The sequence below is a fragment of the Triturus cristatus genome, chromosome 1_1, assembly GCF_964204655.1.
Source record: "Triturus cristatus chromosome 1_1, aTriCri1.1, whole genome shotgun sequence".
Lineage (NCBI taxonomy): Eukaryota > Metazoa > Chordata > Amphibia > Caudata > Salamandridae > Triturus > Triturus cristatus.
In genome coordinates this window covers 876,499,696-876,571,784 of record NC_140579.1, presented here as the reverse complement: position 1 = coordinate 876,571,784, position 72,089 = coordinate 876,499,696, and the positions used below count along the sequence as shown (strand labels likewise).

General features: G+C 40.4%; 1 long non-coding RNA gene across 1 annotated transcript; it reads right to left on the bottom strand.

Moving 5' to 3' along the window:
- Positions 1-14,539: 14,539 nt before the first annotated feature.
- On the bottom strand, positions 14,540-35,843 carry LOC146871231 (uncharacterized). Its single transcript, XR_014959527.1, has 5 exons — positions 35,803-35,843; positions 35,076-35,670; positions 26,632-26,691; positions 15,357-15,791; positions 14,540-14,742 (listed from the first exon to the last, which is right to left on the bottom strand). It is a non-coding gene; the product is annotated as an uncharacterized LOC146871231 (long non-coding RNA).
- Positions 35,844-72,089: the final 36,246 nt, after the last annotated feature.

Below are 72,089 nucleotides of genomic sequence, written 5' to 3'. Positions count from 1 at the left end.
TCAGAGAGGTGGCCAGGCCAGGCCTGTCCACTTCTGAGGCAGTTACTTCACAAGGGGCAGGATCAGTTCCCTGAGAAACTTGACCCTAACCTTTAGTCTGGTGGGGGGAGGACGGTTCCTCTTCCCCTATGCTCTCTGTTTGGGTAGAGTGATCCATAGTTTCAGGCTTCACTCTTTTTACTTTCTCCTGGGGTGGAGGTGAGGCCCTCAGGGTCTCATCCACTCTCTCAGGGATTCCTACCATTTTCAAATGGGCCTTGTGGTCAATCTCAGCCCAGGCTGAGATTTCCAGATCATTCCCCAGTAGACAATCTACAGGCAAGTTTGGGGACACTGCCACTCTCTTTGGGCCAGTGACCCCTCCCCAGCTGAGATTTACCACTGCCATGGGATGGTCTGTCCTGATTCCATCAATATTGGTCACCTGGTAACTAAACCCAGGTAAAAGCTGTTCTAGGGGCACTAGTCTCTTGGTCACCATGGTGACACTGGCCCCTGTGTCCTTATAGGCCTCAGCCTTCTGACCATTGATCATGGGCTCTTGTCTGTACCTGCCCAGGATACTGGGGCTCATGGTAAAGTTGGCAAACCCCATGCCACCATCACAGACTAGAGTTGCTTGTGCAGGGGACTTGGTTAGGCCAGAGTCCACCTGCGTTCCCCAAGAAAACCCAACTAAGTTTTTGGGTGCACTCCCACCACCTGGGGGATTACTACTAGTAGCAACAGGAGGTGTTGGAGCTGCAACTGGAGGAACATTTTCTTTATTGCCATTCTTTGGACAACTGGAGTCAGTTTTCCAGTGGCCAGGTTTCTGACACACATGGCAATATGGTTTCTTTTTAGAAGAGGAAGGATTTTGGGACCCACCCCCAGCACTGGGTTTTTGGGGCTCTTCAGGGGACTTTTCTGTTTTATTATCCCCACCTTTCTCGTTGGGCTTGGTAGAATCTTTCTTCTGGTCACCACCTTGGTTCTTGGGCCTGATCCTGGGTCTGACCCATTTGTCAGCCTTCTTTCCCAATTCTTGGGGAGAGGTCAGATCAGAGTCCACCAGGTGCTGGTGTAAGAGTTGGTTATGACAATTATTAAGAATCTGCTCCCTCATTATGAGATTGTACAATCCTTTATAATCATTAACTTTACTGCCATTTAACCAACCTTCCAATGCCTTGGTAGCACAATCAACAAAGTCTACCCAATCTTGATGCTGTGCTTTTTGGGTATCTCTGAACTTAAGTCTGTATTGATCAGTGGTTAAGCCAAACCCATCTATTAAAGCATCTCCCAAGATATAGCAATCATCAGCATCCTCTTCTCTTACAGAGAGGAGCTTGTCTCTTCCTTTGTCTGCAAAGGAGAGCCACAGGATTGCTGCCCACTGCTCTACTGGGACCCTTTGTACTTTACAGGCCCCCTCAAGAGCAGAGATCCATTTGTGGATATCATCCCCTGTCTTATAGGGGGGCACAATCTTGTGGAGGTTCCTATTGTCAGCGACTTTCTCTCTAACTCTAGGGGTTTCATTACTGCCACCAGGGGTCTCTAGACCCCACTTTCTTGAAGCTTTCTGAAGCTCCAGGGCTTCCCTGTCCAATGCTAACTGTTCTCTCTTAAGCTGTAGCTTAGCCTGCTCAAATTTGATCAGTCTGCATTTCCTCTCATGAGAGGATTCTCTTCTCTGATAAGAGGCAGAGGTCCCTTTGGATCTCCCAGAATGGTTTGATCCCACTGAGGGGGATCTGTTCCTTCTTGGATCCACCACTCTCCCTTTAGGGATGGAGGGAGTGCCTCCTGGGCAATCACCTCCATGTTGTGAGTGGTTTGTTTCTTCCAGGTCAGGATCTTCATCCTCTTCCTGGTCCTCATCAGAGTCCTCTCTTGGAGGGTCCTCTTCTGAGGGATGCCCACCCAACCTGTATACCCCACCAGACCCTAAAGTCTGTATAAAGTCTGCTATGAGCAGGATTTCCCTGAGACGTTGGGTATTGGCACCTTTGTTTGTCTTAAGTTTCCTAAGGATGCACATCTCCCTGAGATCAGCAAAGGAGATATGATCATACTTGTCGACTGGGACCCTTTGGGGTCCTTCCAGAGCCTTAGGGGCACCTGAACCTAAAGACATTTCTAGTGTAGTATAGTGGTGTATCTACCTACACTAAGTGTGGCCTACTGAACCCTCTCTTGAGTTGTAGTCAAGGTGTGCTAAACCCTCTACACATAACTCTAAGTTCAGTAGAACTTATTGTATTCTAGCTTGAATTTATATGTACCTTTGGTACCAAGTGGCTTTCACTTTAGAAATTCAATTTGTTATCTGGTAAAACAATGGCAAGCTTGAATCCAACCGCTGCACACCAATGTGAGAAGTTGGCCTGGCATATGCTGTCCCTAGTTATAGGGACACCTTGCACCAGTCCAATTCGACTCTTATTGATGATAGGTTTAAGACAACCTTTAAAGAAAGCTATCCTAGTGGTAGCTGTGGAGAGCAGCCTTCAGGCTAAGTCTTGAAGGAGTGTTAAGCTTATTGTTTTACCATAATAACCTCTTGAATAACCAAATGAAAGAGTAGCCCACACAGGTATATATATAAAATATATGTATTTATTCTAGACAGAATCCCACAGTCGCTTTATGTGACTAGTGGCAAAGTTACACTTCAAACAAGCATTTATAAACACAATAAATAACACAGAAATCAATGGGCCCCAGGGGGGGACCAAACCATATACTAAAATAGTGGTATAAGAACCACGACAATTCTACAGGCAATGCCTAGGGCATTCAGGATCACTTGCCCCTTCAGAATCCACCCACAGTTATGAGGAAGGGGACCCACGGGAGACGCGTGCAGTGCAAAGAGCTGCTATCGGGATCGCAATGTTAGCCTGTGGAGAATGTCACGGTTTGAAATAAACAGTTTACAAATACTTCTAGCAGGAGTACAAAGTTAAAACTTTAGACTTAAGCTTTTGAGATGCCCACAACCACGGGAGTACCGAGGTACCACTGTTACCTGCCCCAGGGAAGCCGGGTGCATAGGTTGTTTCTGCTGTCGGGTCGCGGGCTGATTTTCAATGGGAAAATAGTAAAAAGTTCTGCTAGCCAAAAGCGTCGATGATGCCGTGAAGATCAAAGATGTGAAGAATGTAGAGAAGAAACTGAAAGCAGAGGGGACAGAGTCTGGGTCACGGTAAAGTGACCAGGAGGCTCAAAGCAAAGAGCCCTTCGATGTCGGGTGCTTCAGGTGGAAAGTGGTGTAGCTTGGATCTGCAGCCACGGGCTCCGGGAGGCTGCAAGGAAGGCCAGCTTCAGGAGGGCAACTGTCCCACGTTGGATGAGGGTCGCTGCGGTGTTAGTGTCCGGAATGGATCCACTAAGCCTTGGCAACCGCAACCCACAAAGAATAAACAAATCTGCTACAGTACAGACCCACAAGGTCTGGGAGAGGTCTCCTTCAAGGAGACTGTAGAGCAGGCCTGGAGCAACCAGGGGAACTCTTGTTTTCAAAGATAGACCTCTGCTAGGGCCCACAAGTCGAGAAACAAGGGACCGTGGGAGGTGGCAATTTGGCGTGCGTAAAAGAGCACCCACGGGCCACCGGAGGGGGCTAGGGCGCTGGTCTTTGGCACAATTGCTGTAGAGTGGTGGGCTCAAAAACGGGCCAAAGTACAACTTCCCCACTGGACAGGGTCGTGTGCTATGCAAGAGGTGGCTGGTGTCCTGGGGTATTGGGAATCTCGGCACCCACGCAGTCCACGGTGCCCAAACTCATTGAGCACACTCACTGGCCTCTGGGATGCGCTGGAAACCCACCTCAAGGGTGCTGGAAGTCGTTGAAGTCCGTTGGAGCAGCGAGGATCCAACCGGGTCACTTGCAGTGTTTCAGGTGCCTGCCAAGCAGGGGGATAACTCCTTGATCCCAAGGGAGATTTCTTCAGTCAGCTGGGCAGCAGCTCGTCGAAGGTCGGTTCTGTAAAGTTCCAAATTAATCTGAGGCTCTGGGGCCACGTTATTCACCTTTATCCCCAAGATTAGGGGAGTGTCCAGAGTAGTGTCCACCAATGGCTGGTGAGGCGGGAAAGGGTGGCTACACCCTCTCCCCTTTGTGTGTTTCCCTCCTGGGCAAGGGGCAGGATGCCCCTGAACCGGTTCCAAGCGGTGTATGCAGAATTAGGTCTCTGCAGCTGCCTACGTGCAACTCTGAAAGGACATTTGGTGCACCCACCCTGTTCCAATCCACATTATCCTGTCTGGGGAGATGCTAGCACCTCCCTGCCACAGCCTATTGTCCAGCTGGTGAGGCTGGGGTTTTCCCCAGCAACAGCCAGCCAGGGTCGTGTAGGTGGCGGGCAGTAGCCATTTTGTGAAACTTGTGCACTTTTAAATTGGTGTCTAAATTCTACCGCTTTTCCCATATCGCCCTTCTAGCAAGGGGGAATCGTACCCTCATGCCCATGGCTGGACTGGGGGTATGATTCCTACATGTTTGACACCAAACACGATATGGTTCTGTGTAGCCATTCTCAAGTTATCGCGATATCGCAATAGACTTATAATGCGGTTAAGAGCATATGGTATGGCTACACTACAAACAACCCAGTAACGATTTTACGAAGGTTGCAGAGAGGCCCTACTCATGTAGGGGTCCCCCCTCACACATACCTCAGTACCCTGCCCTGTAGGATTAGCAAGGCCTGCTATAGGGGTGACCTTATGAGAGTACATGTGTTGTAATGGGGTGGGATATAGGGTACCTATATCCCTGTAAGGGGTGCTAGCACCACCTTACCCAGACTACAGTAGTGGTCTGGTGGTGTCAGTTTGTATGGCTGTCCCAGGGTGGCACAATAAGTGCTGCAGCCCTGGTAGGCCTACTGAGGGACCCATGCCCTGGGTACCTAGGGTACCATCTACAAGGGACTGTCAGGGCACCCTCAGCATCCAGTTGGTTAGTACCTAGGGTACTCACATCAGTTTTAGGGAGAAAGCAGATTGGCTGGGGTCCTGGATAGCAGGATCCCAGCCAGACTAGTCAAAAACCACTCAAATACCAGGCAAAAAGTTGGGGGCAACCATTAGTCAGATTCCACTTTCCTACACTGAGGTTTAGCACTAACCAATCCATTCCTCTGCCCAAATCTAAGATGTCTAAATCTTCCTTCCCTATGGCAGAGCTAAGGGCACACCCCTGAAATGTGTCTAGGGAAATGTGGACCCCCCCCCGCAAAACCATTTCTGGGATAGGGTTCCCCCCACTCTAGCTACTTGGACAATAACATGGGTAGGCCTAGGTATGAGTTACATCTGCCTGTGACAGGGGCTTCCCCCCCTTGAAGCTTGTAAAGTTCGTGGTCACATCCCCCAGGCCATCCAGTCAGGAAGAGGTCACATGGCATCCCAGCCAAGGGCCTTTTTTTTCCTTTCCTGAGAGCAATTCTCATCTGCCAGTTTACAGCTGGTGATATTCTATGAAAGAGCTACAAGATGCTTTAGGCCGAAAAGTGCGAACTTTGTAAAAGTGTAATTTTTCAAAATTCTAATTCTGAATCCAACTTTACCATCTCTTTGAATTTTAAAGTGGTTGCCCATGAATGGGTGGGCACTGTCCAGAATTTCTGGCAACAAACAGGGACAAGACCAAAATCTATGGTTGGCACTTCTCCCTCAAGTGGTTACACCCAAGAACCACAATGTTGAGCAGCTTAATAGGGGTATGGGAGGGGAAATTGTGCCCAAGGGTTCAATCATAATGTCCTGTAATACTGTAGTCCAAAATGCATTCTCTGATTTGTATGTTCATTTATTTGGAACAGATCCAAAGAACTCAAATGAAGTAAAGAGACAGCAGCCGACAAGTGTTTCGCCCGTGGGGCTAAATAGGCCAAGGGCTTTTTCAAGGCTGGTAGTCACAGTGACACCCGAGATTGAAATGCGATGGACCCAAGTAGACACTGAGACAAAATAGTAAATCAAGATGTGCGTAAAATAAGTAAATGAGTGAAAGAGATAATTTCAGAAGTAAAAGTTATACAGATAGGGGGAGAGATATTAAACAAGTAAGAAACATGAAGTACAAAATATCATGACATATTCTTCAAAATATTTGAATTTAGGCATTTTACAAAACTGGTTTGAATGCACATTTACCATAATGATATACATAGATCTCATGGCATTATTGAACATGTCATCCCAGATTCAGGAATTCAAATATACAGTTTATCTCAGAGAAAATACCTGGTAAGTCAAAAACAGTAGTCGCATAGTATAAAACGTATGTTTGTCATCCATCCCATTGGGAATTGAGAGAGGAACATATTCCATTTGTCATCATACAAGCAATTACATTTTTGGGGGGAAATTATCCTACCCCTAATAGGGCCCTTATATGCAGAGATCTATGGAACACAAAAGATTTGGAGCACAAACTTGCTCAAAGTCTTGTTAAAGTCATTTAAAACCGGTCAGTAACACGAGCACACCGCTATTTGAATGTAAGCATGAACGGTGTTACGTTATGCAACCCTGGCTACCTTCCTCACAACACTGCTGGACCTGTGGAAAACATAAGAAGGTCTGTACCTGCTGAATCAAAGGACTGGAAATTAGAAAAAGGACTGAATCTGCTGTTTTACCTGTGGGGAGTAAACCAAAGGGCTTGACCTGCTTCCATTTGAACCCAAGACAGAAGAATGGACTCCAAGGACTAGTTGACTAGCCTCCTATTAAGCTCCAGGAACACAAAAGCTGCAAGAAGCCTGCATCAAAGAAGAGCCCAGCTGACCAGTTCCATCTGGAATTGCCCAGAACTCTGCTGGTGGCTTCTGGGAGATTGAGCCCTAACTCACCAAATGCTGTCCAAAAGGTCCTTGACCCGAGCTGATGTTGGAGTGTATTCTCTCCCTCTTAAGATTGTAAAAGTGTACACAGAGATTTTTTTTTCAGAAACTTTTCATAGGAGAACAAGAGGCTACCATGGGGCTGCCAGGAACTGTAGCCGCCATCGCATCGCCTGTCAGATTTAACTTGCTGGTTTGCTTTGTTGTGAGAAGTTCTACTTTCAGAATATTTTTAAGTCTGAACATGGAGGATTTCACTGGAACCAATGCTAAGCAGCACCCCACTGTCATGGAGCACTCTATCGGATCCAGCCAGCAGACCACCCCATCGATGAGAAAATTCCTCTAGAAAAAAAGACTGAGGGTCACATCTATGAAACAACTCTACATTCGTAAACGGTGCGAATCGCAAAATTCGTCCGTTTGCAAATGCAAAATAGCCTTTCATGATGTATGAAAGGCTTTGTAGCCGCAATTTTAGGTAAGCACAATTTTTTGTGGTTACCTAAAATTGCGAATGCAAATAGGGAATCTCCATTTGTGATTCTGTAAGCATACATATGAAGCATTTTTCAAATGCAAACTGTGCATATAGGAAAATGCAATTACCACTGACTTAAAGTTGATGGCAACCATGTACAACCTTTGAAAAATGCACAAAACTGTATTTTTCAAAGTGCCATATAGGGCATGTGTGTGATTTACATGTGCACATTTATTTTTTTGAGGTACTTCAGGGGGGCCTTAGGCGATTACCAATTAGGGAATCGCAAATTAGATAATGCAAAACGATTCGCACCATTGGGCCTTTTGGCCCATCGGAACCAATAGAGTAATTTGACCTAATAGCGATGAGCTATTTACCGAATCACTATTAGGTAAGGAATAGCAAAATCTTATGCAATTGCTTACATACATAGCATTTTGCGATTAACAAATAGCGATTTGGTAAAGATAGCAATTTGGTAATCGCAAAATGCTATTTTGATACATGTGGCCCCATGTCACAAGATACACTTTTACCCATGACAAACCTGGTCCCAGTATCCGACCCGCGCTCCATCATGGTCAGCCTTAACTTTTGAGTTTGGCCCGGTCTAGCACAACGGATACACACAGTTGATGCTTTGTGTTTTTTGGCACTAGAAAGCTTTAAAACATCCTATCAGTGGTTTCTGGATCCAATTTTTGCTGTTTTGGTCTCTATTTGGTCATTAAAATGCATACCCTTTTTTAGGTCTCGCTGATTCAGCGAGACCTAAAGTAATCTGTATGTTAGCTTAAACTTCATGTAATCTGTTTTTCTGCTTCCTATTGGCTTGCTTGTGGTAGTGTTGTTGTTATCTCCCTTTCTGTTGGCTGTTGGTCATTTGCTAACTTCCTTGTAGTCCCGATACAGCGGTGCCTAACTACAGTGTTAGTTCGCTCTGCTTGAACTTCTTTTAATTGAAGTGCAGTGTGCCATCTGTTTTTCACGCTGTAGCCTCCCTTTGTAATTGGAGACTTTTGAGCGGCTGGCAGCTCTCGTGATTAATTTGTTCCCAGCTTTACACTCGGCACGCCCAGTTCGTCTCTGGAGCACACTTTGCTCTGTAGTTGTTTATCTCAGCATGTGCAAATGGATCTTATCTTCTGCGTGTAGAGAAGCCCCAGGTTTCATCTTCGTCCTTTTGTTCACCCGCTCTGCTCCTCGGTAAAACAAAAGCATCCCTAGTACATCCAGCCCTGGGCATCACCCTTACAAGAACAAAATGTTTGCCGACCTGAAATGTGAGTACGATTAATATCAGGCACGGAAGGCAGCTTGCAGGAGAGCGGCTCTCATGTATCATCTGTGTGTTATTCTGAATGTAAACTCCACCGGGGATTTCATTTACATTTAAGTAATGGTAAGAACAGTAGTGTAGACCAAATTACAGTAATCCAACACGATTCTTTTTCTTTGTTTAATATGATTCCGACTTCTTCAGGGCATAAGGCGCAACGTGAGTATTAAATGAATCTCTCCGCCGGTTATAATTCCGTCCCGGCTGACCGGGAAAAGAACCTTCACGAACTTGACTCCACTGACACTTCCTGACGCACTCGTCTTGCAGGTCTTGACTCATTCGGGCTACTCACCCTTGTGTAACTCGTCCTATGAGTGACCTTTATTGGTTTCTTTTCCCGGTCAGCCGGGACGGAATTATAACCGGCGGAGAGATTCATTTAATACTCACGTTGCGCCTTATGCCCTGAAGAAGTCGTGGGTCTTACACCCGGACGAAACACGTGTTGGCTGGGCAACGGAATCATATTAAACAAAGAAAAAGAATCGTGTTGGATTACTGTAATTTGGTCTACACTACTGTTCTTACCATTACTTTCTGTATTGACACAGTACTTACTCATAACGTGTGCATGGACATTCTTTGTTGTTTCCTGTTCTAGACTTCGGTCTACTGGAGGGGTTTAGGGTTTGTTTTCCCCTCGTCCTTTTTGCACCGTCTTTTTTACTTTTCAGTTTCAAACATTTACGTAATTATTGTGGGCGCCATCGCATTCCGTAAAACCTAAAACCCTGCATTAGTATTTCATTTACATTTGTCTGCTAATGAATGACAATTTAGGCTGAGGAAGAGCGCGTGCAGCCTTTGTTTCCGGCTTGTTTTTAAAGCTGTTGATTTTATCGATGTAAGCGAAAGCATTTCAAAGTCTGCTGTATTTGAAATATGAATTCCATCACAATTACAGAAATGCTTATAGCAGGTCCCAGATGGTAATTTAAATCACTGCCTAGATTATTTGAAAGGAGTTTATTTTTTAATTCAAAATATACATTAATATACATTTAGTCACAGCTGATGCGCTTCGTAGAAATGTACTTGTTTTGCTTTCCATTAGGCACTTTTCAGTTTAAAGTGTGGATGGTGTTAAGGAGTTTTTTCTAAACAGCATCAGATTATGGTAAATTTTGCTTTAAATGTGGTTTATTTTCCTCACGGTGAAAACTTGGACAACCATCCTGAATTACTTGGGAACATACTTACATAGCAGCAATAACCCTGGTGATGGTTAGCATCATGATGAACCCGTCACTGCTGGTCTGCATGCTCATTTTCCACGGTACAGTCCATGCTTTCATGACATTGCCATGGCGAGTTTTTGGAGCGTACACTGCAGGGACACCGATCAATCACGATGATAAAGATCACTTCTGCTCTGGTGCTCTAAGGCTTAAATAACCCAGCCTTACAACTTGGTTTGTGTGCTGCAAAATAATCTGCCTCATGGCATCAGGCGACCTGGACAGTAGTTGGTCGGATTTGGATGGCACAATCTTTGTCAAAATTGTTAGCTACTGGTGGGTTTCCGATACACAGAAGGAGCTTAGCTAAGGGCTCACTCTTGTGTTTTTTTTACTAATACTCCTATCCACATAGTTACAGCTACGCGCTGCACTCACTGCTGAATTTTATAGCTGTCGTTAGGCAATTTATTAAAAACAATGTGCCTTGGAGCACATCGTTTATGTGAATATTCTGGTGGAAACAGGAGCACTGTGATACTGGCTGGCGTCTCTTATTGTACAGGTCATGTAAACATGGAGGGTGTGGCTTAACGGCTAAGGCGACCGACTCTGACGCTGGGGAAACAGGTTCGATTCTGGCGGGTGGCTCAAGCATCCTGGCATCAAGAATATGTGTGAGATCACTTTTACTTATAAAACTATATTTGCAGAAGCTATATTCTGGCCTTGTTTTACTATTCGGAAACATCTCCGGAGTGAAAAAAGTAACAAGCATTTACAATGCAATGGTCTCGGCAATATTATAGGTAGAGCTATTGGTATTGCTCATTATTTTTTAATCATTATTCTCTCCCTAAATAAATGCCATTGTCATTTCTATTGGCATTAGCTTTTTTTTTGCATATGTGATACCTATTGCATTAGCAGAGAGAGAGTGAGGTAGTGAGATAGAGAGAGTGAGGTATTGAAATAGAGAGTGAGGTAGTTAGAGAGAGTGAGGTAGATAGAGAGTGAGTTAGTGAGATAGAGAGTGAGGTAGCTAGAGAGTGAGGTAGTGAGATAGAGAGAGTGAGGTAGTGAAAGAGTGAGGTAGTGAGGGAGAGGGATGTTGTGAGGTAGTGATATATAAGCATAGAGTGATGTTGTGATGTAGTGAGAGAGAGAGAGGTAGTGAAAGAGAGAGTGAAAGTGAGTTAGTGAGATAGAAAGAGTGAGGTAGTGAGATAGAGTGATTGAGGTAGTGTGTGAGAGAGAGTGAAGTTGTGAGGTTGTGAGCTAGAGTGAGGTAGTGATGTTTTTCGAGAGAGAAGTTGTGAGATAGTGAGGTAGTGAGATAGAGTGGAGTAGTGAGGTAGAGAGAGTTATGTAGTGAGAGAAAGTGAGGTAGTGAAACAGTGCTGTAGTGATGGAGAGGGATGTTGCGAGGTAGTGAGATGTAAGCAGAGTGGTGTTGTGATGTAGTGAGATAGGGAGAGGTAGTGAAAGAGACAGTGAAAGTGAGTTAGTGAGATAGAAAGAGTGAGGTAGAGAGATAGAGAGTGAGCGATGTAGTGAGTTAGAGAGAAAGTGAAGTTGTGATATAGAGAGTGAGGTAGTGAGAGAGTGAGGTAGTGATCTTTTTAGAGAGAGAAGTAGTGAGATAGTGAGGTAGTGATATAGAGGGGAGTAGTGATGCATAGAGAGTTATGTAGTGAGAGAGAGTGAGGTAGATAGAGAGTGAGGCAGTGAAAGAGTGAGTTAGTGAGTGTTATGTATTTTCTGACGTTGTGAGATAGAAACAGTGAGTGATGTTGTGAAATAGAGAACGATTGAGGTAGTGAAAGAGAGAGTGAGGTAGTGAGGGATGTTGTGAGGTATTAAGATAGAAACAGAGAGTGATGTAGGGAAGTCGCGAGATAGAGTGAGTTAGTGAAAGAGTGAGTGTAAGTGTCTTAGTGTATTTGAGAGAGAGAGAGTGAGGTAGTGAGATAGAGAGAGTGAATTAGTGATTTAGAAAGAGAGAGTGAAGTTGTGAGGTAGTGAGAGAGTGATGTAGTGAAGCTTTGATAGAGTGTGTTGTGATATAGTGAGGTTGTGAGAGTGAGATAGAAATAGATAGTGATGTAGTGATAGAGAGTGAGGTAGTGAGATAGAGAGAGAGAGTGAAGTTTTTAAGTAGTGTGTTAGAGTGAGAGATAGTTACTGTGGTAGTGATAGTGTGTTGCTGTGAGAAAGAGAGAGTTGAGTAGTGAGTTAGAGAGTGAGTTAAAGAGTTAGTGAGAGAGAGTGTAGTATAGTGAGAGATAGTGAGGTAGTGAGAGATAGTGAGGTATTGAGAGAGAAAGTTAGGGAGAGAGAGTGATGTAGTGAGAGAGCCAACCCCACACACATACAGAACCATCCACACAGAGGCACACACATACCAAGTGTATCCCCCAGACATACATACAGATATTATATACAATATTATAGGTAGAGCTATTGGTATTGCTCATTATTTTTGTTTATTTTTGTATCCCTATATAAATGGCATTTTCATTTTTCTTGGCATGAGCTATTTCTTTGCATATGTGATACATATTGCATTAGCAGAGAGAGAGTGAGGTATTGAAAGAGAGTGAGCTAGTGAGAGAGAGCGAGGTAGATAGAGTGAGGTAGTGGGAGAGAGCGAGTTAGATAGAGTGAGGGAGTGAGATAGAGAGTGAGGTAGTGAGAGAGTGAGGTAGTGAAAGAGTGAGGTAGAGGGAGAGAGATGTTGTGTGGTAGTGATATATAAGCATTGATTGATGTTGTGATGTAGTGAGATAGTGAGAGAGTTAGTGAAAGAGATAGTGAAAGTGAGTTAGTGAGATAGAAAGAGTGATGTAGTGAGTGAGAGAGAGTGAAGTTGTGATATAGAGAGTGAGCTAGTGTTTTTTTTTAGAGAGAAGTAGTGAGATAGTGATGTAGTTATATAGAGGCGAGTAGTGATGTATAGAGTTATGTAGTGAGAGAGAATGAGGTTGTGAAAGAGTGAGTTAATAAAATTGAGAGCTATTTTCTGACGTAGTGAGATAGAAACAGTGAGTGTTGTTGTGAGCTCGATAAAGATTGAGGTATTGAAAGAGAGATTGAGGTAGTGAGGGATGTTGTGAGGTATTAAGATAGAAACAGAGTGTGATGTAGTGAAGCAGTGAGATAGTGCTGTATTTAAAGAGTCAGTGTAATTTACTTAGTGTATTTGAGAGAGAGAGAGTGAGGTAGTGAGATAGAGAGAGTGAATTATTGAGTTAGAGAGAGTGAAGTTGTGAGTTAGTGAGAGAGTGATGTAGTGAAGTTTTGAGAGAGTGTGTTGTGATATAGTGAGGTAGTGAGATAGAAATAGATAGTGATGTAGTGATAGAGAGTGAGTTAGTGAGATAGAGAGAGTGAAGTGTTTAAGTAGTGTTCTGCAATAAAGCAATCTACACGTACACAAAGATGTATATACATTCACACAGTGCAATATAGAGTGTCAAATCTATAGCTACACTTTTACACACACACAGAGCTATAGACTCACATACAGATTAATTCATACACCCACAGCTAAGCAGTAGATAGTTAGCAGCAGAGTGAGTAATATTTGCCAGATTGCTTGTAAGGTCTGTTTTTTGCACGTAATGTATACATATTTGGTAATATGTATTTATACTTCTTCAATGTATGCCTATATATGTATATATGCATTTATAGTTGAAGAAAAACATTTTTGTTGCCTGTAAATAATGAGTAATGAAAAGTGTTTAACAGCTTTTATTATAGACAATTATTATATAGATTGTTAAAAAAAATTTAAAGTTTACATTTGTGTTATGTTCTAATGAAGTGTTTGTAAGATTAACCAACTATTTCTAGAATGCATCCATTTCTAAATACAACATGTAAAGTTGTTGGCAAGTGCTGCATGAGAGCTTCTGAAAAATCTTCTACGTCTGTTGGGATATTGAGGTAGTCCATTAAAATAGTATTTTCGATGTCCATGGATTTAAAAAGTTCAGTGTCTTGTATTTGTACCGTTATGGTACTTTTTTCCTGCGTAGTATTTTCAATTCCATATATTGTAATAGTAATTTTTTCCACAGGTGGTTCTATTATCTGCAAAGTAAAACATAATTGTTAATAGAGGCATCTAGTGTGCATGATCCTTATATTTAGTTATTGGAGTAGTATAGATGTTAAGTGACATAGAAAGTGATAGATATAAAGAGAGAGAATGAGGTAGTGAGATTGAGAGAGAGTGTGGTACTTTTTTTGAGGGAGATAGTGAAGTTGTGAGGTATTGAGATAGAGAGTGAGGTAGTGATAGAGTGATGTAGTGAAGTTTTGAGAGAGAAATGTTGTAAGATAGTGAGGTAGTGAGATAGAGTGGAGTATTGAGTTAGCGATATTTATTGAGTGAGAGAGTGAGTTAGAGAGAGTGAGTGATGTATATTTTGAGTGAGGCATTGAAAGTGAGAGAGTGAAGGAGTGAGATAGAAAGAAATAGAGTGAGGTAGTGATATAGAGAGAGAGTGAAGTTGTGATGTAGTGACATGGAGGCATTCATATATACATAGAGAGTTACCCATACACATATAGAGACACCGAAAAACATACACAGATGCGCATACACAGAGCTACACACATATAGAGCCACACAGGTACACAAATTAAAAATTGTTTTGCACTTACTTCTATATGTGTATTGTGCGTAGTATTTAACATTTTTTCATTATTAAATTCGTGGACGGTCAAGTGTGTCATTTTGACATAAGTTCCAAGTGTGATTGGGAATTCCGTTGCATTTCTCCACAATGTTATTTTAACAGAGTCTGTCGTGTCAATAACTGTAATCGATTTTAATTTTGTTTCTTGTCCTGCGATAAAAATGTTTTTAGTTTCTTCTTCCTGTGAAATATAAAGCAAATATTATTATTATTTGTTTTTGTATATATAGTTTTAGTATACCAGACAGAGTGCGGTGCAGACAGAGTGCGGTGCAGACAGAGTGCGGTGTAAAGAGTGCGTTGTAAAGAGTGCGTTGTAAAGAGAATGTGTTGAAGACAGTGTGGTGTAGTGTTTGAAGAGAGAGTGTTTAAGAGAGTTTTGTGAAGCGAGAGTGTGGTTCATAGAGTGTGCTTGTAAGATTGTTTTGGAGAGCGGGTGTGGGGAAGAGAGCGGGTGTGGGGAAGAGAGCGGGTGTAGGGAAGAGAGCGGGTGTGGGGAAGTGAGAGGGTGTGGGGAAGAGAGCGGGTGTGGGGAAGAGAGCGGGTGTGGGGAAGAGAGCGGGTGTGGGGAAGAGAGCGGGTGTGGGGAAGAGAGTAGGTGTGGGGAAGAGAGCAGGTGTGGGGAAGAGAGCGGGTGTGGGGAATAGTGTTGGAAGAGAGTGTTGTGCATAGAGAGTGTTGCCCTAATAATAATGTTTTTTGCTGAGTGAGTGTTTAGAAGACTGTGCAAGTATAGAATAATGTAATTGAAAAGGTTAATAACATTTTTACTCTATATTGTACTTATAAAAATACCTCTGATATTGTCCCCGATATGGTCATTAATGTTTGTAACTTGGCTTCTCTTATTGTTTTAATAGGTGATATTGGTGGAGCTGGTGGCGCTAGTATGTTTTGTGCTTCTTGTAGGATTTCACTTGAAACGTTAAAGGTAGCATCCTAGATATTTTTGTATGTTTGGTTAATAGAATAACATTGTTCTTGGCCAGGAAATTCCTTATAATAATTCCATTCTTGTTTTGTTTGATTGTAAAAATCGTCGTTATAGCATGTGGCTTTAATAGAACCACTTTCATCTGCTAGTGCAAAGTGGTACAAGATTTTGTTTTCTTGCTTCGCATTTCGGTAGTGAGTTTTTTGAGAACATGTTATAATATTTGCTCTTATAGCCTTCTGAAAAGGTTTGCTCTCTTGTTGTTTTCCCATCTTAATTTCTTGTATAGAAATCATCTGAAATGAGAATAAATTGTGAGTATACATTTCGGATATAACTGTAGAAATTTTTTACATTTTCCCAAACTAATATATTAAATTATACAACATGCTTATTAAATAGAGAGAGTTATGTAATGAGAGAGAGTGGGGTAGATACAATAGTGAGGTTGTGCGAGAAAGAGAGATTGAGGTATTGAAAGACTTATGTAGTGAGGATGAGTAATGTTGTGAGGTCGTGAGATAGAAACAGAGAGTGATGTTGTGAGGTAGTAAGAGAGTGAGTTATTTAAAGTGAGATTGTAATTTATTTAGTGTGATAGAGAGATTGAGATAGTGAGGTAGTGAGATAGAGAGAGTGAGGTAGTGTGTTAGAGAGAGTGAAGTTGTATGGTAGTGAGATAGATAGTGTGTTAGCGAGTGAGTGATGTAGTGTACGTTTTAGAGAGTGACTCGTGATATAGTGAGGTATTGAGAGTGAGATAGTGAGATATAAATAGCTAGAGTGATGTTGTGAGATAGTGAGGTATTGAGTGAGAAAGTGAAGTTGTGAGGTATTGTGTTAGAGAGTGATGTAGTGAGAGAGTGTGGTATGTAGAGATATTGAGGTATTGAGTGATATAGTTAGTGATGTAGCGTTATTGTGATGCTGTGATATAGAGAGCTGAGCAGTGAGGTAGAGAGTGAGGTAGAGAGAGTGATTGAGCTAGTGAGAGAGAGTGAAGTAGTGTGAGAGAGAGAGTGAGGTAGTGAGAGAGACAGTCAGGTAGTGAGAGCGAGTTTGGGTGAGAGAGAGTGAGGTAGTGATAGAGAGAGAGCCAACCACACACATATACAGACCCACACAGAAAGAGCCACACACACACACAAAGTGTATCACTCAGACACACATACAGAGCAGCCCATAATGAGACAGCCATACACACAGAGAGCTACCAACACACATATACAGAGCTACAGACATACACATACAGACCCACAGATTTACACACATACAGACTCACCTAACACACATAGTAAGCCAGCCACATAAAGATACTGAGCCACCTATACATACATATATACACAACATGCATTTTAAATTGCTACCCATAAGGCTTTGTGATCACTATAATATGACTCTAATATGCCATAGTTCGTTAAGTGTACATTAGTATAGATATGATCTAATGTTGACTTGTAGTCTGTTGTATATTGTGTTATTTTTTGTTGACATTGAAATTGGTTTAGCATATATTGTAATAGTAGTGCTGTGTTTTGTGTTTCTTGTGTTATATCTATGTTGAAGTCACCCATTATTATGTAGTTATAATCAGGGTAAAAGTTTAATATGCAACTTAAAACTTGGAAAAGTGTTTGTATATGTACATGTGGAGGCTTGTATAGTATTACAAATGAGTAGTTGCAATTGTTAAGATGTAGAGTAAAATGTAGAATATCAATTTCATGTTGTGTTTCATATATTGGCAGTAAGTTAATATTTTTTCGGTAGTAAATTTCTATTCCATGCTTAGTTCTGTGATGGTGGAATTGATCAAATATTAAAAGATGGTACTGTTCTATCAAGAAAGTATTGCTATCTGATGTTCTAGTAGTGTTTATTTCAGTGAAGCATAGAATATCAGCATTCATTATATTGGTGTCTGATTTCAGTGCTGTGTAATTTTTTTGCAGTGATCGTATATTATGTACAATGATATTACACATTTCGTTATAGGTACATAATTGAGGGACAGATATTTGCAATTGCATATCTGTCCTTAATCTGCCCATTTCTTCATGAACTTTTGAATGTACAACAATTTTGTCCTGCTGAAAGTTTTTAATATAGATGTTACCTAATGATCTGGCTCTGCTTAAAGCTACATAATGCATATGATGTATTTTGCTATTGTTAAAATGTATGTAAAGTGGTTCAATTGTTTCCCCTTGTGTTCTGTGTATAGTACGTGCAGATGATTGGCGTAGGGGAAATTGTTTGCGTATAATTGTTATAAATTTCTGTGTAAATTGAAAGTGCCGTGTTATAGCATGTATTGGTGTCCAATGAGGCAAAATGTTAGTTGTATACATGTGTTTATTTTCTAGCCTTGTACTTTTACCAACATTTTCTTTATCAAAAGTAATCCATATTACAGTAGGGCTGTTATTTATTGTTTCTACAAATTCAACTATACCTGTAGCACCATTTGTTAAACCATCATTAACATTAATATTGGAAGTTATATCATATCTTAATTTTAAGGCAATATGTACTATAAATGGCAGTCCCATTGTTTTAGTTGCATTTGTAGGTAACTGAGCTAGTATTTTCTTTTTCACTATTTCACTCAAGTCAGCTGCTACTGTATCTATGGCTGTTGCTGTGTAGACAGGGTAGTTCATTATGTGTTGTAATAAAACTTCACTATTAATGTTATCAACTTCTTTGTTTGTTGGCATAATATAAGGTATAGTTTTGCTAATGGTTAGTGGTGGTTCTAATTCTCGTGTTTGTATCTGTATTATATCTGCCTCATTTTGTTTCCCTTCTCTTAATCTGTTTAACAGTTCAGCAAACGGCAAGTCATTTAGCCGTCTCATAATTTTTGTTAACTCAAATAACTTAAAATTTTCTTGCCATAGATTAGTACTTACTGGTCTGTATGAATGCCTGGGGTTTTCAAATATGTACGTGTCAAAAACTGGCTTCAATTGATAACAATCTCCAATTGCTAATATAGATATTCCACCAAATGGGAGATTGGACATTTTTATTTCTTGTAATCTATTATGTATGAAATTAAATAAATTAGCTCCTACCATTTATATCTCATCAATTATTAGCAATTTTAGATGCATTAACTCGTTTTGTAGTGTACTCCTGCTCTCATGAGTTAGTGGTTTATGAGTTAGTGTTTGTGAAACTGGTATTTTAAACGTACTATGTAGTGTTTTACCATGAATATTATGTGCTGCTTTGCCTGTAGGAGCTGTAAGCAGTACATATATGTTGTCAGGATTTTCCCATGCTCTAGTATTGTAGTATCGTAGTAATGTTTGGTAAAGCGCTGTAATAAGGAAACTTTTACCTACTCCTGCACCACCTGTACAAAATGTGACGCAGGGTTCTTCTTTTGTTTTTATCCAATTTAAGTGATGATATATAAAGTTAAGTTGTTCATTTGTCAGATTTTGCATTATGTTGTCATACTGTTCATTTGGCATTAAATTATTGGTTAGTGCTTCTTCAATACTTGTACTTCTAATTCCTAAATCGAATGATAAGTCATATAGTACTTGTTCATTAACTGGAATTTGAGGATATATGTTGTCATCTGTATTTATATCTGCTTGTGGTAGAATCAATGGTTCTACTGTAATGTTTTCTGTCTCATTGTTTTTTTGTGTTTTATTATATCTATTATGGTGAAAGTCAACAGTGCTTTTAATTTCTAGATAGCGTTCATATGTTTCTTTGTGGTCAATTATTAGATGTTCTACTCTCCATGGATAATAAAGCATTATCAATTCGCGATAGTAATTTTCAGAGTCATTTTTTTTGTTAAATCTACAATAGCGAATTATTTTAGGGTTTTTTCGTTTTATATAGTCAGTTTCTATTATTTCTTCTTGTATATTAATTTTCAGTTCTTCCTCATTTGAGCTATAAAAGTTATTTTCAGCGAGAAAATTGTCATGGTCTGTTTCTTTTTTTCCCTTTCTTTTTTTTTTTTCTCATCATACCTAGATGCATAGTCAGCTAATGTACAGGTTTCTAAATTTCCTGGGCGTTTGCTGTACTTTACCATAAGATTTTCAAATTGTATTTTATGAGAATTATCTGGCAATAAATTAATAGTCTCTATATCTTTTAATAAGTATGTACGCTTTTCTGGTGGGCTTGTATTAATGAATACAAAAGAGCGAGAACTTTTCCATAATGGAATTTGAAGTATAAGATAGGCTGCTTCTTGTGCACTTATTTCTGAACAGTTTAAGAATTTGTTACCTATATGCTTAAGTTGATCTTTTATGCTAGGATTGTGATATACTTCTTTTGCAGCTTGTGCAATTATTCTGCTCATCCCACATTGAGATTTACTAATATATGAAACTATATATACAGCACATGCATATGCATCTAAGATGTATTGGATATCTATATTTGCTTGCCATGCTTGTAAAATTGTAGTATTGTAGTTATTTATAAAGCATTCAGCTGGTGTTCTTTTTAGAAAAATTGTTTTTTTCCCGATCATTGACTGTATACATAAAAGATACTGTTTTAAATCTAGTTGCATTGTATTTAAGAACTGATCAAAAGTATAACTTTGGAAGTCTTGTGTGTTCATAGTTAGATGTATTAGTTCAATTTGTTGAAGGAGTTCTTGATTAGTTGTGTCTAGTTCTAATTGTTCTAATATATAAGTTTCAGGCATGGGATATTTTGGGTACTGATATTTGCATGTTCTTTTATGCTTGATCCTACAATTTTTGGTATGCCCATGCCTTTGGAGGGGTATGAAAGGCTCTATATTTGGATCTTGTGTCTTTGCACATGTTATATACTTATTTATAAAAGTAATAACTTCATTGATCTCAGAATTTTCATATTGTGGTGCATTCTCTATTCATATTATAGCATGTATATGTGGTGATCCCCGTTGTTGGAATTCTACTCTATAAAAGAAATCTAAAATTTTGGCAATTGGGTTACTTTCATGTAATAAAATACAATTAAATAGCTTTCTAACTTGGAAATCAAAATGCCTTGCACATGTAATTGGATTTTGTTGGATTAATGTGCATTTTATTTCCCAGGACATATTGGCAAATTCTTCTTTAGTACATTCTTTTCTTTTCTCAGTACGTAATAAAATATTAATTAAATGATACCCAATTGTCTTATCATAGCAAATAGGCCTTTTTTGCATTGCTCCCAATATGGTGGTGAACTACGTATAGTTTTTAGTATTTTGTACCCCTCATTATATTGGAGAATACTGTTTAATTTTTCTTTTATGTCTTTTGCAGTTATAATCTTCCCATTATTAAAGTATTTTCTAAGTGAGATGTATATTTTGCTATGTATTTGTTTTATACGTAATTTAGCCAATTTAAAGAAAACATTTGTTATAGACTTTGCTACTCTTTGATCATTACTTCTTAATTCCCTTTGACATATTGTGCTATAATGTATTGGTACATGCCTTTCTTTATTAGTTGGTCTTCGCTTTCCACAAAATATTGTAGGGAAAGCTAAATATTCAGAATCTATATCTTCATATAGACCTCTTGGTGTGTTATGTTCTGCAGGTGCTAAATTTTAAATATTTATGTTTCCTGTAGTTATTGTTTCATTAGTTAGCATAGTATCTAAATTGCCTGGGGCAGTGTGGTCTTCAGAATCTGATGTATTATTTGTATCTGAAGTGTCATTACAAGGTGGTATATTTGGCGCTGTATATTCCCAATCTGGATTAATGGTAACTCCATATTCTTTGAACATACTGCTAGTAGTTGCTAGATGAGCAGCATTTTTTACTTTATTTGGGCGAATATTTTCAAAATGGGTATAAGATTTATAACTTAATTTTCTTTTCAATTTAATGGGAATGGTCATGTTATCGTTGATTTGCCTTGGTAAAACAGTAACAGTTGTCATAACATCTGCAGGTACATTAACTACTGCACCTGAGAGACATTTTTGGAAGCCACGTGGTAGTGTTCTAATTTGTACAAAAGGGATTCTTGGTGCTACTAATCTTTCTTCTAAATTATGCAAGTGTAAGGCTGCTGGGATATCTGGAAATGACATCCTATTATAAATAGAACAAGGTGGTATTTTTTGTTTAGTAATATAGCTATAACATGTTTTACATATCTCATCTGTTTGTAGTTCACTAATGTTACATGCTATGAATTTTTTGTTCCTTCTAATATTGTTTGTTGTTTGCAAATTTTGCTTATGCCACAATTGATTGCAAATAGTGCAAGCATAGGTTATTTGGGCCTGAAAGTTAGTAATTATGCTGTTTGTTGTTTGTAACCTTTGATTAATATCTGTGCTATGTGTATTATCTTGTTTTTTCGTACGCTTTCTTTTTCTTTTATTTAGCTGAACTTCTATTGTACTACTTTGTAAAGCATCATTATGTGTAAATGTGTCTGTTACCACATTGGTATTGCTATTTTGTACATTAGAATGTAAAATTGCTTGTCTTTTGCTGTTAACTGTGTTTAAACTTGCATCTTCTACTTGTATGTCTGTTGTTGGCATATGGGTGAATGCAGTAGAAGCTATCTTTGTTTTATGGACATATACATTTTTTTGAAACTTCATTTTACCTTTGCTGTGGTTTTTTTGCGTTGACTTAAGTGATGCTTGCATAATTGTGATTATTTTCACTGGTGTTAATTGTAAAGTAACAGTTTGTGAATGTGTTAGTTTTTCTTTATCAACTACCTTTCTAATGTAATCTATCAGTCCATCAATAGTTTCAATTCGTATAGCAAAACATGTTCCATTCGGATGAGGTATTGCATTTTTATCTTGGCTATGCGAATGAAATGTAAAATATGCATCAAGAGTTTTAAATACAGAAATTGCATATTTCCCTATACCTATTAATCCACCAGTGTCATCATTAATTGTCGAAGTTAATGTCTTAAAAAATGTGTCATTCTTAAGGATTTCTTTTTCAGTTACTTTGCTTTGAAATCCTTTTTTGAGCTTTATAGAATATATTATGCTATTGTGCCATATGTAATTTGGTAAATTTTGTTGTTCACTAGCATCTGTATTTAGCACGTGCATTTCTGTATATAAAGCATCTCCAAGATCCATAATGGTACGCAAATCTAAACTATTCCAAGTAGATGCTGGTTTACAGTAGTTATGGATAATAGCAAATACAGTATTTGTTAGAGATTGGGAATTTGGTGATATGTTATTAATATTGATCTCCTCTGGCTGTTTTGGTGTTATATTGAAAGTATGTGTTTGTTGTGTCGCTTGTGCTAAAATATTAGCATTGTTGTTGATATTGCCAGTGTTTGTTACTTTTTTTGGCAATATGCTATTGGGCATACTTTCTGGGACTATTAATGTATTACGTTCAGTAATACGGATATCTGTATGATGGCTATTATCTGTATATGTGTTTGTATGTAAATTACTTTCTGATGTTGTATGTTGTTCGGAATGTATGTTTATGCGTGTGAGTGTTTTTTTAACGATATCTGCATATGTGTTAGCAGTAGTACTCTTCTGTGGTGTACTATTACATTGTGTTATACTTATGTTGCTGCTATTAGTTGTAGACAGTGTTTTAGGTGTTGTTGTAGGAGTAGAAAGTGTACCTGGATATGTTGTAGTACTAATTGTATTATCTAATTATGTTGATGGCTGTTTAAAATTTGGTAAAAGACTGTTGTTATGTATTTTAATGTTGTTTTTGGCTGCTTGTATACGTGTTTGAAATGCGTGTGTAAAAAAATTGCTACATGCCTCAGTAGAATGCACATAAATATTTTTAAGTGGTACTGTAGTCATATTTTTTTCATTAGTCAGTATTAGTTTTTGTAGCGATTCTTTTTTAATTGTACTTATATGTATAGGAGTTAATTCATATGCTACACAATTAAGATTGGGGGACTTAAGACTTTGTGCAAGTTTTGTAATGTAGTCTATAAGCTCATAAAATGCCATTTGTATACTAATACATGTGCCATTTGGGTGAGGCATTCCTGTGTTGTCGCGGCTATGTGAATCAAATACATAATATGAATTGTTATTATTTACAATGGATATAACATAAATATCCATGCAAAGTAAAACACCAGAATGCAAATCTAGTGCAGCTTTTAATACTGTTTGCATATTTGGGGAAGATGGGTCACAATGTGTCAATATGTCTCCATATGAAGGTTCTTTAAGTTTAAGCGCATATATTCATTTATTGTGTTGTATAAAATTAGGTAATTCGTCAGGGTGCATAAGCTGTTGTTTATTAATCGAATGCATATCTTTGTATAAAGCATCACCTAAGTCCATAATGTAATGTAAATCTTCTACGGTCCATGTATTTGCAACTTTGCAATAGTTGTGTATAATTGCAAATGTGCTATTTGGCAAACATTGGTTGCCTCTTGAATTACCAGAAAATCGAACATTACCCTGATGATAATCAGCCTGCAGTACCCTTTTCATATTTATTATTACAGTAAGTTTGCTATAAAATTGTTGTACAAAAACTATACTGTGCAGGTTCTAATTGTACACTATTTATTCCCTCGGTGTGTAGAGAAATCAAATATTAAGTAACTTGTTTTAATATGGTACCTTGAATAGGAATTAGCAAGCTATGCTGTTAAGCTAAAATATCTGTCTGTGTTACGCTACAGTTTTTTAATGCGAATAGCTGTACATTACATCTATGTATTTTGTCTTTGTTTATCTCTACTTTTATTATATATATATATATATATATATATATATACATATATATATATAGAGATATATCTATCTATCTGTGTATATATATATATATATAGATAGAGAGTGATAGATATAGATTGAGACAGACTAAGAGAGATTGTAGATAAAGTTTTGAAGTAGTCCAATTTTTATGTAAATGAATTAATTTTACACTAAGTATACATTATATTTAGGTAACTAGTCCGATACTTTTGCTATTGTGTTTTATTGTATCTGTTATTACCGTAATTTGGAAAATGTATTTCACGATACAAGACTATATAATATATATATATATATATATATATATATACATATATATATTAATTTGATATACATTTATGTATGTATTATTATTCTGTATGAGACTGATTGAGAATCTACTTTCTATATGTATACGACACTGCTATAACAAATGTTTAGTATTGTTACAGATGGGATATTGGTTAAATTGTTTTTTGGTTTTTATTAACTTTCTTTGCAGATGAGTTGCTTATGAATTTTAAACAAATGGGGTTTAGTGTCAAAAGATTTATTTGTTGACCTAAAAGATATTATTATGGAAGTCTATTTGTCTCTAATTTCCCGTATATATATATTATATATATATATATATATATATATATATATATATATATATATATATATATATATATTCATATGCACATATATATATCTATATATATATAGAGATCTTTTTTTATTTTTGTGGTATATATAAAGATGTTAGATTAAGATATTTAGTAGATATTTATTACGAATTGTTTCTATTACAACACTATTTTTTTTTTGTAGCTATAGTTTGAGATATATAGCTATATGGTTATTGATATCTATCTATCTATTTATATATATATATGTGTATATATATTATCTACTGGCGGTCGCCAGTAGATAGTTATAGATAGGATCGTGTTTCCATAGGAAATCCGCAACATTCTATTTGGAATAACCTTGGGGCCGATTGACGAATCCTCGCGAAATTTTCTAAATAGGTGGGGCGCTCCGCTCCGCTCCTTCCCTGAAAGTCTCGGGGGGATTTGTCAAGCGGGGGCTGAGAAAAAGGGGGTGTCTCAAAACGTGTTTTCCCCATGCATTTTTCCATAGGGCCTTTAGTCCAAGCTACAGCCCGAACGGCTGAACAGAATTACTTGAAATTTGGCAGAGAGGTAGTCCTCAGGTCAGGGATGTGCCTTTTGCAGGTCTGGTGTAAATCTGTTCAGTATTTCCTGAGAAAATAGCATTTAAAAGCATATATATATCTATAAGCGCGCACCGTGCGCGTACGGTAAAACTTACCGTACGCGCACGCTGCCGTGCGTGAGCACGATTCTGATTGGCTGTTAGATCTTAGTAAACATTCGAATCGGTCGAAACCAGGAAGTGTCGGCCGCCGTTTTGTCTCTCGCAGTCTGAGGGGGTGAAAAACAAAGGTGGAGAACGTGAAAAGGGGGCAGGGTGGACAGTTCCTGACCCCCTAGCCTTTGTCAGGGGGTCCCAGAAGGACCCCCAAGGGCCAAAATTTCCTTTAATTTTTTTGCGAAAAATCGCGGAGTACGCGTAGCGTGCGCGTACGGTAGAAACGGAAAAATTCCGCGAACTGCGTAATGTGGGAGCGCGGTGCGCGAAGCGCACAGCGCGCGGACGGTGCAGGAAGCGCACCGAGCGCGTATGGTACGCGCACGGTGAAAAACCTTAAAAAGAAAAAAAAATACATAACTTAGCATTTAAAAAACCGTACAAATTCACTGAAAAAACCATAGGTTTCACACACGTTATAGTTAGGAATTAGCATTTAAAAAACCTTGCAAATTCACTTAAAAAACCATAGGTTTCACACATGTTATAGTTAGCTGGACATTTCACTCGTGAAAAACCATTGAAATTCCCCCGTTATAGTTAGTGCAGGCAACTATAACTCATGCGACCGCAATCCTCTGCTGATGACGTCAGATATTACATCACTGATGACATATGTGTTTTTCTGAAAAAAAAATATTTGTAATATATGTATAGCTAAAAATTAATGGAAGAAGACATGGGTAAATAAGTGTCTAAATACAGTGATGTAATATCTGACGTCATCAGCAGAGGATTGCGGTCGCGTGAGTTATAGTTGCCTGTACTAACTATAACGGGGGAATTTCAATGGTTTTTCACGAGTGAAATGTCCAGCTAACTATAACATGTGTGAAACTTATGGTTTTTTAAGTGAATATATATATATATATATATATATATATATATATATATATATATATATATATATATATACAAAAAAATATATAGAGAGAGGAAGTGAGTTCAAATGTGTAATTTATATGTATCCTATACAGATGATTTGCAAACAGTGTTGTTACAAGTACTTAGGCAAACATAATAGTTATGTACTTTTACCTCGATGTTGTTAAGTCAAGGAGTTTGCAGCGTGCGAGATTGGTGGAAACAATGGAAAATCTAGGAAAAAGGAAAACAAACATTAATAATAGGGTAAAATAATGGCATAAAGTAAGCTTTAGACTTATTTTAAAAATAAAAAGTAGTAAATTAAAGTTTTTAATAGAGAAGTTGTATTGTTGAGCAAGTGGTAATATTGTAGTGGAGTATTACTATAGAATGTAGATAAGCATGTATTAAAGATTGTGTAGTAGGGAGTATTAAAGTGTTGTGTACAGTAATGTGTAAAGAGAGTTTGTGTGAAGACAAAGTGTAGTGTGTGTGTAGATAGTGTGTGTGTAGACGTTGTGTCTAAGCAGACTATGTGTGTTAAACAGTATGTTAAAGTGTGTGTAACAAAATATGTTTAGCAATGCGTACAAAGTAATTGTTTGTTAAGACTATAATAGTATTACTAGTAGAGTTATGCTGGATGTTACTATTTTGCTAATAGAGAAATAGTAAGTTATAAAAGTGATCTGAAATGGTGGGAATGCTCCTGGTAAATAATACTGTAGGAGTTCCATATCTGCTGTTACTTGCATGCTTATTTTCCCATCACCATGAAAGTAGCCTTTTTTGGCAAAAAGTTTTGTGAAATAGTAGAAGGTGAATAATAAAGTGAATGCGAGTCAAGAAGATAGAGTTTATATCGATATGTGATACAGAAAATGTGTAAGTATATGTTAGAGTGCGTGTGTACTAGAATGTGTTTGTGTGTGTTCAAGAGTGTATATAAAGACTGTGTGTTAGATAAAGTGGGTGCTAAATAGTGTGCGTTAGTGAAAATGTTAGAGGCAGTAGTAGTGTGTGTGTGCTGGAGATTGAGTAGTAATGCGTGTAATAGGTAGTGTGTGCTTTTTAGAGAGCATGTATTAGAGAGTGTGTCTGAGAGAGTATTTTTTAGAGAGCATGTGTTAGAGAGCATGTTGTAGAGAGTGTTTTGTAGAGAGCATGTTGTAGAGATTACCATAGAGAGCATGTATTAAAGTGTTTCTGTATGTGTAGTGTGTGTAAAGTGTATGTGTGTTCAGAGAGTGTAATACAGCGAGTGTAATACAGAGAGCGTAATACAGAGAGCGTAATACAGAGAGTGTAATACAGAGAGCATATTATAGAGAGTGTTTACAAATAGTAATATAGTTAGAGTAATATAGAGAGGGTAATACAGAGAGGGCAATACAGAGAGGGTAATACAGAGAGGGTAATACAGAGAAAATGTGTAATATAGTATGTTTTACAGTGTTTTTTAGAGAGCACCATTTAGAAAAGCATGTCTTACAGAGTATTTGTAGAGTGCATGTTTAAAGAGTGTTTGTCAAGTACATGTTTACATGGCGTGTGTGTAGAGGGCATGTGTGTAGAGGCCGTGTGTGTAGAGGACGTGTGTGTAGAGGACGTGTGTGTAGAGGATGTGTGTGTAGAGGACGTGTGTGTAGAGGACGTGTGCGTAGAGGGCGTGTGTGTAGAGGGCGTGTGTTTAGAGGGCGTGTGTTTAGAGGGCTAGGTGGAGAGGGCTAGGTGTAGAGGGCTAGGTGTAGAGGGCTAGGTGTAGAGGGCTAGGTGTAGAGGGCTAGTTATAGAGGGCTAGTTATAGAGGGCTAGGTGTAGAGGGCTAGGTGTAGAGGGCTAGTTATAGAGGGCTAGGTATAGAGGGCTAGATGTAGAGTGCTAGATGTAGAGGGCTAGGTGTAGAGGGCTAGGTGTAGAGGGCTAGGTGTAGAGGGCTAACAAACATAGTTAAGTATGAACGTAGCGTGTTCTATTAACAAAGTGTAAAGATGTATAGTCGATGGTGTGGTTGTAGCAAATGGTGGTAATTTATTTTTCCTGTGTATAACTAAATTGTACTGTTATTAAAAGAGTACAAAAAAGCAATGTAAATGTCCTAAATTTAAAAAAGGACTTCCCCTTGCTATGCAATAGCGAAACTCTTGTTAAATTACATTGTATATTTGGAAGCGAAATCAGGAACAGCCCAACTTGCTATAACCCTTTATGATATCACAGATTTTTCCTGACGGCATTGCAAAACAATCTAAAATCGAAAGTTAACCTGAACAAAACCTTTTTTAAAGGAAGTGATCTGAATGCACCATATACTGAGATATACTTTGCTAAGGCTATGGATTTGGTAAAGTACTTTCAAAATTTATGTTATCATTTTTAGCACAAACAAATACAGCCTAGCCTGCCATTAATCCGCATTATGTCTCAGTTATTATGTGACAATTGCAAACGGACATATTGTTGCAGTGGGTTGAGGGGGAGGTGTGCTGTGCAATGAAATGGCACTAACATTAATGGCTGCAGCACAATCCAAAAATAAAATGTACGTAAGTCGCTAAAGTTCCTATGCAGCACAATTAAAATTTAAATTCTTCGTACTGTTAATGTTTTGTCTGTACGTATAACAACCTAGAAATATGTGCACGTTAAAAGTGCTGCTCAAATTAAATAAAACTGTGTGAAAAGTGCACGCAATTAAACAACATATTACAAATAAAGGCTAGCCTGCTATTACTCCGCATTATGGCAGTGGGTGGATGGGGGGAGGTGTGCTGTGCACTGAATTGGCGCTAACATTAATGGCGGCAGCACAATCAAAATATAAATTCAACGTAAGGCCCTAAATGTTCTATGCATCAAAATTAAAATTGAAACTCTTCGTACTGTTTCTATTTGGTATGTACGTATACTAACCTATAAATCTGTGCACGTTAAAAGTGCTGCTCAAATTAAATAAATCTGTGTGAAAGGTGCACGCAAATAAACCACATATTACAAATACATCCTAGCCTGCCATTACTCTGCATTATGGCAGTGGGTGGAGGGGGGAGGTGTGTTGTTGAATGACATGGCGCTAACGTTAATGGCGGTAAGTAATTACACAGTAATGTGTAAAGAGAGTTTGTGTGAAGACTTAGTGTAGTGTGTGTGTAGATAGTGTGTGTGTAGACGTTGTGTCTAAGCAGACTATGTGTGTTAAACAGTATGGTAAAGTGTGTGTAACCAAATATGTTTAGCAATGCGTACAAAGTAATTGTTTGTTAAGACTATTATAGTATTACTAGTAGAGTTATGCTGGATGTTACTATTTTGCTATTAGAGAAATAGTAAGTTATAAAAGTGATCTGAAATGTTGGGAATGCTGAACAGAAACTATGTGTGTAGAGAGCGTGTGTATACAGCATGTGTAGAGAGAACATGTGTTGAGCTTTTGCATGTGTAAAGAGTATGTATAGAGTGCATGTGTTGTAAAAGTAAATGTTAAAAGTGGATGACTGTCAAAACTGCATCTAAAGTGTGTATGTAAAGAATCTGTAGTTAAAGTATGTATTAGGGAGTATTATTAGAGTTATAAGGATGTAAAATTAATGAGGTAAGGCTTGGTAGAGAAAGTAAAAAATAGTGAAGAAATCGGCAATGCAAAGTAAAAAGTAGTGAAGAAGTTGACAATGCCTCACGTAAGTGACCCAATAGGAGTTTGCAGATTGGTTCTCACCTGCACTCACTTTATCATCATTAGCTCATGTCAACTAATAGTGCACCACGCTCTCTGCACCATGCTCTCTGTACTATGCTCTTAGTATCACGATCTTTATGCCATGCTCTTTGCACTATACTTTCTGCATTATACTTTCTGCACCATGCTTTCTGCACCATGCTCTCTGCACCATGCTCTCTGCACCATGCTCTCTGCACCATGCTCTCTGCACCATGCTCTAAGCACCATGCTCTCTGCACCATGCTTTCTGCAGTACGCTATCTGCACTACGCTCTGTGCACCATGCTCACAAGTGTGGTAGATAGAGTGTGGTACAGAGAGCGTCATACAGAGAGCGTCATACAGAGAGCGTAATACAGAGAGCGTTATACAGAGAGCGTAATACAGAGAGCGTAATACAGAGAGCGTCATACAGAGAGCGTCATACAGAGAGCGTAATACAGAGAGCGTAATACAGAGAGCGTAATACAAAGAGCGTAAATCAGAGACCGTAATACAAAGAGCGTAATACAGAGAACGTAATACAGAGAGAGTAATAGAGATAGAGTAATATAGAGAGCATAAACCAATGAGAGCTTATTAGAGTAATACAGAAAGAGTGATACAGAGAGGGTAATACAGAGAGGGCAATAGAGAGAGGGCAATACAGAGAGGGCAATACAGAGAGGGCAATACAGAGATAGAGTAATATAGAGAGCATAAACCAAAGAGAGCTTATTAGAGTAATACAGAAAGAGTGATACAGAGAGGGTAATACAGAGAGGGCAATACAGAGAGGGCAACACAGAGAGGGCAATACAGAGAGGGCAATACAGAGAGGGCAATACAGAGATGGCAATACAAATGAAATAAATCTGTGTGAAAAGTGCATGCAAATAAACAACATATTAGAAATACAGCCTAGCCTGCCATTACTCAGCATTATGGCAGTGGGTGGAGGGGGGAGGTGTGTTGTGCAATGACATGGCGCTAACATAAATGGCGGTAAGTAATTAGAAAAGTAAGACTTTAACTTATCGTTGTGCATGATGTGTCTTATGTAATAATACAGCAGGCGTATAATACATTTTCTCTGACTTGTAAGTGGCCTATAAGATCCCAAAAGTATTTACCCGCAATGAAAATTTGGCAAGCCTGCTATTATTCACCAATAACAGTACAGCGTGTCCCCAAACTAACTATAAAGTGACAATAAGTTAAAAGAAGACATTTCAGAAGGCCTGATTATTAATTTCCAAATATAACGTCTAGGTACTGTTCGCTGTAAAAAATAACTAAATCTCTGTGAAAAGTGCACGCAACTAAATCAAATATGTACCGAATGCTTTCTAAATTAAACTTGTGGAAAAAAGGCGTTAAATGAAGCGTTGTGAACGCACCAAAAATTGCAAAACTACATTGATATTGCTCTATTGACCCAGGTAACAATAGGCATACATCCTTTACACTCCAAAAGACTGCTATTCCTGTGAATCATGGTACAACTTATTTGCGCGGTAATTCCAACGGATACAATACTACTGGAAACTTTAAGGCGGCATGCCTTTAAGTCGCTAAATTTTACATGCAGCACAATAAAAGTTATGTCTACGTACTGCCCCTGTTTAATAGTTACGTTTAAAAACCTCGAGAGCCGTGCACATAAGAAGGGCTGCGAAAAATCACAAATCCTACGTTAGTCGCAAAAGTTCCTATGCAGCCCAATTAAAAGTTAAAGTCTTTGTACTGCTCCTGTTTGTAATATACGTATAATAATCTTAAAATCTGTGCACGTTAAAAGCGTTGTTAAAATTAATTAAATATGTGTGTAAAGCGTACGGAAGTAAACAACATATAAAAATTACAGGCTAGGCTGGCATTACTCCGCATTATGGCAGTGGGTGGAGGGGGGAGGTGTGCTGTGCAATGAATTGGTGCTAACATTATTGGAGGCAGCACAATTAAATTATAAAGTCAACGTAAGGCGCTACAAATTTTAAGCAGCAAATAGTAAACTTGAAAGTCTTCGTACTGTTTCTATTTGGTATGTACGTATAGTAACCCATATTTCTGTGCACGTTAAAAGCGCTGCTGAAATTAAACTAAACTCAGCGAAAAGTGCACACTAATAAACATATTACAAATACCGCCTAGCCTGCCATTACTCAGCATTATGGCAGTGGATTGAGGGGGGCGGTGTGCTGTGCAATGACATGGCGCTAAGATCAATGGCGGCAAGTAAGTAGAAATGTAAGACTGTAAATTATTGTCGTGCATAATGTGTCTTATTTAAGAATACAGCACGCGACTAATACATTATCTCCTTCTTGTTAGTGACATACAAGAGCCCCAAATTATTTTGACGCAATTAAAAGTATGCAAGGCTGCTAGTAATCAGCAATAACAGTACAGCGTGTCCCCGAAGTAATGGCAACAAATTGACAATAAGGTAAGAGAAGCAATTTCAGAAGGCCTGAGTATTAGTTGCGAAATATAACGTCTACGTACTGTTCGTGGGCCAAAAATAACTAATTTCCTGTGAAAAGTGCATGCAAATGAAACAAATATTTACAGATTGTTCTGTAATTTAAACTCGATAAACAAAGTTCTTAAATTAAGCTTTGTAAATGCGCCAACTCACTCTACCGCGTTTTAGCGAGGTACTTTACATAAAATATTCACTGTATGGAAGCAAAAGAACACTAAGAAGGCCTATTTTAACTCTCGAAAATTTACAAGCGACACTATTAAAAAGTTGGATTTTCATACTGTTAGGTATGTGCATATTTAAAAGCTGGAAAATGGGCCCGTAAGAAGCGCTACTAAGAATGACTAAGTCTCTGTTGCGAATGGAAAGAAAGTTACAGCATATCTACACAATGGGCTGCCAAGTAATACAGCACGCAACTAATACATTATCTCCTTCTTGTAAGTGACATACAAGATCCCCAAATTATTTTGACGCAATTAAAAGTATGCAAGGCTGCTAGTAATCAGCAATAACAGTACAGCGTGTCCCCGAAGTAATGGCAACAAATTGACAATAAGGAAAGAGAAGCAATTTCAGAAGGCCTGAGTATTAGTTGCGAAATATAACGTCTACGTACTGTTCGTGGGCCAAAAATAACTAATTTCCTGTGAAAAGTGCATGCAAATAAAACAAATATGTCCAGATTGATCTGTAATTTAAACTCGATAAACAAAGTTCTTAAATGAAGCTTTGTGAACGCACCAAAAATTGCAAAATTACATTGATATTGCTCTATTGACCCAGGTAACAATAGGCATACATCCTTTACACTCCAAAAGACTGCTATTCCTGTGAATCATGGTACAACTTATTTGCGCGGTAATTCCAACGGATACAATACTACTGAAAACTTTAAGGCGGCATGCTTTTAAGTCGCTAAATTTTACATGCAGCACAATAAAAGTTATGTCTACGTACTGCCCCTGTTTAATAGTTACGTTTAAAAACCTCGAGAGCCGTGCACATAAGAAGGGCTGCGAAAAATCACAAATCCTACGTTAGTCGCTTAAGTTCCTATGCAGCCCAATTAAAAGTTAAAGTCTTTGTACTGCTCCTGTTTGTAATATACGTATAATAATTTAAAAATCTGTGCATGTTAAAAGCGTTGTTAAAATTAATTAAATATGTGTGTAAAGCGTACGGAAATAAACAACATATAAAAATGACTGGCTAGGCTGGCATTACTCCGCATTATGGCAGTGGGCGGAGGGGGGAGGTGTGCTGTGCAATGAATTGGTGCTAACATTATTGGAGGCAGCACAATTAAATTATAAAGTCAACGTAAGGCGCTACAAATTTTAAGCAGCAAACAGTAAACTTGAAAGTCTTCGTACTGTTTCTATTTGGTATGTACGTATAGTAACCCATATTTCTGTGCACGTTAAAAGCGCTGCTGAAATTAAACTAAACTCAGCGAAAAGTGCACACTAATAAACATATTACAAATACCGCCTAGCCTGCCATTACTCAGCATAATGGCAGTGGTTGGAGGGGGGAGGTGTGCTGTGAAATGACATGGCGCTAAGATTAATGGCGGCAAGTAAGTAGAAATGTAAGACTGTAAATTATTGTCGTGCATAATGTGTCTTATTTAAGAATACAGCACGCGACTAATACATTATCTCCTTCTTGTAAGTGACATACAATATCTCCAAATTTTTTTGACGCAATTAAAAGTATGCAAGGCTGCTAGTAATCAGCAATAACAGTACAGTGTGTCCCTGAGGTAATGGCAACAAATTGACAATAAGGTAAGAGAAGCAATTTCAGAAGGCATGAGTATTAGTTGCGAAATATAACGTCTACGTACTGTTCGTGGGCCAAAAATAACTAATTTCCTGTGAAAAGTGCATGCAAATAAAACAAATATGTACAGATTGATCTGTAATTTAAACTCGATAAACAAAGTTCTTAAATGAAGCTTTGTAAATGCGCCAACTCACAGTGCCGCGTTTTAGCGATGTACTTTACATAAAATATTCACTGTATGGAAGCAAAAGAACACTAAGAAGGCATATTTTAACTCTCGAAATTTTACATGCGACACTATGAAAAAATTATTTTTTCATACTGTTAGGTAGGTGCATATTTAAAAGCTGGAAAATGGGCCAGTAAGAAGCGCTACTAAGAATAACTAATTCTCTGTTGCAAATGGAAAGAAAGTTACAACATATATACACAATGGGCTGCAAAGTAAACATGAGCAAAAAATGTGTACAAGGAAGGATTGTAAATGCGCGACGTTTCCCAATACAGTATTTTACTGCGAAGTAATTAGCTAAGTTTACAAAAACAATATAAGTACAGAAAGCACAGAAAAAATACAAAATAATGAAAACATGATAATGCAAGAGGCTCTTTAATTTCGCTCAGGATTAAGTGACTTACTTGTTTTACAACGATCGTATCGGTCCGCTCTCTCGAAGTATACCTGCAGGTTTCTCTTCAAGAAATGTTTCTAACAGTTGCTTGGCTCCTTTAAATACTGTAAAAGACAAAAAACGCAGGTTACTTATTTAAATCACAAAAGAGAAAGCACTTTGTAGTTTAAAAGAGCATGTAGGTGAGATGTTGTTAAGGATGTTGCTGTCTGGCGGTATGTAAATTGTAGATAGGAGTCTGTCCCTACGAATGAAAGGATAGTGGAGGTTGTGATGTGTTAGAATCGTTAGTGCTGATGTGCGAGTTGGGGCTATTTTGAATAACGAAGCATGGTGTTCGTCGTCTGCAAGCGCCGTGGCTCCAAGTGGTCTGGCTCTAAAAAAAAAAAAAAAACGTGTCGTTAAATAGAGTCTTCGAAAAGTACAAATAATACAATATTTTGCTTACCTTGCACCTTTTGCTGCACAGACATGACACGATATGGCCTATCTGTACAAATAAAACATAAAAACAATTTACCGTATGAAAATACACAAGATGTTTTACCTGACTTTAACAAACCGCATCCGTTGAACCAAGGAAACACGAGATGGGCACGAGGCTGTAAGAGGTGACAAACGCGACACTATCTGAACACGAGCCTGAGAAGGGCGGCCAAAGCAAGAAGATGCTCACAATAAGACGCGACCCCAAATCAAATGGCGGACACCAATAAAAGTTAAAATAGGGCTACCTGTAATCGCAAAGCCGTCCATCCACGACAGCCAAAGCTGGCCATGCAGGAACGAAGACGCCAAAACACGGGGCACACCTAGAAAGTAATGAAAAAGACACATTAGTAAAAAATTTCCAAATTGGTTAGCTGCAAACGCAAAGCTGTCGATTCACGCCTGGCAAAGCAGTCCATGCAGGAACGAAGACGCCCAGACACGGGGCACACGTACAAAGTTAAAAGAAATACACATTAGTACCAAAAGCAAAACGCGTTGTAAATACCATACGAAAATGTCGCACTTACTTGGATACCGTTTGTGAAAATATGCCCAACTGCCGTTTACTTAAAATACGTGCCACACCCTGACGTATCCAAACCATGAAAGGCATGTAAAAGCACATTCTACAATTTTCGAAGCAAGTGTAAACAACGTCACTGAGATGTTTTCCGTAACTGCGAATTGTTTCCACTAAGAGCAGAAATCACATATTAATATATAACAAACCACAAACTGTATCTAGTTGATTTTTTTATAAAAAAGAACTTACGTGAATGTCGCAGTAGACGGCCGTGTATTCTCCAAGTCACAGCACCACATAAGTTACAAGTCAGAGCAGCACATAAACATTATAAATGGCTTTAAAAATGGAAGATTCAAACGGAAGTTATGGAAAATCGTTTACGCACAAGAGCAAGACGATGCTGAGAACAAGACGCGACCCAAAAACAAATGGCGGTAACCAATCAAAGTTAAAAAGGTCTACCTGTAATCGCAAACCCGTCCATCCACGAGGGCGAAAGCTGGCCATGCAGGAACGAAGACGCCAAGACACGGGGCACACCTATAAAGTAAAGAAAAATAAACATTAGCCCAAAATTTTCAAATGGGTTACCTGCAAACGCAAAGCTGTCGATTCACGCCTGGCAAAGCTGTCCATGCAGGAACGAAAATGACCAGACACGGGGCACACCTACAAAGTGAAAAGAAATACACATTAGTACCAAAATCAAAACGCAGTGTAAATACCATAAGAATATGTCGCGCTTACTTGTATACCTTCTGTGAAAATCTCCCCAACTGCCGTTTACTTAAAATACGTGCCACACCCTGATGTATCCAAAGCATGAAAGGCTTTTAAAAGCACATTCTGCAAATTTCGAAGCAAGTGTAAACAATGTCACTGAGATGTTTTCTGTAACTGCGAATTGTTTCCAATAAGAGCAGAAACAACATATTAAAATATAACAAACAAAAACTGTATCTAGTTGAATTTTTAAAAAAAACAACTTACCTGAATGTCGCAGTAGACGGCCGTGTATTCTCCAAATCACAGCACCACATAAGTGACAAGTCAGAGCAGCACATAAACATCGTAAATAGGAATAAAAAATTGAACATTCAAACGAAAGTAATGGAAAATCGCGTACGCACAACAGCAGGACAATGTTCACAATAAGACGCGACCCCAAAACAAATGGCGGACACCCAGAAAAGTTCAAATGGGCTACCTGTAATCGCAAAGCCGTCCATCCACGAGGGCCAAAGCTGGCCATGCATGAAGGAAGGCGCCAAGACACGGGGAACAAGACGCGACCAACAAAGAAATGGCGGACACAAATAAAAGGCAAAATGGGTTACCTGGAAACGCAAACCTGTCCATTCACGCCTGGCAAAGCTGTCCATGCAGGAACGAAAACGCCCAGACACGGGGCACACCTACAAAGATAAAAGAAATACACCTTGGTAAAACAAATCAAAACGCATTGTAAATACAATAAGGAAATGCAGCACTTACTTTTATACCTTCCGTGAAGATATCCCCATCTGCCGTGTACTTAAAGTACGTGCCACACCCTGACGTATAAAAGGCAGCGAAAAGCAGATTCGACAAAAAGCAACGGAAATTGTCCAAATAAAACAGCCATTTTTTTGGCAACCGCTAAATAATGTTTAAGAGCTGAAAAAACATATTAAACTCAATCAAACCACAATCTGTATCAAGTTATATTTTTTTAAGAAAGAACTTACCTGAATGTCGCGGTAGACGGACGTGTATTCTCCAAGTCACAGCACCACATAAGTGACAAGTCAGAGCAACACATAAACATCGTAAATGGAAATAAAAAATGGAACATTCAAACGAAAGTAATGGAAAATCGCATACGCACAACAGCAAGACAATGCTCACAATAAGACGCGACCTCAAAACAAATGGCGGACACCAATAAAAGTTAAAATGGGCTACCTGTAATCGCCAAGCCGTCCATCCACGAGGGCCAAAGCTGGCCATGCAGGAAGGAAGACACCAAGACACGGGGCACAAGACGCGACCAACAAAGAAATGGCGGACACAAATAAAAGGCAAAATGGGTTACCTGGAAACGCAAAGCTGTCCATTCACACCTGGCAAAGCTGTCCATGCAGGAACGAAAACGCCCAGACACGGGGCACACCTACAAAGATAAAAGAAATACACCTTGGTAAAACTAATCAAAACGCATTGTAAATACCATAAGAATATGTTGCGCTTACTTGTATACCTTCTGTGAAAATCACCCCAACTGCCGTTTACTTAAAATACGTGCCACACCCTGACGTATCCAAAGCATGAAAGGCATGTAAAAGCACATTCTGCAAATTTCGAAGCAAGTGTAAACAATGTCACTGAGATGTTTTCTGTAACTGCGAATTGTTTCCAATAAGAGCAGAAACAACATATTAAAATATAACAAACTACAAACTGTATCTAGTTGAATTTTAAAAAAAAACAACTTACCTGAATGTCGCAGTAGACGGCCGTGTATTCTCCAAATCACAGCACCACATAAGTGACAAGTCAGAGCAGCACATAAACATCGTAAATAGGAATAAAAAATGGAACATTCAAACGAAAGTAATGGAAAATCGCGTACGCACAACAGCAAGACAATGTTCTCAATAAGACGCGACCCCAAAACAAATGGCGGACACCCAGAAAAGTTAAAATGGTCTACCTGTAATCGCAAAGCCGTCCATCCACGAGGGCCAAAGCTGGCAATGCAGGAAGGAAGGCGCCAAGACACGGGGAACAAGACGCGACCAACAAAGAAATGGCAGACACAAATAAAAGGCAAAATGGGATACCTGGAAACGCAAACCTGTCCATTCACGCCTGGCCAAGCTGTCCATGCAGGAACGAAAACGCCCAGACACGGGGCACACCTACAAAGATAAAAGAAATACACCTTGGTCAAACAAATCAAAACGCATTGTAAATACAATAAGGAAATGCAGCACTTACTTCTATACCTTCCGTGAAGATATCCCCATCTGCCATGTACTTAAAGTACGTGCCACACCCTGACGTATAAAAGGCAGCGAAAAGCAGATTCGACAAAAAGCAACGGAAATTGTCCAAATAAAATGGCCATTTTTTTGGCAACCGCTAAATAATGTTTAAGAGCTGAAAAAACATATTAAACTCAATCAAACCACAATCTGTATCAAGTTATATTTTTTTAAGAAAGAACTTACCTGAATGTCGCGGTAGACGGACGTGTATTCTCCAAGTCACAGCACCACATAAGTGACAAGTCAGAGCAACACATAAACATCGTAAATGGAAATAAAAAATGGAACATTCCAAACGAAAGTAATGGAAAATCGCATAAGCACAACAGCAAGACAATGCTCACAATAAGACGCGACCTCAAAACAAATGGCGGACACCAATAAAAGTTAAAATGGGCTACCTGTAATCGCCAAGCCGTCCATCCACGAGGGCCAAAGCTGGTCATGCAGGGAGGAAGACGCCAAGACACGGGGCACAAACGCGACCAACAAAGAAATGGCGGACACAAATAAAAGGCAAAATGGGTTACCTGGAAACGCAAAGCTGTCCATTCACGCCTGGCAAAGCTGTCCATGCAGGAACGAAAACGCCCAGACACGGGGCACACCTACAAAGATAAAAGAAATACACCTTGGTAAAACAAATCAAAACGCATTGTAAATACAATAAGGAAATGCAGCACTTACTTCTATACCTTCCGCGAAGATATCCCCATCTGCCGTGTACTTAAAGTAAGTGCCACACCCTGACGTATAAAATGCAGCGAAAAGCAGATTCGACAAAAAACCACGGAAATTGTCCAAATAAAACGGCCATTTTTTTGGCAACCGCTAAATAATGTGTAAGAGCTGAAAAAACATATTAAACTCAATCAAACCACAATCTGTATCAAGTTATATTTTTTTAAGAAAGAACTTACCTGAATGTCGCGGTAGACGGACGTGTATTCTCCAAGTCACAGCACCACATAAGTGACAAGTCAGAGCAAAACATAAACATCGTAAATGGAAATAAAAAATGGAACATTCAAACGAAAGTAATGGAAAATCGCTTACGCACAACAGCAAGACAATGCTCACAATAAGACGCGACCCCAAAACAAATGGCGGACACCAATAACAGTTAAAATGGGCTACCTGTAATCGCCAAGCCGTCCATCCACGACAGCCAAAGCTGGCCATGCAGGAAGGAAGACGCCAAGACACGGGGCTCAAGACGCGACCAACAAAGAAATGGCGGACACAAATAAAAGGCAAAATGGGTTACCTGGAAACGCAAACCTGTCCATTCACGCCTGGCAAAGCTGTCCATGCAGGAACGAAATCGCCCAGACATGGGGCACACCTACAAAGATAAAAGAAATACACCTTGGTAAAACAAATCAAAACGCATTGTAAATACAATAAGGAAATGCAGCACTTACTTTTATACCTTCCGTGAAGATATCCCCATCTGCCGTGTACTTAAAGTACGTGCCACACCCTGACGTATAAAAGGCAGCGAAAAGCAGATTCGACAAAAAGCAACGGAAATTGTCCAAATAAAACAGCAATTTTTTTGGCAACGGCTAAATAATGTTTAAGAGCTGAAAAAACATATTAAACTCAATCAAACCACAATCTGTATCAAGTTATATTTTTTTAAGAAAGAACTTACCTGAATGTCGCGGTAGACGGACGTGTATTCTCCAAGTCACAGCACCACATAAGTGACAAGTCAGAGCAACACATAAACATCGTAAATGGAAATAAGAAATGGAACATTCAAACGAAAGTAATGGAAAATCGCATACGCACAACAGCAAGACAATGCTCACAATAAGACGCCACCTCAAAACAAATGGCGGACACCAATAAAAGTTAAAATGGGCTACCTGTAATCGCCAAGCCGTCCATCCACGAGGGCCAAAGCTGGCCATGCAGGAAGGAAGACACCAAGACACGGGGCACAAGACGCGACCAACAAAGAAATGGCGGACACAAATAAAAGGCAAAATGGGTTACCTGGAAACGCAAAGCTGTCCATTCACGCCTGGCAAAGCTGTCCATGCAGGAACGAAAACGCCCAGACACGGGGCACACCTACAAAGATAAAAGAAATACACCTTGGTAAAACTAATCAAAACGCATTGTAAATACCATAAGAATATGTTGCGCTTACTTGTTTACCTTCTGTGAAAATCTCCCCAACTGCCGTTTACTTAAAATACGTGCCACACCCTGACGTATCCAAAGCATGAAAAGCATGTAAAAGCACATTCTGCAAATTTCGAAGCAAGTGTAAACAATGTCACTGAGATGTTTTCTGTAACTGCGAATTGTTTCCAATAAGAGCAGAAACAACATATTAAAATATAACAAATTACAAACTGTATCTAGTTGAATTTTACAAAAAAACAACTTACCTGAATGTCGCAGTAGACGGCCGAGTGTTCTCCAAATCACAGCACCACATAAGTGACAAGTCAGAGCAGCACATAAACATCGTAAATAGGAATAAAAAATGGAACATTCAAACGAAAGTAATGGCAAATCGCGTACGCACAACAGCAAGACAATGTTCTCAATAAGACGCGACCCCAAAACAAATGGCGGACACCCAGAAAAGTTAAAATGGTCTACCTCTAATCGCAAAGCCGTCCATCCACGAGGGCCAAAGCTGGCAATGCAGGAAGGAAGGCGCCAAGACACGGGGAACAAGACGCGACCAACAAAGAAATGGCGGACACAAATAAAAGGCAAAATGGGATACCTGGAAACGCAAACCTGTCCATTCACGCCTGGCCAAGCTGTCCATGCAGGAACGAAAACGCCCAGACACGGGGCACACCTACAAAGATAAAAGAAATACACCTTGGTCAAACAAATCAAAACGCATTGTAAATACAATAAGGAAATGCAGCACTTACTTCTATACCTTCCGTGAAGATATCCCCATCTGCCGTGTACTTAAAGTACGTGCCACACCCTGACGTATAAAAGGCAGCGAAAAGCAGATTCGACAAAAAGCAACGGAAATTGTCCAAATAAAACGGCCATTTTTTGGGCAACCGCTAAATAATGTTTAAGAGCTGAAAAAACATATTAAACTCAATCAAACCACAATCTGTATCAAGTTATATTTTTTTAAGAAAGAACTTACCTGAATGTCGCGGTAGACGGACGTGTATTCTCCAAGTCACAGCACCACATAAGTGACAAGTCAGAGCAACACATAAACATCGTAAATGGAAATAAAAAATGGAACATTCCAAACGAAAGTAATGGAAAATCGCATAAGCACAACAGCAAGACAATGCTCACAATAAGACGCGACCTCAAAACAAATGGCGGACACCAATAAAAGTTAAAATGGGCTACCTGTAATCGCCAAGCCGTCCATCCACGAGGGCCAAAGCTGGTCATGCAGGGAGGAAGACGCCAAGACACGGGGCACAAACGCGACCAACAAAGAAATGGCGGACACAAATAAAAGGCAAAATGGGTTACCTGGAAACGCAAAGCTGTCCATTCACGCCTGGCAAAGCTGTCCATGCAGGAACGAAAACGCCCAGACACGGGGCACACCTACAAAGATAAAAGAAATACACCTTGGTAAAACAAATCAAAACGCATTGTAAATACAATAAGGAAATGCAGCACTTACTTCTATACCTTCCGCGAAGATATCCCCATCTGCCGTGTACTTAAAGTACGTGCCACACCCTGACGTATAAAATGCAGCGAAAAGCAGATTCGACAAAAAACCACGGAAATTGTCCAAATAAAACGGCCATTTTTTTGGCAACCGCTAAATAATGTGTAAGAGCTGAAAAAACATATTAAACTCAATCAAACCACAATCTGTATCAAGTTATATTTTTTTAAGAAAGAACTTACCTGAATGTCGCGGTAGACGGACGTGTATTCTCCAAGTCACAGCACCACATAAGTGACAAGTCAGAGCAAAACATAAACATCGTAAATGGAAATAAAAAATGGAACATTCAAACGAAAGTAATGGAAAATCGCTTACGCACAACAGCAAGACAATGCTCACAATAAGACGCGACCCCAAAACAAATGGCGGACACCAATAACAGTTAAAATGGGCTACCTGTAATCGCCAAGCCGTCCATCCACGACAGCCAAAGCTGGCCATGCAGGAAGGAAGACGCCAAGACACGGGGCTCAAGACGCGACCAACAAAGAAATGGCGGACACAAATAAAAGGCAAAATGGGTTACCTGGAAACGCAAACCTGTCCATTCACGCCTGGCAAAGCTGTCCATGCAGGAACGAAATCGCCCAGACATGGGGCACACCTACAAAGATAAAAGAAATACACCTTGGTAAAACAAATCAAAACGCATTGTAAATACAATAAGGAAATGCAGCACTTACTTTTATACCTTCCGTGAAGATATCCCCATCTGCCGTGTACTTAAAGTACGTGCCACACCCTGACGTATAAAAGGCAGCGAAAAGCAGATTCGACAAAAAGCAACGGAAATTGTCCAAATAAAACAGCAATTTTTTTGGCAACGGCTAAATAATGTTTAAGAGCTGAAAAAACATATTAAACTCAATCAAACCACAATCTGTATCAAGTTATATTTTTTTAAGAAAGAACTTACCTGAATGTCGCGGTAGACGGACGTGTATTCTCCAAGTCACAGCACCACATAAGTGACAAGTCAGAGCAACACATAAACATCGTAAATGGAAATAAGAAATGGAACATTCAAACGAAAGTAATGGAAAATCGCATACGCACAACAGCAAGACAATGCTCACAATAAGACGCCACCTCAAAACAAATGGCGGACACCAATAAAAGTTAAAATGGGCTACCTGTAATCGCCAAGCCGTCCATCCACGAGGGCCAAAGCTGGCCATGCAGGAAGGAAGACACCAAGACACGGGGCACAAGACGCGACCAACAAAGAAATGGCGGACACAAATAAAAGGCAAAATGGGTTACCTGGAAACGCAAAGCTGTCCATTCACGCCTGGCAAAGCTGTCCATGCAGGAACGAAAACGCCCAGACACGGGGCACACCTACAAAGATAAAAGAAATACACCTTGGTAAAACTAATCAAAACGCATTGTAAATACCATAAGAATATGTTGCGCTTACTTGTATACCTTCTGTGAAAATCTCCCCAACTGCCGTTTACTTAAAATACGTGCCACACCCTGACGTATCCAAAGCATGAAAAGCATGTAAAAGCACATTCTGCAAATTTCGAAGCAAGTGTAAACAATGTCACTGAGATGTTTTCTGTAACTGCGAATTGTTTCCAATAAGAGCAGAAACAACATATTAAAATATAACAAATTACAAACTGTATCTAGTTGAATTTAAAAAAAAAACAACTTACCTGAATGTCGCAGTAGACGGCCGAGTATTCTCCAAATCACAGCACCACATAAGTGACAAGTCAGAGCAGCACATAAACATCGTAAATAGGAATAAAAAATGGAACATTCAAACGAAAGTAATGGAAAATCGCGTACGCACAACAGCAAGACAATGTTCTCAATAAGACGCGACCCCAAAACAAATGGCGGACACCCAGAAAAGTTAAAATGGTCTACCTGTAATCGCAAAGCCGTCCATCCACGAGGGCCAAAGCTGGCAATGCAGGAAGGAAGGCGCCAAGACACGGGGAACAAGACGCGACCAACAAAGAAATGGCGGACACAAATAAAAGGCAAAATGGGATACCTGGAAACGCAAACCTGTCCATTCACGCCTGGCCAAGCTGTCCATGCAGGAACGAAAACGCCCAGACACGGGGCACACCTACAAAGATAAAAGAAATACACCTTGGTCAAACAAATCAAAACGCATTGTAAATACAATAAGGAAATGCAGCACTTACTTCTATACCTTCCGTGAAGATATCCCCATCTGCCGTGTACTTAAAGTACGTGCCACACCCTGACGTATAAAAGGCAGCGAAAAGCAGATTCGACAAAAAGCAACGGAAATTGTCCAAATAAAACGGCCATTTTTTTGGCAACCGCTAAATAATGTTTAAGAGCTGAAAAAACATATTAAACTCAATCAAACCACAATCTGTATCAAGTTATATTTTTTTAAGAAAGAACTTACCTGAATGTCGCGGTAGACGGACGTGTATTCTCCAAGTCACAGCACCACATAAGTGACAAGTCAGAGCAACACATAAACATCGTAAATGGAAATAAAAAATGGAACATTCCAAACGAAAGTAATGGAAAATCGCATAAGCACAACAGCAAGACAATGCTCGCAATAAGACGCGACCTCAAAACAAATGGCGGACACCAATAAAAGTTAAAATGGGCTACCTGTAATCGCCAAGCCGTCCATCCACGAGGGCCAAAGCTGGTCATGCAGGGAGGAAGACGCCAAGACACGGGGCACAAACGCGACCAACAAAGAAATGGCGGGCACAAATAAAAGGCAAAATGGGTTACCTGGAAACGCAAAGCTGTCCATTCACGCCTGGCAAAGCTGTCCATGCAGGAACGAAAACGCCCAGACACGGGGCACACCTACAAAGATAAAAGAAATACACCTTGGTAAAACAAATCAAAACGCATTGTAAATACAATAAGGAAATGCAGCACTTACTTCTATACCTTCCGCGAAGATATCCCCATCTGCCGTGTACTTAAAGTACGTGCCACACCCTGACGTATAAAATGCAGCGAAAAGCAGATTCGACAAAAAACCACGGAAATTGTCCAAATAAAACGGCCATTTTTTTGGCAACCGCTAAATAATGTGTAAGAGCTGAAAAAACATATTAAACTCAATCAAACCACAATCTGTATCAAGTTATATTTTTTTAAGAAAGAACTTACCTGAATGTCGCGGTAGACGGACGTGTATTCTCCAAGTCACAGCACCACATACGTGACAAGTCAGAGCAAAACATAAATATCGTAAATGGAAATAAAAAATGGAACATTCAAACGAAAGTAATGGAAAATCGCTTACGCACAACAGCAAGACAATGCTCACAATAAGACGCGACCCCAAAACAAATGGCGGACACCAATAACAGTTAAAATGGGCTACCTGTAATCGCCAAGCCGTCCATCCACGACAGCCAAAGCTGGCCATGCAGGAAGGAAGACGCCAAGACACGGGGCTCAAGACGCGACCAACAAAGAAATGGCGGACACAAATAAAAGGCAAAATGGGTTACCTGGAAACGCAAACCTGTCCTTTCACGCCTGGCAAAGCTGTCCATGCAGGAACGAAATCGCCCAGACATGGGGCACACCTACAAAGATAAAAGAAATACACCTTGGTAAAACAAATCAAAACGCATTGTTAATACAATAAGGAAATGCAGCACTTACTTCTATACCTTCCGTGAAGATATCCCCATCTGCCGTGTACTTAAAGTACGTGCCACACCCTGACGTATAAAAGGCAGCGAAAAGCAGATTCGACAAAAAACAACGGAAATTGTCCAAATAAAACGGCCATTTTTTTGGCAACCGCTAAATAATGTTTAAGAGCTGAAAAAACATATTAAACTCAATCAAACCACAATCTGTATCAAGTTATATTTTTTTAAGAAAGAACTTACCTGAATGTCGCGGTAGACGGACGTGTATTCTTAAAGTCACAGCACCACATAAACCTCTGAAATACAATGAGAATTGAAACCTTAAAAAACTATTAATATCAAATCGCTTACGCACAAGAGCCAGACGATCCGCACAATAATATGCAATTAAAAAAGAAATGGCGGACACCAATAAAAGTAAAAATGGGGTACCTGTAATCGCAAAGCCGTCCATCCACGACGGCCCAAGCTGGCCATGCAGTAACGAAGGCGCCAAGACACGGGGCACACCTAGAAAGTAAAGAAAAATAAACATTAGTACAAAAAGTCCAAATGGCTTACTTGCAAATGCAAAGCTGTCGATTCACGACTGAAAAAGCTGTCCATGCAGGAACGAAGAAGCCAAGACACGGGTCACACCCACAAAGATAAAAGAAATACACATTAGTAAAACAATTAAAAAAGGATTTTGTAAATATAATAAAGACATGCAGCACTTACTTCTATACCTTCCGTGAAGATATCCCAAACTGGCGTGTACTTAAAATACGTGCCCCACCCTAACGTATAAAATGCAGCGAAAAGCACATTCGACAAATATCGAAAGAAATTGGCCAAATTTAACGGGTATTTTTTTGGCAGCCGCTAAGTAATTTTTAAGAGCCTAAAAAACATATTAAACGCAATGAAACCAGATTCTGTATCAAGTTTTATCTAATTTAGAAATAACGTACCTGAATGTCGCGGTAGACGGACGTGTCTTCTCAAAGTCACAGCACCACCTAAACATCTGAAACAAAATTAGAAGTGAAACATAAAGAGAATATTAGTATCAAATCGCTTACGCATAAGATCCAGACCATCCTCACAATAATATGTGGCACTGCTATGTTTTCTGTAACTGCTAATTAGTTCCTAAGAGCAGAAAAAACATATTAAAAGATAACAAACCACAAACTGTATCTAGTTGTATTTTTTTTTAAAAAAGGAACTTACCTGAATGTTGCAGTAGACGGCCGTGTATTCTCCAAGTCACAGCACCACATAAGTAACAAGTCAGAGCAGCACATAAACATCGTAAATAGGAATAAAAAATGGAACATTCAAACGAAAGTAATAAAAAATCGCGTACGCACAACAGCTAGACAATGCTCACAATAAGACGCGACCCCAAAACAAATGGCGGACACCAATAAAAGTTAAAATGGGCAAACTGTAATCGCAAAACCGTCCATCAAAGACGGCCAAAGATGGGCATGCAGGAATGAAGGCGCCAAGACACGGGGCACAAGACGCGACCAACAAAGAAATGGCGGACACAAATCAAAGGCAAAATGGGTTACCTGGAAACACAAAGCTGTCCTTTCACGCCTGGCAAAGCTGTCCATGCAGGAACGAAAACACCAAAACACGGGGCACACCTACAAAGATAAAAGAAATACAACTTAGTAAAACAATTCAAAACGCATTGTAAATACAATAAGGAAATGAAGCACTTACTTCTATACCTTCCGTGAAGATATCCCCATCTGCCGTGTACTTAAGGTACGTGCCACACCCTGACGTATGAAAGGCAGCGAAAAGCACATTCGACAAAAAACAACGGAAATTGTCCAAATAAAACGGCCATTTTTCTGACAACCGCTAAATAATGTTTAAGAGCAGGAAAAACATATTAAACTCAATCAAACCACAATCTGTATCAAGTTATATCTTTTAAAGAAAGAACTTACCTGAATGTCACGGTAGACGGACGTGTATTTTTAAAGTCACAGCACCACATAAGTGACAAGTCAGAGCAACACATAAACATCTGAAATACAATTAGAAGGGAAACCTTAAAAAACTAATAATATCAAATCGCTTACGCACAAGAGCCAGACGACCCGCACAATAATATGCAATTAAAAAAGTAATGGCGGACAACAATAAAATTTAAAATGGGCTACCTGTAATTGCAAAGCAGTCCATCCACGACGGCCAAAGCTGTCCATGCGGGAACGAAGACGGCAAGACACGGGGCACACCTACAAAGATAAAAAAAATACACATTAGTACAAAAATCGCGTATGCACAACAGCAAGACAATGCTCACAATAAGAGGCGACCCCAAAACAAATGGCGTACACCCAGAAAAGTTAAAATGGGCTACCTGTAATCGCAAAGCCGTCCATCCACGACGGCCAAAGCTGGTCATGCAGTAACGAAGACGCCACAACACGGGGCACACCTATAAAGTAAATTAAAATACACATTAGTACAAATATTCCAAATGTGTTACCTGCAAACGCAAAGCTGTCCATTCACGCCTGGCAAAGCTGTCCATGCAGAAAGGAAGACGGCAAGACACGGGGCACACCTAGAAAGATAAAAAAAAAAAACATTAGTAGCGAAAACGCGTACGCACAACAGCAAGACGATGCTCACAATAAAAGGCGACCCCAAAACAAATGGCGGACACCCAGAAAAGTTAAAATGTGCTCCCTGTAATCGCAAAGCCGTCCATCCACGACGGCCAAAGCTGGGCATGCAGGAACGAAGACGGAAAGACACGGGGCACAAGAGCAACACGATCATCAGGGGCAGAAGAGCAAGACGATCAGGGTCAGATGAGACGAGGCAATAGACCAAAAATCCACGCTTACCTGGGACATTGTTTCATGATGCACTCGTAGAACGTAGAAAGTCAAGCCAAACAACGAGATAAGGCAACAGACCAAAAATGGCTTTCGAAAGTCAAGCCAAACAAAACAAAACACGGGAAGCGGAAAGCCAAACAAAACAACGAGACGAGGCAACAGAACAAAGATGGCATTAGAAAGTCAAGCCAAACAAAACTAAACAAAACACGGGAAGCTTCAAAGCTTTTTCGGCTTCGCTCACAATAAGACACGACCCCAAAACAAATGGCGGACACCAATAAAAGTTAAAATGGGCTAACTGTAATCGCAAAAACGTCCATCCAAGACGGCCAAAGCTGGGCATGCAGGAAGGAAGGCGCCAAGACACGGGGCACACCTAGAAAGTAAAGAAAAATAAACATTAGTACAAAAAGTCCAAATGGCTTACTTGCAAATGCAAAGCTGTCGATTCACGACTGAAAAAGCTGTCCATGCAGGAACGAAGAAGCCAAGACACGGGTCACACCCACAAAGATAAAAGAAATACACATTAGTAAAACAATTAAAAAAGGATTTTGTAAATATAATAAAGACATGCAGCACTTACTTCTATACCTTCCGTGAAGATATCCCAAACTGGCGTGTACTTAAAATACGTGCCCCACCCTAACGTATAAAATGCAGCGAAAAGCACATTCGACAAATATCGAAAGAAATTGGCCAAATTTAACGGGTATTTTTTTGGCAGCCGCTAAGTAATTTTTAAGAGCCTAAAAAACATATTAAACGCAATGAAACCAGATTCTGTATCAAGTTTTATCTAATTTAGAAATAACGTACCTGAATGTCGCGGTAGACGGACGTGTCTTCTCAAAGTCACAGCACCACCTAAACATCTGAAACAAAATTAGAAGTGAAACATAAAGAGAATATTAGTATCAAATCGCTTACGCATAAGATCCAGACCATCCTCACAATAATATGTGGCACTGCTATGTTTTCTGTAACTGCTAATTAGTTCCTAAGAGCAGAAAAAACATATTAAAAGATAACAAACCACAAACTGTATCTAGTTGTATTTTTTTTTAAAAAAGGAACTTACCTGAATGTTGCAGTAGACGGCCGTGTATTCTCCAAGTCACAGCACCACATAAGTAACAAGTCAGAGCAGCACATAAACATCGTAAATAGGAATAAAAAATGGAACATTCAAACGAAAGTAATAAAAAATCGCGTACGCACAACAGCTAGACAATGCTCACAATAAGACGCGACCCCAAAACAAATGGCGGACACCAATAAAAGTTAAAATGGGCAAACTGTAATCGCAAAACCGTCCATCAAAGACGGCCAAAGATGGGCATGCAGGAATGAAGGCGCCAAGACACGGGGCACAAGACGCGACCAACAAAGAAATGGCGGACACAAATCAAAGGCAAAATGGGTTACCTGGAAACACAAAGCTGTCCTTTCACGCCTGGCAAAGCTGTCCATGCAGGAACGAAAACACCAAAACACGGGGCACACCTACAAAGATAAAAGAAATACAACTTAGTAAAACAATTCAAAACGCATTGTAAATACAATAAGGAAATGAAGCACTTACTTCTATACCTTCCGTGAAGATATCCCCATCTGCCGTGTACTTAAGGTACGTGCCACACCCTGACGTATGAAAGGCAGCGAAAAGCACATTCGACAAAAAACAACGGAAATTGTCCAAATAAAACGGCCATTTTTCTGACAACCGCTAAATAATGTTTAAGAGCAGGAAAAACATATTAAACTCAATCAAACCACAATCTGTATCAAGTTATATCTTTTAAAGAAAGAACTTACCTGAATGTCGCGGTAGACGGACGTGTATTTTTAAAGTCACAGCACCACATAAGTGACAAGTCAGAGCAACACATAAACATCTGAAATACAATTAGAAGGGAAACCTTAAAAAACTAATAATATCAAATCGCTTACGCACAAGAGCCAGACGACCCGCACAATAATATGCAATTAAAAAAGTAATGGCGGACAACAATAAAATTTAAAATGGGCTACCTGTAATTGCAAAGCAGTCCATCCACGACGGCCAAAGCTGTCCATGCGGGAACGAAGACGGCAAGACACGGGGCACACCTACAAAGATAAAAAAAATACACATTAGTACAAAAATCGCGTATGCACAACAGCAAGACAATGCTCACAATAAGAGGCGACCCCAAAACAAATGGCGTACACCCAGAAAAGTTAAAATGGGCTACCTGTAATCGCAAAGCCGTCCATCCACGACGGCCAAAGCTGGTCATGCAGTAACGAAGACGCCACAACACGGGGCACACCTATAAAGTAAATTAAAATACACATTAGTACAAATATTCCAAATGTGTTACCTGCAAACGCAAAGCTGTCCATTCACGCCTGGCAAAGCTGTCCATGCAGGAAGGAAGACGGCAAGACACGGGGCACACCTAGAAAGATAAAAAAAAAAAACATTAGTAGCGAAAACGCGTACGCACAACAGCAAGACGATGCTCACAATAAAAGGCGACCCCAAAACAAATGGCGGACACCCAGAAAAGTTAAAATGTGCTCCCTGTAATCGCAAAGCCGTCCATCCACGACGGCCAAAGCTGGGCATGCAGGAACGAAGACGGAAAGACACGGGGCACAAGAGCAACACGATCATCAGGGGCAGAAGAGCAAGACGATCAGGGTCAGATGAGACGAGGCAATAGACCAAAAATCCACGCTTACCTGGGACATTGTTTCATGATGCACTCGTAGAACGTAGAAAGTCAAGCCAAACAACGAGATAAGGCAACAGACCAAAAATGGCTTTCGAAAGTCAAGCCAAACAAAACAAAACACGGGAAGCGGAAAGCCAAACAAAACAACGAGACGAGGCAACAGAACAAAGATGGCATTAGAAAGTCAAGCCAAACAAAACTAAACAAAACACGGGAAGCTTCAATGCTTTTTCGGCTTCGCTCACAATAAGACACGACCCCAAAACAAATGGCGGACACCAATAAAAGTTAAAATGGGCTAACTGTAATCGCAAAAACGTCCATCCAAGACGGCCAAAGCTGGGCATGCAGGAAGGAAGACGCCAAGACACGGGGCACAAGACGCGACCAACAAAGAAATGGCGGACACAAATCAAAAGCAAAATGGGTTACCTGGAAACACAAAGCTGTCCATTCACGCCTGGCAAAGCTGTCCATGCAGGAACGAAAACGCCAAGACACGGGCACACCTATAAAGTAAATAAAAATACACATTAGTACATGCACTCGTAGAACGTAGAAAGTCAAGCCATACAACGAGACGAGGCAACAGACCAAAAATGTGTTTAGGAAGGCAAGACACACAAAACAAAACAAAACACGGGACGCTTCAATGCTTTTCCGGCTTCGAGGGTGTGTTGCTGCTGCCAAAGCTGGCCATGCAGGAACGAAGACGCAAACACACGGGGCACAAGAGCAACACGATCATCAGGGGCAGAAGAGCAAGACGAACAGGGGCAGACGAGACGAGGCAATATACCAAAAATCCACGCTTACCTGGGACATAGTTACATGATGCACTCGTAGAACGTAGAAAGTCAAGCCAAACAACGAGACGAGGCAACAGACCAAAAATGGCATTAGAAAGTCAAGCCAAAGAAAACAAAACAAAACACGGGAAGCTTCAAAGCTTTTTCGGCTTCGAGGGCGTGTTCCTGCTGTTCTAAAAGGGCGTGGCTAAAAAGTGGAAAGAACAGCAAGGAACACGCCCCCTCAACTGAAAAAGACGGAGCCTATTTGGAGGGACGGCTCTCTCCTCCAATGGCTGGCCTCCGTTTAGGAAGCCAGCCAATGGAGGAGAGGCAAAAAGAGAGGCGGGCTAAGGAACCACTCTCAGAAACATTAAATCTCCGACTTCCGGTTCTGTCTTCGGCAGACCGGACGGTCCTCGACCCAAAAAAGGATTACTTGCAAGTGACTATGCTACGTTTCCGGTGCCAATGTGAAAAATATTCCGACCCTTCCTGGGGTCATAGTGTAAGAAATTGACATCCGGTCGGACAGAGGGCGAAAGAAGACAGAAAGTGAAGTGTTCCTTATTCTAGGAGGGTTTTATTACATGTAAGCTATGTTTTAAGTTATTGTTTTTATTTACTTTAACTTTTAAAATATGAAGTGTCCCAACTCACCCAACAGCCATGACAATGCACGCTTTCTTCCCGTTGTACTATGTTACTTGTTGTTTAATGTAAAGTGTTCTGAAAAACCTCAGGTATAGAGTTCGCTATATAAAACTATATAAATAAGTAAACATTAAAAGAATACAAGATTACGATAGAAATTTTACATCGAAATTGTCAGATAACTTTTTTTTTGTCCCATAGCAGCTTATCTGCTGTACATCCAATTGACAATAGCTATATTCAGATCTTCACTGGTGCCCGGTGCAATTCCAGTAGCAGGGCTGTGTTTTCTGTTTTTTTGCTTGGGAATTGGATAATAACTGGGTTAATTTACTATACTACCTCTAGATCATGGGTTCTCACAAATTTTCTCTCAGGGGCCAAATTTACAGTGTGGTTTGTGGCCGAGGGCCGCACCGGTGGGGGCGGGGTCAGAGGGGGAGGGGCTAATGCAAAAAAAATTGTGACCATGAGGTTGAACACAGGTCCCTGCAGCAGACGCCTTCGTCCACTGAGCCACCAGACACACATCTCTCTTTCTCCCTCTCCCCCTCCCTGTCTCCGTCTCCCTTCCCCTTCCTGTCTCTGTCTCCCTCCCTCCGTCTCCCTCCCCCTCCCTTCCTCTCCCTCCCTCCCTCTGTCTCCCTCCATCTCCCTCCCTCCGTCTCCCTCCCTCCCTCTGTCTCCCTCCCTCCCTCCGTCTCTCTCTCTGTCTCCCTCCCTCTATCTCTCCCTGTCTCTCTCCCTGTCTCTCTCCCTCCCTCTCTCTGTCTCCCTCCCTCTGTCTCTCTCCCTCTGTCTCCCTCCGTCTCCCTCCATCTCCCTCCCTCCCTCTGTCTCCCTGTGTCTCCGTCCCTCTATCTCTCCATCTGTCTCACTCCCTCTCCTTTCCTCCCTGTCTTCCTCTCCCTCCCTCTGTCTCCCTCCCTCTGTCTCCCTCCCTTTGTCTCCCTCCCTCTCCCTCCGTCTCACTCTGTCTCACTCTGTCTCACTCTGTCTCCCTCCGTCTCCTTCCGTCTCCCTCTGTCTCCCTCCCTCTGTCTCCCTCCCTCCGTCTCCCTCCCTCCCTCTCCCTCCCTCTGTCTCCCGTCTCCCTCCCTCCCTCTGTCTCCCTCCATCTCCCTCTGTCTCCCTCCCTCCGTCTCCCTCCCTCCACCTCCCTCCGTCTCTCTCTGTCTCCCTCCCTCGATCTTGGTGCAGATCGGAGCTTCCGAATCCCCTCTACTTCCACGGACGGAGTGATTTCACAGTCACACACACACATACACATCACACGCTGGTGGGGCCCATAACACCAACATTCATCCTACCACTCTATCCGTGCCATGTATAAGGGGAAACACTTTTCTATACCTAACCAATCTGCATGTACCCTGAGGTCAATGAGATCAACTAGTTGCTATAAATTTGGTGATACAACTTAACACTCTAAATATTCAATAAACATGGCAATAAAATAACCACCCGACACAGTAATTCAAACAGAATATTGTTTATCTAAATCAAATTGTAAGAAAAGTCAATTAAATGCAAGATCATTTTTCCCATATTTACCTATTCTGGCAAAAAGTCGTTTTCTAAGTCAGAAATGGTCCTCAGCAGATAGTTAAAGATTTCTAGCCGTCATGTAGAGTCACCGTCCTCTCCGTCAGCGTCGGGACCTCTGATCATTGGTTCGAGAAGAAGTGGCGCTAGACCTCTCTAGTCTACTAATATTTATACCAAAATTTACATTCCAAATGTTGCAAATATAACTTTCAAAACATTCGATTGGCGGAAAATATGTCATCTTGGTACATTAAGCTACACCATTAGATTTTCTCATGTATTGATAGTTTCAAATTCTAAATAGAAATTTGAAGTCCATAGCTAATTCGTTACTTCTACGGATGTCTCTTCAGGATAAAATGTATCTCATCCATGGGACCATTATAAGTTCATCAGGTCGGATTTTAAGTTGCAACAATTCTTCACGTTCAGGGGCATCTGGCAACACTCCCAGATTTGTCGTCATGTACATGGCTTTTCAGGTCAATCAGAGGACAAGGTCGCAGTCAGCGCAAAGCCTCTTTTCATATTTTCATCTACTCGAATGCAGGCTGCGGGTGGTGGCCATTTTACAGCAGGCCACAATGGTCAACTTAAGCGAAGAAAACACAAAATCATAATTACTACATGGAAATGATTATACAGTGTTATTCCCCTGCTAATACCCTTATGTGTATGTATTTATCTAGCCATTTGCGACATCAAAAGCCATTAATACATATTTGTTATAATCGCAAAACACAATAACATCACATAAGCAACATCTATACTGTCAATTTGCTCACCAACTTAGTTCACTTATTATTTTAGCCATGCAATTGCATTCCCACGTGTAATTCTTCTGTTAATAAGGTTGGTTAGACAAGACTCGACAAATCTTTAGTAATTACTAATTAATCAGTAGTACTTTTAATAATGACATACAAAAATGAAACAGGTATTTGGTTTTAAATTAACAACCCTGCTCCAGCAATCCCCCCTTTGGTGACATTTTATCACCACAAAAACCCAAAAATCAATTTAATTTCCACTTTTTGAAGAAATTCAAAATGTCTTCTTGTTCATTTTTTAAACTCTTGTTTCTTTATCATCTTCTCTTTTTGTTTCTATATACATACTTTCCCTCAATTCTTCTAATTCTATTTCTTGTGGATCTCTTTCTGGTTTCTTTTGTCTCTTTTTAATATTTTCTCGTGTTATTTTCTTTTTATTTCTTCTGTATCTACAACACATACACCCTAATCTAAGAATTAATAGTGCAACAATTACACACGTTAATGGAAATAATACCTTACCAAATATGGTACTACCTATTTTAGCTATATAATTCTTAATAGCAATCATCTTCTTAGCCATTTTAGTCCAGATACTTTCAGCTTCCAGTGGTACTAATTCTTCATGCAAATCAGTAATATTTTTGATATAGACCTTTAGATCTTTGCTTTCGTCAGGAATGTAAGTGCAACAATGTTGAACTTTCAGCATTCCACAGACTCCACCCTCTTTTGCCAATAGAATATCAAGGGCAAGTCGATTTTGCATCGCCATAGCACATAAAGCACCCATTTCAGTATTTACCAAAAGAAAGCCTCCAGCGGTGCTTGTTGACAAGCGATCTACCACTGTTGACAGCTTCCGAATGCCATATGCATTCAATGAAATTCCCACTGCTGGTATTAAAGCTCCAAAAATATCTCCTACAATTTCTGTCCATGTTTCTCTTCTATAGCGTGTTAATGGATTAGTTTGTTCAGCATTTTCTACTCTATCCATGTGAAAAATCTTTGGAAAGACCAGGCCAACATAACATGTGCCATACCAATGGTCAGGCAACCTGTAATAAGCCTTGTTCCCACAAATATAATACACTCCCGGAAAGACTGGATCTTCTCCACCTCTAAATCCCCATCCGGTTGCAATAAAGTATGTATCATGGCACTCACTAGTCCCTATGAAATAATAATCATACTGGGATTTCTTCCTGGTAATGCATAATTTGCCTTTCTGTGGTGCATCTATAGCCATAGTTGGACTGGCTCCATTTTTCAACTCCTTTTCTTTCTCAATATCCCACACGGTTTCACTCATCCTATGTCCTTCTGCTTTCTTATGCATGTTCAACCTTCTTCTCTCAACCATGTCTAGGAGAGTTTTCTCTTCTTCCTTCAAATTGCAGGTTAAATTGTTTCTAAAAACATATTCTAATGTTAATTCTCTAGTTTCGATAAAAATCTCACCTAAAGTGTTAGCTTCTTTAGCAGGATTCAATTCTTTATTCATAGGCAGTTGCCCAAGAATATTATCTACATTAGACATGTTATAATCTAATTTCCCTAATTGATAAAATATACTAATCAACACACTACATGAAATTCCATACGTAGCCGGAAGGTGATGATAAGTCACTCCTTCTGAAACAGAGGCAGGTAATTGCATACAGACGTAGCAATCCCTTACATCCATTGTCCTTACATATTCGTACAATAATTTTGAAAACACATTGCTAGAAAAATCATTAATAGACCTATCTTTATGTACATTTACATTGCTAGTTCTAGTTGGAACTATCTTCTGTGAACTCTTCCCTATGTTAGTCATGTTCTCAGCATGTCCTCCTAAAGTGTCTATTGTTACTCTAAAAGAGATCAGTAGAGCAAGCACGCTCCAAAGCAGCATTAATAATCCTGTACAGCAGCAGCACATCTTGCACCATCTTTTCATGAAGGTACATCTACTTTGATTATTCTCAGTGCTAGCCATCTTGTTAATTTGACCGTGTCTTTTGACTTAGCCTCTTCTACTCCACTACCGAACTTTTAGGGCAGCAAGTACCCACCAGATTATTACAATCTATTAGTTTTTAATTTACTTCTTCACTTTCTTCTTCAGGTGACTTCTTTGAATTTACTCAATTTGGATTTTCATCATTTTTCACTCTTTCCTCATCATCATCAAAATGTATTAGGTCCTGAACATCCGTTTCTTCTCCAATGTCGGACAAGATAACTCTCAGGATTCCAACTGCTTCTTCTTCTTCAACCACTTTCAGTAAAGCCTCCTCTGGATTTCTTTGACTGTCTGCCTCTTCACCTTGTTCAGGCAGTGCCACATACATCCATTCTGGCGACTTATACTTCTGGTTTGGTTTTCTGATTCTTTTAGTTCCTTCAGATATCTTTGTTTCCTCTCCTTTCGTTTGGTTTTGACTTGACACTTCGTTCACCTGTTCAGCTTTCGAAGAGTTAACTCGTGTCAGTCGATATCTCAGTCTCTTTATCTTGTTGAGCCAAAGATCTCCTTTAGCATTTCTTTTTTGTATTCCCTCTTTACAGTTTCTCTCTCCAATCCAAGTTCTCTTTCTCAGAACTCGTCCTTCATGTATCTCATTTCCACTTTCATCAGATTCTGTCTCAGTTGCCTCTTGTTCATCAACAATTTTCCCTTCTCCAACAACTTCCTTTTCTCCAACAGTCTCTTTTTCCACCGATTGAGATTTCCCTACTTCTGTCTCTCCTCGGGTCTCCGACACGCAATCTTCTTGCTGTCTACTTGTCCCTTCACCTAGCTTGTTGTTGATGTTCCCTACACCTCCTCGGGGTTTTTCCGCAATCTGTCCCTCTCTTTCTTTTTCTGTCCCTTCCTCTTCAAGAATTATCTCAGGTGGAACTTTTCCAATTTTCTCATTTGATTCAGGTGTCACCTCTGTTGGAATGTTCTTTTCTTTTCTTTCTTTCTTTTTGGGCTTGTCACTGTTAGTTGGGACTTCAGACACTTCTTCAGAATCTGGACTTGTCTCTGAAGTTTGCAATGTTCTTTTCAGAATTCCTTCTGGTGGGACAAAAGTTTCTCTTGACTCACTTTCCCCCCTTTCAGGATTCTTTTTTCTTTTTACTGCCTCACTGTCTGCATCATCACTGGAAACTGATTCTTCAAAGTATTCTTTTCCAGTGCCGTCACTTGGATTTGGAACTCTCAGAGTGTGACTTGCATGTATCCAATTTTTCACTCCAACACACTTCACAGCAGTTGTTGTAGTCAGAACGACTTGCCTTGGCCTTCCCCACCTTGGAACCAGGCAATTTCTTCTTCTGTGGACTTTTATTCTTACCCAGTCCCCTGGGCTCAGATCATGGGCTGGTTTTCTTTCAAGTGTGGTGGCGTCTTCTCCAACCTGGTGAAACACAGAATGAACTGCGCCAGCCAGGCCTTTACAGTAATCCAAAATCATGTCATCAGTTATAGTCATCAGCTTGTTGACTGGTACAAACGCATGTCTCATAGCACGTCCCATGATGATTTCATGTGGACTCAAACCTGTTGTTCTGTCTGGAGTAGACCTAATTGTCATCAGGACTAGAGGCAAGACATCAGGCCATTTCATTCCTGTGGCCAGGCACATTTTGCCAATTCTGTTTTTGATGGTACCATTCATTTGTTCAACCACACCAGAAGCCTCTTGTCGGTAAGCACAATGTAGCTTCTGCTGTACACTTAATGCTTCACAGATCAAACCCATGATTTCATTAGAAAAGTGTCCTCCTCTGTCTGATTCAATGGTCACTGGGAACCCGTACCTTGGGATGAATTCTCTTAACAGTAGCTTGGCCACTGTTATCCCATCATTTCTCCTTGTTGGAAATGCCTCCACCCACCTGGAGAACAAACAGACTACCACCAGAACATACCTTAATCTATTGACTTGGGGCATTTCGATGAAGTCTATCTGCATTCTGGTGAAGGGTCCTCCCTCCCTGCCTATTGTACCTAGGCTCACCACTGTTTTCTTTCCAGGATTGAATTGCTGACATATCAGGCATCTCTGACAGAGACTCTCTGCTATCAGCCTGAATTTTGCATTGTACCAGGTTTGCTTAAAGGCCCTTATCATAGCATCCCTCCCCAGGTGTCCCTGGCCATGATACATCCGTGCCATTGTTGACAACATGCTATTGGGCATGACTGGTCTTCCATCCCTATAGGCCCACACGTGGTCTTTTTCTCTTGGTGCACAACCTGCTTTCACCCAATCTTTCATTTCCTCATCTCCTGCCTCATCCTGCAACTGCTTTACCTCTTCCCATGTTCCTACCTCATTAGTAAACATTAAGGAACAAGAAGACATTTCCCTTTCCTTACTCCGGTTAATGGAGTGATTATTCCTTGCACAGTACTGAGCTATGTCATTGGCAAATTTGTTCCCAAGGGTGACGAAATCATCACCTTGACTATGAGCAGCACATTTTACAACTGCTAGTTCTTTAGGCAGCTGTATCGCCTCAAGCAATTTTCCAACCATTTCAGCATTCTTTATGGGAGTTCCACTTGAGGTCAGGAAACCTCTTTGCAGCCATAACTGGCCAAAATCATGGACAACTCCGAAGCCATATTGGCTGTCAGTCATTACAGTCACTCTCACATTCCTTCCAATCTTGCAAGCCTTCGTTAGTGCCACCAATTCTGCCACTTGAGCGGATTTAACTCCTCTCAAAGGTGATGCTTCCACAACTCCTGAAACTGTACACACAGCATATGCGGCACTCAGCATTCCTTCATCAGTTCTCAGACAGGATCCATCCACAAACAACACATGATCACTCTCAGGCAGTGGCAGATCTCTTATGTCTGGTCTTGGTTTTGTACAGTAATCAAGCACATCCAGGCAATCATGATCAACATCATCTCTTACTCCCACACTTTCAGCATCTGGCAACAGCGTTGCTGGATTCACATTCACACATCTCTCAAGACTCACATTTGATGCACCAAGAATGACTTTTTCATATTTAGTCAGCCGACTATGAGACATAAACTGTGTCCGGCTCCTTGTTAAAAGGATTGCCACATCATGAGGTACGAATACCCGTACAGATTATCCCATTATAATTCCCTCACTTTGTTTCAAACTTCTGCATGTAGCAGCTACTGCTTTCAGGCAACCTGGTAAACCCACAGCTACTGGGTCAAGTGTTGATGAGAAGTACGCAATTGGCCTCCTCAGACGTCTATGTTTCTGGATTAACACTGAAAGTGCACATCCATTCCTCTCACTACAGTACAGCTCAAATTCTTTTTCGTAATCTGGCATTCATATGGCAGGAGCTTCACATAGCCTGTTCTTTAATTATTTGAATGCTGCCATTTCTTCTGGGTTTAATTCCAATGGGTCTTTCACCTCACTTTTAGTCAATTTAATCAGTGGCTTGGCAATTAAGGAAAAGTTACTTATCCACTGACGACAATAACCAACCATTCCCAGAAACATTCTTACTTCTCTTTGTGTCATTGGGGCTCTCATCCCTCTGATGATTTTAATCCTGTCAATGGTCACTTTCCTCAGGCCTTTCTCAATATTATGTCCCAGATACTGGACTTCTCTCTTGCAGAATTGCAATTTGGCTGGAGATACTTTTAATCCTCCATCTGCCAAGTGATTCAGTAAAGCAATGGTGTCTGCTTCACAAGCTTCACGTGTTTTTGATGCCACAAGCAGGTCATCAATGTACTGGACCAAAACTGAATTTTCAGGCATTGTTAAACTCTCCAGAGATTTCTTCAGCAATTGATTAAATATCGAAGGACTCTCTGTATACCCCTGTGGAATTCGGCACCATGCCAAAATTCGCTCTCCAAACCGAAATGCAAAAATCGGCTGGCTGTCATGATGCAACGGGATTGAAAAGAAAGCATGGCACAAATCAATTACTGTGTACCATTCTGCATCATGGGGAATCTGATACAAAATCACTGATGGATTTGGCACAATGGGACAGCATGACACAACAATCTTGTTAATTTTTCTCAAATCCTGTACTATTCTGAACTTCCCATTGGGTTTCTTCAGTCCCATTATAGGTGAATTACATGGGCAGCTCAATATTTCCCTTAACACCCCCTGCTGGATCATTTTCTCAATTATAGGGGTTATTCCTTCAATTATTTCAGGTGTCAGTCTGTATTGTTGGATGTTTGGGTAAACTATTCCATCTTTTACAGTCATTTTTACTGGATCTACATTTCTCATCAGGCCCACATCTTCTCCAGTAAAATCCCAAACTGCTGCTTTTACTGTCTGTTTTAATTCTGGGGGTAATCCATCCGGATTGAATACAGCATATGTTCCAATAGCCTCACTTTCCCTGTTATCTAGGGTCATTATGTATAGGACATCCTCATCTGGTGTCTCAAAGTCTATTCCATCTGGGGAAAAAAAAAATAGTGCAATTCATCTTGCACAGCAAATCCCTGCCTAACAAGTTCACAGGACTGGTGTCACACACCACGAACCGGTGCATGTCTGAGAATTTCCCTATTCTAACCCTTACTGGTTCAGTAAGATGAGTTTTGATCTGTGTGTTGGACACACCAACCACTTGGATTGCTTCATCCGAGAGAGGAAGATTCTTTATATCATCTGACCTGACAGTCGATCTCGTAGCTCCTGTGTCAACTAGAAAAGTAACACTTTCACCATTGATTTTTCCATCTACAAAAGGTCCTGCCTGGTCTATTTCTAGAGTTGCGCCAAGTACGCACTCTTCCTCCTCTCTTCGGCACCGTCAGAAGTCTCCCTCAGAATCACTTCCCTCATTCCTTAGCCAATATTGTGATACAGTGCTTGCGCGTTTTGGCTTGTTTACCTGTTCTTCATTGTAGAACCCCGAATCCTGGCTGTACTTCTGGGATCCTCTGTTTTGTGGCAAGGGCGGTTTTGGCACCTTATTCTGCTGCTTAACAGCCTTCTGCTGTTGCTGCTGCTGACCACACCCCTCACTCTGCACCTGTGAATTCAATGATGGATTGTCATCGTTAGCAGACGGTGGATTCTTACACTCGGATTTCCAGTGCCTTCATTTTCCACAGTTGTTGCAGGGAAACCTTTTCTTTGCTTCCTCAATATTGCCTTTCCCTTTTCCTGGGCCAAATCTAGGTTTATTTCCTGGGTTATTTGCTTGCTCAACCAACTGTGCTTCCTGTATTTCTGCAACTTTCACCTGTGCCCACATTGCCTTTTCTTTCAGTTTTCTTTGCTTTGCCTCAATCTCATCACTGAAGTATTTGGCATGTCTCAGGATCTCATCAATCTTTTTGCTCTGCCAGTCTACGGTATGCTGCCTTATCATTTCACTGATTTCAGGTCGCAAGCCATACACAAATCTATATACAAAATGGCTCAGATCCTTGTCACCCATATGTTCATCTCCACTGAATTGTTTGAAAGCTAGTATTAGTCTTTCATAGTAAGCATGGACTGATTCTTTCACTTCTTGATGTGTTCGATCTATCTTAACCCAGTCTGTTTCTTTGGGAGGTACCTTATTTTTCAGGAAAGCCATAACCTGCTCATACTTTTTCATTACCTCGGGATCAGGTGCTCCCGTTTTGGGATCTCTGGGGTATTCCTTTGTTGGCCAGTCTATAACTATCTTACATTCTGTCCACAAGTCTGCTGGTACAATTATATCAGACTATTCAGGTCGATCCACAGCACTTTTGACAACTTCACAAATCTGTCAACCTGTCTATACCACTCGACGGGCTTCTCTCTTAGTTGAGGGAAATCATTTGTAAATGACAAAATATCTTGTCTGGTCCATGGGACATGTACATACCCTCCTCCTGGAATCTCCCTCATGGGATAAGCTGTCACTGTTTTCTCTTTTTCTCTCATAGGGAATGTTGAGTAAGTTCTGCCTGCTGCATCTTCTCGTTTTTTATACCATCTATCTTTCCATTTCTCCACATCTCCCCATTTTTGCAGCAAAGCAATCATCTCCATAATCTGCTCTGCTCGGCCTGCATTATTCAGATTCTCGATGTCCTTATCTGTAAAATCCACTTGGTAAGGCTTTTGTAAAGCTTTTACCTTGTCCATGTCAATTCCCATTTCACTGGCTATTCCTTTCAACCTTTCATGTGTGTTCTTTGCTCTCCATGTGATACTCTTGCACAAAAATAGTATTTCCCCATCCTGATAGCTTTTCAGTGTTTCTGTAGGAATTGTTCCTACTATTAGTTCCTCCAATTCCATACGTAGTCTAGCTACATCAATTGCCTGGGATTCCTTTTCTTTCCCCTGCAAAACTTTTAGCCAATCATTCAAATCTTCAGCAGTTATCCCCATAGATTTTTCTGCACCCACTGGTTCTGTCACTCTTTGTGGTTCTATGATCGATCCTCCAGTCATTCTGTTCCCTTCCACACAACCGGAATTCAAAACCGAGTTAGTCTGCACATTCAACTCTCCTCCACATATGGTATGTCTCCACTGATTTTCTCCTGATCTCCACTGATTTTCTCCCAATCTCATTTCTGTCTGTTCTGGAGGAACAATCAGTCTGTTGCCTACATATGGAACTGTTAAACCACCTTCACCAATCCTCTGCTTCTCAAAAACAAGCATAACCGGACCTATTGTTACAGGCACCGTAACTGCTTCAAGATTTTTAGTCAGTTCTCTGATTTTCTCTGTCAATTCAAAGGTGGTTCTTGCTAGTTCTCTTGTCTTTTCATCCTCAATTTCATTTTCCCTTTCTCTCTCTCTCTCCGCAAGAGAACTACTGCTTTTCAACTCAGGGGTCGTAACTTCTGTTTTTATAATCCGCAGGGTGTCTCTCATTGGGGTAACTGATGTTCCTACTTCTGGTTCTCGTCTATACGGGGGTGGTCTTTTGTAGAACATGTCATCTAAGACATCGTCTTCAGACTCATTCGCCCCATACCTCCTTGTTTCTAAATTATGTTCTTTCTCTGTACACTTTTTCCCTTCTGTCTCCCCTGCAGTTCTTACAGGATATAATCCCTCAGTCATACTGGCATCTCGCCATCTTCTCATCCGATCATGATGAGTTTCGCGATCATACTTTCGCCTGAACATGTACCGGTAGTTTCCTCCACTCCTCTGCTTTTCTCGCTCATGCATTTCATCTTCCCATTCAGTCAACGCCTCAAACTGCGTCGGCCTAGGCCGAGGCTCTAGATTCATCATCCTTTCCCGTAAGTTTCTCAATATGGCCAGATTAAATGAGCCATGTTCCGGGAAAGCTAAAACTCCATCCTCTTTGGTGTACTTTGCCCAATTGTCTAACCAAATACAGGTATGATACCCATATTTTGCAACCATGAAGGATGCGGGGGTTCTTATCGGAGGAAGTAACTGTCCTTCCCTAGTCACAACATCCTTATCCTTGTCAAACCAGGTCTTAACCTTACTAAACAAGGATTTATTTTTCTTTTCCTCAGCGTGGTAATACATGTTCTCGTTTTCCGCAACCCTTTAGTCTTTTCTACAACTGTACGATCTCCTGTCCAATTGCAGCGCGACTCACACTAACACACCAATCCGGAGCGTTTACATCACTGACTCAGTCCACGAATCCCAGCGCGACTCACACTAACGCACCAATCCTGGAGCGTCTACGTCACCCTGTATGTCTCCCAATCCTTGCGCGGCGTACATTAGCACACCAATCACCGTGCTTCCACCGTTCTAACCCACTGTCCAATCACAGCGCGGTCTTCCTGACATCAGCAGTCGCTGCAGCAGCTTCTGCTCCTTTCTCCTGTCTCTCTCGTCTACCCCTCCTTTACAAAACTACTCGGTATACTTTGTTTCAACTTCTACGAGTCTGTTAGTTACAACATACAAACATCTCCATTGTCTGCTTCGCTAGCCACAGAACAGCAAAAGACCTTTCCCACGAGAATTCCGCCTTTCCTGAGAGCAGCGCTTACCTCTGCCCTACTACAGAATCGTTACTTCCGTTGATAAAGTAGCACATTCCTCTACTCTACCCTTCTAGCAAGCACCAATTAACTGTTTTCTCCGGAATGCTTCTAAGAGTTTCACAATTAACCAGAATAACTTCTCATTCACGCACTTTCACACCAGAAAATGTAGTGCATTCACACAGAATCCTGTCTTTCCCGAGAACAGCGAACAATCTGTCCTACTACAGAATTATATCATACGTTAACAAAGCAGCGCTTACCTCTGCTCTGTCCTTCTAACGAGCTCAGAGAATACCTATTACCTTTCTAGTGATAAGCGTTATCGGCATGCCATAAGGATCCCTGATACCTAAGACCAGAACTTCACAGGTAACCTTCACCATCATATACACTTCTTTCACACAAGAAATACGTCTCTAATGGCAACACACGACGATGCTACCTCATTGAACCTAGACAATGCGACGCGCAACTTCAATTGTCACCCGTTTCCCCCTGTCTACATACAGGGCCAACAATCCCGCCTCTTCCGAGAGCAGCGCTTCCCTCTGCCCTACTACGGAACTGTCACCGACTTCCTACGTCCCAGAAGCCGTACACACTACATAAAACTCAATACGACTTCAACATATAGTGTTAGTACATATATCAATATCAATCAATAATCAATAAGCTCATATACACGCAAATTCACCAGATCAAGACAATAGTTAACCATCATTCTGCTACCAAGAAACTGGTGCAGATCGGAGCTTCCGAATCCCCTCTACTTCCACGGACGGAGTGATTTCACAGTCACACACACACATACACATCACACGCTGGTGGGGCCCATAACACCAACATTCATCCTACCACTCTATCCGTGCCATGTATAAGGGGAAACACTTTTCTATACCTAACCAATCTGCATGTACCCTGAGGTCAATGAGATCAACTAGTTGCTATAGATTTGGTGATACAACTTAACACTCTAAATATTCAATAAACATGACAATAAAATAACCACCCGACACAGTAATTCAAACAGAATATTGTTTATCTAAATCAAATTGTAAGAAAAGTCAATTAAATGCAAGATCATTTTTCCCATATTTACCTATTCTGGCAAAAAGTCGTTTTCTAAGTCAGAAATGGTCCTCAGCAGATAGTTAAAGATTTCTAGCCGTCATGTAGAGTCACCGTTCTCTCCGTCAGCGTCGGGACCTCTGATCATTGGTTCGAGAAGAAGTGGCGCTAGACCTCTCTAGTCTACTAATATTTATACCAAAATTTACATTCCAAATGTTGCAAATATAACTTTCAAAACATTCGATTGGCGGAAAATATGTCATCTTGGTACATTAAGCTACACCATTAGATTTTCTCATGTATTGATAGTTTCAAATTCTAAATAGAAATTAGAAGTCCATAGCTAATTCGTTACTTCTACGGATGTCTCTTCAGGATAAAATGTATCTCATCCATGGAACCATTATAAGTTCATCAGGTCGGATTTTAAGTTGCAACAATTCTTCACGTTCAGGGGCATCTGGCAACACTCCCAGATTTGTCGTCATGTACATGGCTTTTCAGTTCAATCAGAGGACAGGGTCGCAGTCAGCGCAAAGCCTCTTTTCATATTTTCATCTACTCGAATGCAGGCTGCGGGTGGTGGCCATTTTACAGCAGGCCACAATGGTCAACTTAAGCGAAGAAAACACAAAATCATAATTACTACATGGAAATGATTATACAGTGTGATTCCCCTGCTAATACCCTTATGTGTATGTATTTATCTAGCCATTTGCGACATCAAAAGCCATTAATACATATTTGTTATAAGCGCAAAACACAATAACATCACATAAGCAACATCTATACTGTCAATTTGCTCACCAACTTAGTTCACTTATTATTTTAGCCATGCAATTGCATTCCCACGTGTAATTCTTCTGTTAATAAGGTTGGTTAGACAAGACTCGACAAATCTTTAGTAATTACTAATTAATCAGTAGTACTTTTAATAATGACATTCAAAAATGAAACAGGTATTTGGTTTTAAATTAAAAACCCTGCTCCAGCAATCTCTCCCTGTCTCTCTCCCTCCCTCTGTCTCCTTCCCTCTCCCTCTGTCTCTCTCCCTCTGTCTCCCTCCGTCTCCCTCCGTCTCTCTCCGTCTCCCTCTGTCTCCCTCCGTCTCCCTCCCTCTCCCTCCCTCCGTCTCTCTCTCTGTCTCACTCCCTCTATCTCTCCCTGTCTCTCTCCCTCCCTCTGTCTCCCTCCCTCTGTCTCCCTCCCTCTCTCCCTTCCTCTCTGCCTCCCTCTCTGTATCCCTCTCTGTCTCTCTCTGTCTCCCTTCCTCTCCCTCCCTCTGCCTCCCTCCCCCTCTGTCTCCCTCCCTCTGTCTCCCCCAGACTGCGCCTCTCTGTCTCCCTCTCTCTGTCACCCTCTGTCAACCTCTGTCTCCCTCCCTCCCTCTGTCTCCCTCTGTCTCCCTCTCCCTCCCTCCGTCACCCTCTGTCATCTCACCCCCTGTGTGTGTCAGTCCTCAGCCCGGGCTGAGAGAGCTTCCCAGCGCGCACACACAGCCACACTGAGACAGCTTCCCAGCGCGCACACAACGCCGCACCGAGTACTTCACAGGTCTTTAAAAGACCATTTACATGTTAATAAAGCTTTGTTGTATTGCACCTCTTAGGCCCCTGCATCTCCACTTTGACAATCACTGGATTCCCCCCGCCCCCACAAAGCAGAGTCTCAGAGTCCGGGCTGCTGCAGTGTTTGCTAACACTATTTAATTTTTTTTTTTTAAACACAGGTAGGATGTCTGCAAGGTCCGCGGGCCGCCAAGGAAGGCTTGCCGGGCCGCTGGCGGCCCGCGGGCCGTACTATGAGTAACCGTGCTCTAGACGAACCACCGGAGGCCATCATTGCAACCTGTAGCATTAGAGATTAGCGCCTGTATCAAAGCCACTGCAAAATGAGGCATCAATGAGAGATTTAACCCAGCGGTCTCTCTGTGATTTGTCAATTCGGGTGCCCTGAATTTAAACAGGCATTTGCAATGCAATAGGTCTCGCATTTACATGAGTTTTAGCTATTGGCATTGTAAATGACAATTACTTTTATTTATGTTTTGGTTATTAAAATGTAAATAAAAGGTATTGTCATTTACAATGCCAATAGCTTAAACTTGGGTAAATGCGAGACCTATTGCATTGCAAATGCTTGTTATATATTGGAGTGGGATGTTTTTTGCGTTTTCAGCTTTTTAACTGTTCTGGGTACTGATAAATGCTTTAAATTTGCTCCTTTGAGTTAACCCTGACTGCTCTGTGTCACAGCTACCCAGGACTGAGCTGTGGTTTAAATTAAAGTAACCTAGCTAGTCATGATATGGAATAGTGACGTTATTATTTGATGAGGCCTCACAAACAACCCAACTAATAATCCACCTTCTCACAGAGGCTTCAGCTTTTCATAGAATAGTCTTTAAAATAAATGAATTTTTATAGCTTGTATTATTGCCTGTTCCGATTTTAGCCGTCTTGTAATAGTTTTTCAAAGCATGTTGTGTCTTATGGATTTCTTTGGAGGGTCTTCATCAGGACTGTGTAGGACACTCAGGGTAAGAAGATAACTTCATATCACATTGAAATTGTGTCCTGGGTTTACCTTAAAGGAGTCACCCTATGGCCAGCAGTTATTTTGTAGTAGTAATGTGCTCTTCTGGGAACAATTTTCAAATATAAGCGCAAGGGTAGAATTTTTTCAACGTTTGTTTATTTGTGTCACCGGAATCAATCTGGCCACTGTTGAATCCAGAAAGATCATACTGGAAGCTGCCCCTACTGCAGTGGCGTCGGAATGGGAGATATACTTACTGAAGTGGCATCACAGAGGGAGCATCACTTCATAAAGTAATATCACATTTACTGTTAGTCTTACTGCAGTTGCATCACTCTGCGAATAATATCACACTGGTTGCTACTTTTAATGCTGTGACGTCAAATTGGAATCAGGGCTGTCACCCTGGGAGTGGCTTTACTTGAGCACTAACTTCAGTGACTTCACATTGATAAATAACCTTACTGCTTCAACATCACACATAAAAATTGACCTTTTTGCAGTGACATCACACCAGGAGCTACCCATTCCCTTGTGCCATCACTCTGGGGGATTATCGTGGAGCAGTGAAATCACACTGGGAGCTGGCATGTGACATTATACCAGAATTAAACTTACTACAAGAACATCACACAGGAAGCTGTTGTTTACTGCAGTCACATCATGCTTATAATGCAGTCTTAATGCAGTGACACGAGAATGGGAGGTGCCCTTTCGGCAGTGACATCACACTGGAAGCTACAGTTACTGCAATGACATCACACTGAGAGAGTATCACATTGCAGTGTCATCACACTAGGAACTGTCCTTATTACAGTCACATCACACTGAGAGCTGCCTTTGCTCCATTGACATCATAAAGCGAGTAAATTATTACTGCATTGTTATCACACTCAGAGATGCCCTCTCTAGCTTAACAGCTAGTAGATTACAAGCGAACTCTTAAATACGTGGACATAAAATGCCTTTATATGTTCTAGGCTTTTGTACATCGCAATACTGCAGTTTGAGGGGTCATGGAACAAGCCTGGGGACAATAACAGACAATGGCGCTTGTGTAATCTATTTCCTAAAAACCATAGAAATGATCCTCTATGTCCTTCTGTCCAGGGTTTGAGAAACAAATACCTGCTATCACTCTTTCGACAAGCGGGTACAAGGATACTCAAAACGCTACACAGTACTGTTCTGGAGGGTGCTCCAACAAATCATTGGGTTTTTGACCAAATTTCTGTTATTGGTGGAGTTGCTTTTAATGGATAAGCAGAAATATTGCTGTGTTAATTTTAAAGTCATGCGTATGAATATGATAGAGCGTCATGATGTTCTGAAAATTGTGTGGGTGCATCATAATCATGCATAGTCCGCACCCGCATATAATCCCGTGTTGTACTAAAACTGATCATCAGAATTGTATGAGTAGTAACGCAACGTGTGATTATAATATTAGAAAATTAATTTGTGCCACTCGAGAGAGTAAGGTGTCACTTAAATGTGATTATATAGCTTTTGTTGCTCATTGCCAACTGCCTAATGAATTGCTCATGTATGATGTAATGCATTAGATTTAAACGTGCATCATATTAAAGTCTGCATATTTAGAAATGACTAATTGTACCTTAAAGTGTTGAAGTGTAGGATTATTAATGCAAACATTTATTAATGTGTGTAATTCTTGATGTAGAGAGAACTAAATGAATGTTCACATTTTGCTATGAAAGACCTATTCGTATTTCTTATGTTAGCTGAATTGTGCAGGCCTAAGTATATTTCCTTGGAAAGGCTCTCATTTGGAGGTAGTCAGCGAAAATCATGGGCGTGTAAGGATGTGCAGTTCTCAAGCTTCTGTTGCAGGTGCAAGGACACCATCCTCGTTAGCCAAGACTAACCCTTTTGATTTAGGAGTTTGGTATGGAGGAGACTGGTTACAAGAGTCTCCAGGAATGCTGATAATTGGAGGATGATACTTTCTGCTCTGAGGGAGCCTGGGACTCAAGGACACATCAACCGTTGCTGGGCGAAATACAAGTTTTGGTGGAAAATCACCTACGAGAGGTGCTCAGCCAGAGGAGGTGTTGAAGAGGCATGTCCTCTATGTTGTGTATTTTGTATTAGGGAGAGTGCCCCAAAAGATGAGCGGCAGATGAGGGCAGATGGAGCAGAGAGCCGTTAGAGGGTAGAAGAAAGAGATCGATACTGAGGAAGGAGACTTAGAATGGAGCCGTAGCTTTGGTTTCGGACACTTAACGTGAGTGTACTTCTTAGGAAGTCTTCACGTGCTGACACCTTTTCCATTGGACTTGTCTGGGAGATGCTAAGTAGGGATGTCACCTTAGTAATAGAGTAGGGACAGATTAACAGTTTTCTTTGCAGGTATCCATGAAGACTGACTTAGACGTCGGAGCAGTTATCTTTTGCTTGATATTTTTAGAGTTCCTTATTCTTTTCATGCTTCATAGAACTCGATTACTACGTAGGATGAATTTTGCATTAGTGCCCATGTATTTCTTTAACCTCATCATGAGGTGCTTGTGTGTTCAACTATTTTTGGCTTTATAATAAATCCTCTATACTTGATTTGGAGTTAGTGATGCTTCAGAGTCAGACTTGATTGGTTATTGGTTTGATTTGAATGAATTTGTCTTCTCCCCTTTACACCTTACAGCAGGTAAAAAGGTCCAATCGGCCGAGGATTCTTAGGAATGGTAAGATAAGATAAGATAAGAAT